Genomic DNA, 72,089 nt, shown 5'->3' on the forward strand with positions numbered 1-72,089 from the left:
TCTTTCTTTGGGGGTTAGAGGTGTAGAAAAGAGAAAGCAAGACTGGAGGAAATGGACCCAGTCTGCAAAAATCTGCTGAGGAAGGGCAACTTTATTTTTACATCTTTTCACTTAGCATGCTTCACCAAGCAGATGGGAGGGGTTTTGTTCTAGTTTAGACTTTGTGTCCTAAAACCCAGCCTGTGGAGACTGAGAACGTTTTGGCTGATCCCTTCATAGAAGAGGTGGTGCAGTTCTACCCCAAAGTTCTGGCTGATGCAGGATACCTCACAAACAGTTTAAATAATACTTTTTGCATAATAATGTGGAGGAAAGATATGGAGGCAGCGGGTGGGTATATTTTTCCTTAGGGATGTGGTATAATGTGAGCAGAATACATTTCAACTGACATTAGCTGTGTAAGAGCTAGCTTGTCCTCTGGGTTGCCTGTATAGTCAATAGAGAAAAACAAGTTGCTTGAAAGAACAATTCACTTTATCTTATGAGCAGATAAATGCAATCCAGAGGTTTCACTCTGCTTCCACTGACTATAGATAGAGCCTAATTTACTGGGAATTACAAAGGTAGGTGAGATGAATCCCACACAAGCTGTCTCAACTTGAAAAACATACATGGATTTGATACAGCTCTCCAAAATATAACTTGCATCATGAGGTGCCTTGAAATCAGGCTCAGGGTGGTGAATGCAGGCATGTTACTGCATTTTTTAAAAATACACAGTCATGCTTCCTGGAAAACCAATTGCAAGATTCTTGCCCATTGTAAAATGTATATGCTTAACTGCCTCTGTAATACATGAAGCTTTCAGTTCTGACTGTCTCTTGCTATCCATAAAATGCTTGGCTTTAGGATAAAGCAAATAAGTGCCATTTGTCTCTGAAACAGTCTTCCATTCCCACAAAGCAGTGATGGCCCTTGGAATTAGTGCTAGGCAATTTGGGAGATGTGTGAAAGGCAGCAAAGAAAAACGCTGCTTACAGCTGCAATCAGCCATGATGCTTTCAAGCAGCTCAACCCAACAGCAACTTTCAGCCCAGCTCTTCCCATCCCCCTTATAATATCTACCCAGATACCACTATGCTCTTCTGCTGTGCGCTTTTCTCATCCGGCAGCTCTCCCACTGCAATTTTCATCTATTACTTAGTGGCAATGCTGGCAAAGCCCTGTGCTGAACAACTCCCTCTTGGCATGGGAGACCCTCCTCCCAATGCTCTGCTTCCCAGCTGCTTTAAAATGACAAAAATTAGAGACTTGGCTAAACCACACACAAAGAATTCCAGCAGTTTGGGGGTCTCAAAGTAGAAAATATTTCAACAAGACTGTGATACATCTCAAAAGCATATTAAACACAAATGACTTTCCATAACGCAACAGCACTGATAGTTTTGCCTGAGTTGGTCTTCTCTGCCTGAGATGCATCAGCATCACTTAATATGAATGAGAAAGTTACATGACATCAAAATCACACTTTCCAAACTCAGATTCTGTTCTGACTGAAGGTGGCATAAATCTGAAGTAATTTCATTGCTATAATTATTCTAGGTTCAAGGCAGTGTAATAGGGAATAAAATATATTCCAGCAAGCACTGCTAGTCCTCACTTTAACAACACATTTTAATTTTATGGAGAATTTTAACTAATGCAATTTGAAGAGGAAGATGGAAGTAGAATGTGGAAACAAGTCACTTTCAAATGAATGCATACATAATGGCTCCCTGTGAAGCAGCTTGCAAGCAATGCAACTGCTCATCCAGAACAGGGTTATTTTTTTAATTTTAGCTAATGTTGATTTAAATATACCATTTTAGTGACTGTGAAAGACATTTAACACTTGATTCATTTTTATTGTGATTAATTATTCCAATATTTCTTAAGCTTGTTGTGTTAGATTCTGATGTCACTTACATTTGGTTTTCCACTATTTTAATTTCATTAGCCTCAAAGAAATTATTCCAGATTTTTGTCAGGATAACTTGGAACAAACATAGGCCTTATATTTAAAAATCATTAAAAAGTGCATAATACAACTGTTATTCACACCTCCTTTTATTTATTCTGAAAACAGGAAAAATCTAGCAACTCCAAGGAGCTGAACAGCATGCAAAGCGTGATTTAAACACTACTAAAATGCAGGTCTAAATAGATGACTTTAATGTGATTAATGTTCTCCTTTATTGAGCTAACTGTTGAACAGCCAGCCCAAGAGAAGCCATCAGGACAAGTCTGTTCAAAAGAGGCTTCCAGGAGGTTGAGTTAAGACTTGACCTTCAATCCTGGAATCACATAATTCCATCAGAATCTTAAAAAAAAAAAAGGTTAAATCATAAAAATTCATAAAGAAGTACTGAGCATAGTGAGAGCTTTGAGATGTGCCTGATTCTGCAGCCTGCATTTACTGCTCCGAGACATATCAGCTACTGAGCTAGGAGCCTCCTTTGCCTCAGCAAAGATGCTGAGCTGAGCCTCCACAAGTAAGACTTGTTTTCTCAGGAGTTAATAACTCTCTTCTCAGGAGTAAGTCTCTCCAAAATGTCCAGATGGCAATGTTACCTAAGTAACATTCTAGAGTGATGCTAAATTTGCAAGGTGCCCACGGCAAGGGATATGTAGAGAGACATCTGTGTTTCAATGATACTTCACCAACAGTTAGAATTAGCAGCAATAACAAAACAGGAAAAATAATGTTCCCTCATGGATATAGCTTATCACATCTCTCACAGATAATATATCGCCATCCAGTTTTCACTCAATTAATATTCTAGATGCAATCTGAACATCCCTATACCTCTCACAAATTAGTGATGTCCGGTAAGGGCTCAGGAAGCAAAGCATGATTAAGTCAGATGGGAAATGCAAAGACCTCAGTTATAATCACAAAGCTCCAGTGACTGATTTCAGACCTGTGAAACACACCTGACAGACAAGAACACAGTGAGAACTCAGGCTGGACCGCAGGAGGAGATTTTCTCAAAGAGCCAGAAATGTCCAGCCACACTTGAACTTGCTCACTAAAGCATATAACACAATTCCTAAGCTCATGGTGTCTACATTTGCAGTTTAGAGCTCTGTGGTTTTTCACATGACATTCTGGATATGTAAACCCCAAAAGGTTTTGCTGCCTGTGCTGGTTTTGGCTGGGATAATTTTCTTCATAGTAGCTAGTATGGGGCTGTGTTTTGGATTTGTGCTGGAAACAGTGTTGATAATACAGGCATGTTTTCGTTATTGCTGAGCGGTGCTTACACAGAGTCAAGGCCTTTTCTGCTTCTCACCCCACCCCACCAGCGAGGAGGCTGGGGTGCACAAGAAGCTGGAGGGGACACAGCCAGGACAGCTGACCCAAACTGGCCAAAGGAATATTCCATACCATATGACATCATGCCCTGTATATAAACTGGGCATCGGTAGGTGAGTGGTGAGCAATTGCATTGTGCATCACTTGTTTTGCATATTCTAATTCTTTTAGTATTATTGTCATTTTTAAATTATTATTATCATTATCATTATTTTCTTCCTTTCTGTCCTATTAAACTGTCTTTATCTCAACCCACAAGTTTTACTTTCTTTCTGATTCTCTCCCCCATCCCACTGGGTGGGGGAAGTGAGTGAGCAGCTGCGTGGTGCTTAGTTGCTGGCTGGGGTTAAACCACAACACTGCTGTATTATTTCATAACATATATATTTATCTATATATACACATGGAGATATTTCTCTGACTCTGAGCATATAAAATAAGACTGAAATCATGCATTACTCTAAGACAGGTGAAGAACTGAGTAACTGAGCCACAGAACTGGTTGTGCAGGCTCACTAAAGCAACTCGTAACCTAGGCAAATAGGGGAGTAATGGTGAAGTGGCAGCTGTCCATAACAGCTCAGTGAATCCAGGACAGGCAGGCAGCAGAAGGTGGTTTGCACCTTGTAGGTACAACCACCAGAAACAAACATCTCACCCTTGCTAGGAAGTGAACTGTCCAAATATGAACAGCTGTTAACAGACATTATTTAAAATACATATTTCTGCAGCTAGAAGCTATACTATGCATGCTCTAAGGCTTGCAAAGTGTCTACCTGCTAATGGGCATAGCTGCAAAAAAAAAGGGAAGACTTCTGCTTCTACCAGCAGAGTTTCTCTATGCAAGAGGCAATTCTCTAGTAGCCCCTGTGGCAGCATACAGTTGCTTAGTGCCAGGGGAACAGGAAAGGATTAGACCTTAAGGAACGAGTTCATGCATAGCATCAGTCTGCCCTCGAGTGTGAAGGTCTGGGATGTTCTAGCAATCGTTAACACAGAACCACTCCAATGCATAAACTAATCTGTTCCACTTCTCTGACAGGTAGTTCTCAAAAACACTGAACTTCTGTAGGGATTTGAAGTTCAGCCCATTCTTGGAAGGAATATTACATTTTGTCTAGTTCAGCACAGTGTCTTCACTGCACAATGCTGTTTGAAGCAGGTTTAATGATATTGCTACTACAAATAGTTTATGGAATAATTGGCACAGGTCCCCTTTTCTGTAAGTTCGTTTTCTGGTCTGACCTCCAGTTATTCAACACAGATTTATTTCTGTGACTGGATTTCTCTAGCCATTCCGTTTCCCATCAAATAGTGCTCTTTCTTACACACACCATTAACAACAGAGGGCTAGTTATGTTGCATGAGGAAAGAAGTAAACTTATTGAACTATAGTAACAAAAAAACATTCAGTTTACCTCTTCAGTCATTTTAGCATCTGTCTTTACTGAAGTGCCGTTAATTCACAGCCTGCGATTCTTTTATTTTTGCTAATCCTTCTGCTGCTAGTGAAGGGTTTTATCATTCACCACAGTACCAGATTGTTAACGTACCCATCTTTTCACTGTTTTCAATCCACCTCACCTACCAGATGCTTTGGAGGATATTTCCGTTAACGGATTCCATTAGTATTGACTGTTGCCCACATCAAATGTTTAATGTGCACTGTCAGATTTAATCATGTGTTTGCTTGAACAAGATCCATTATTGTCTTGCTTCTATTGCAAAGAGCCAGCTTAGTAAGGTTTCTGACTTCACAGATTATTGAATCTTTTTGATTAACTGTGCTGTTTGTAGCCTAATAACTATAAGCTTTTAATTATTAAGAATCTTGGAGAATTCTGAATGGTATAAGATAAAGGCTTTTCAGTCAGCACTTTGGACTCTGACTTGCTCCAGCATCTCTTGCTTGCCCTGTGGAGCAAGTCTGAATGCACAACAAATGGAAGCATCAATTACTGTCTGTGTAATACATACATACATACATACATAGAGAGAGATCCCTGAAGCACCAGCTAAACCAGTTTTGGCTTAGGCAATGTAGTGTGACAAATTTACACATGGACATGTGCTTTAAACACTTTCTGGACAAATTCACCTCTGTTGAGCTCCATCACCAGTATGTTAAAGTGCTTGTTAAGATTTCATGTAGCCCTCTGGTGATTGTGTTGATGGATGATAGCTTTCTACTGTGGGAAAAGATCGAGTGCCTAGGGCTGATTCTTTCACGTGTTAGCTTTTTTTTTTTGACCATGAAGTTTTGTTCATATGCCAGTATCTTAGCAACGGCAGACAGTCTGATTCAAGTAAGTGAGTTCACTGTTTCTTCCCTGGGAAATTAATACAATGATGACATCCCAGTTTAATCTTCTATCCCACTGCCTTTTGGTATATAGGAGATCAATTTATTTAGTGCTGTGCACTACAAAGCAACAGCTCCGGGAGCAATCAGCCCAGAAAGGGTCTGAATAACGTTGCTGTGACAGGGTAAGCAATGATTAAACCAGAAATATAGCTCCAGCTCTTTGGCAGACTGGTAAGTTTGCAACCTAGGGGTTTTAATGTCCTAAAATTAGGGACCAACAATAACAAGGTAACCTGCAACTTAATGAAATACAGCCCAATATCTTAAAGTGCATCTGCAAGAAATTAAAAGTTCCTGGAAATGATATATTACTTAGGCTACAGTGGAAAAGAAATAAACTCTGTGGGAGATTATACCTGTACAGCAGTAGGAATGCAGTCACATTTGGCAAAGTACTATTTGAATTGTTTGGAAGACAGTGTTCATATATATATATATCCACATACTTTGTGCTTAAGCAAAGATTAGAAACCAAGCATAAGCCTCCATTTGCTTCTGACCCTGCTGGTTCATCCCTTTAAGGATATCTCTTACTGTGTGGAAAAGTTAAAGTGCTAAAGTTCAATGGAAGAATAACATGACCTATTTTAACTGCTTGTTCCTAGATGTCAATCTAAATGTTTAGCATTAAAAAAAAAAGTGAGAGTTGAGTGGTATAGCTAGATAAGCTTGTCTTTAGGGTCCTGCTTTAAAAAAAAGTTTTTCCCTACCTCTTTATCATCAGTATCCAAAAGTTCAAGGTTATGCTGTAAGGTATGCATTGAGAGCCCCGTTCTGCAGCCCCTATTTATTACAAGAGCAGTCCTGAGGAAGAAAGCTGAGCAGTATCTATGAGTGGCACTGGTCTCATGTACACAAGATAGGCAAAAAAACCCAGGTATTGATTCCAGGCTGATAGGTTCTTGTTCAAACAGGAATATGGTGTATAATGCGCTTTTAGTATCTGAACAGCACTGTCAGTCTGTCTCCATCTCCTCTTGTTCAGATTTTCCAGATACATCTAGAGTGTGGAGCCACATATTTGGTTGTACTCAGTTTCTAACACACCCTAACATTTTTGTACGAGTTTCAACAACACTACACTTCTCTGATGATAATGCAAGAATCTGGCTGGTTAGAGACTTGCCGAGTATGTGCTAACCGACCACAGCGAACTTGTATGGGAACCTGAGCAACATCAGCCACATGAAAACTAGCCTCTCTCCTTCTGAAACTACGACACACATTTCACAGCTCCCTGGCTGTTAATTTGCTTCAAAGCTCAACATTTGCACACCATGATTGAAGAGCAATCACAAGAAGCCTTCCTAGTGCACTGGCAACATTTTAAAATTGGAAATCTGAAGAATTAAATGTGTTCTTGGTCATGAGACCACACACTGAAGAAAGGATTAGCATGAGATGTGAAGTGTTTTAACTGGGGTGGTTGTATATAGATTTTAACTTCAGAGAAGTGTCTTGCTCTCCAGGAAACATTCACTTCCAAGAAAAAAGAAGGCAAAAGGTGGGATTTTGGGGGGAAATCCTTACTGCATTGGATTCAATGTGCTTGAGGCCTTGGCTCTCTAAATGCCTTGGAAGACTTTCGATTCATTCCAGAGAAACACTGTCATTAGCAGAAAATTAGCCAAAAGTCAGATTAACATGGGGCGATTGCAGAAAAATAACTAAGACAATAGCAAAATAAGGAATAAATTTTTATGAGGAATTAAAAAAAAATATATTTTTTAAATATACTTTTAAAGCTTTTTAATATCAAAATACATGTATCAGTCAACAGTATTTTCTTTGCCTAACCAGGAAAAATTGTTTAAGGCATCAAATTTTAGTCTATCCAAAAAATATTCTTACTCTTACTGCTCACAATAATATTAGTAATAAAAATCCATATTCCTATTCTAGAATATTTTGTGAGGATCATAACTACATGTAAAGATAAAATGTCAGACTGCAATGTTCAAACAAAATATAGTTGTTTTGGAACAATTTTTCAACTAATATCTAAAGATACTTTGAAAAAACATCCACTTGACTGATGCAACCCCTGCATGTAGTTCTACTCTGCTTAACAGAATATTTTATTTGAATACATAAATATGCTTTTTCATGGGCATGAGAACATTGCCTCACGTCTGAGAACACACTTTTTGCTTCTGTGGGGAATGAGAGCCTGAGTTTGTGCCACTCCTATCTGTAGTACATTTCCAAAAATCTTCATGGAACAACGTGTTCACGTTCAAAAAATGACAAAGGCAGGCAGCCAACAGTTTGACTCTTTTTGAGGCAAATAATAGACAAACAAGAACCCCTTTGTTTACAGACATTTCACTGATGTGAAGATACCATGATAGCGCACAATTTTCTTTTAGAGATGGGGAGCAAGGCACTGCCTGCACAATACTAGTAAAAACCAAAGGACACCAGTCTTAACAGAGCTCCATAATTAGGCATGCATTACAATGACAATATTAGTACAAGCAGAAGGATGGCATTTTTAACAGAGTGGCCGTTACTTTTTTAGGAATGTTTCAGCAAAATGTTTGTCACAACTTCTAATGGTATCTACAGAGACAAAGAGTTTCCCATAAATACTTGAGAACAGCACGCACTGCTACTTTACACTCTTCATCATTCAGCTAACATCCTCCTCTCTTCCCACTGCTCCTTTTCATCTGCATAGTCTTACACCTAGAAAAGTATTAAAAGGACAAACCAGCAATTATTCTTTCAGTTATGTCTTCCTGGGTAGTCTTTAAATCTCACCTGTAATCTCCTAATTTTCCTAATTAAAGTCATAAAACTTTATGATTTAAAAAACATATTTTGCAAATTAAGTATTCTAATCAGGATCATATTAGAAAAAATAGTCAGAGATAAACATAAATATTTCACACAGTCAGGACCAAAATTAGCATTATTAATATTATGAACAACAAGGTAAACCAGTGAGGACTTGATTAGGGGAGTTAGTTAGAAGATAAGAAATGATATACAGGCATGGCTGAAGGGTAAAGCCAAAAGCAACTAATTATAATGGGTTTCAAGAAGAGAATTATAATGTGATTAAGCTCATGATCATTTAATCTCACTTCTTCCTTTGTAAATATACCCTTGCAACTCTTTATAATGCATATGAAACCCATTGTGGAATATAGAGAAGAGCAGAACAGAAACTTTAACTAGAGCCTCTTCTTTAACCATTAACTGGATCTCTGTCATACTGATCATCTTCAATTCACATCAAAACCATTGGGCAATGACAGAGCTACGGAGACATGCTGTGTAATCAGGCCTTCTGCAGGGAACATGGACACGTATTTCTGATATGGCATTGCAAATAGAGTCAAAGACATCCCTTTGATGACAGTCACACATTACCAACTAAAGCCCTGCCAGCTGTCCATGGAAACAGTGAAATCCAAACCCAGGCACCAGCTCTGGATACCAAGCTGCTGGACACCTAGACCTACAGCAGCTCTTGCAGTTCATAATTGCTGTAAGTCCTGTGGGCCATTTGCACTGGAAATTGTTACTATAGAAGATCTGGGGCCACCCCACATGGAGGAGTACTCCAAACTACACGGAACCACAACAGAGACCTTTGCTAGTGCAGGCAGAGTATTCACTCAACCCCTGTGCAATTCTTATAAAAGACACTTCATGTGTAACTAGTAAATGAGCAAGTAAACCCAGAGATATCTCACATGCTAAAGAAATCTTTATGATGAGCAAAGGGACCAGCCAGCAGCCAGCAGACCTACTGCTCTTGGCAAGTTCAGAATTAAACACTGGCATTTCCCCTTTGAAAAGTATGTGGTGCACAAGCACCAGCTTCTGGCTGCAAACAAGTCTTCCTTTGTGTTTCTCCTGGCATTAGCCAGCATGTGAGCTGGACCTCCAGCCAACCTCAGCAGTCATACTAAGAAAGAGTAAACTAGAGTCAGTGAAGTCATCATGCCAGTTCCTCTCTCGCTCCTTCTCAGATATCCCCATAGTCATTTCTGAATGTGGACTCCTGTTTGCTGCACCACACGATTCACGCTGGCTGTCCCCACGCTGCCTGAATCCTCCTTGTACCTGAATTCCCTTATGTGGTGAGCCAGTGTTTGTTCCAGACTCAAGCCAATCTCAATTAACGTAGAGGCTGCGTGAAGACCTGGAGAGCATGCACTCAAATGCAGAGCTGCTGTCTGTACTAACCTGATACACCTAATTTGAGAGTGGTGCCAGACCATTAGGGAACTGGAATTCAGGCTCAGGAAAGAATTAAATCCATTGTCAATATTTAGAATAAAAATTCTGTATAATGGGGGCAGACTTGCTCATAGAAAATATTATCGATATAATAGAAACTGCTGTACACAAACTATACACCATTGGATCAGTTTAATATAATAGTTATGTTTAAGTTATTGTTGCTTACATGAAAGGGAAAAGAACAAAATTTTCTCAAATAGTTGGCAAGCTAGTACCTGTAGAAATATCACCTCCCCCCAAATAATCTCACAGATACTCTCATTAATTTTCACAGAACACAAGAATGGAAACTAAATATTGATTCATCCACTTTTCAAATGGGAAGGCAAACCCTTCCTAAAAACAAGATCCTCTCACATAAAATTTTGTTCCCAACCACCCCGATGCTACTTTCCAGTTGGCAGAATAGCAGCAGCAGCAGCAGCAGCAGTAGTGTAAAGATGGAAGCTACAAGGTATTCAAAGGAGCCAAAGGAAATACGGTGTGCATTTTTCATCAAATCTCAGTGCCAGCTGGCTGTCTATTGTCTCTAGGCACACAGAAATTCAAGGTGAGCACAGACTGGTATTCAGCAGCCAAGGGAAGCAATTTGTGCAGACTAGTTTCACATTTCTACATTTAATGACCTTCTCATTAAAGCCAAGACTATCAAGTTTATTACTCAGTTAAGAACAGTCTACAGAATAAAAAAAATAAACTTTAGAAGTAGTAGATGGCATATTAACTGTTATACTATTATCCCTGCCTACAGCCTCATGCAATATTGTTAGATTTTGTACTAGTGGAAACTCTAGATTGTAAATTACTTAAGAAATTAATTTAATTTTAACTAATGTATACAGGATAGACACTTGCCCTCAGCTTTTGACTAAGAACGTATATAAAAATAAGCATCTTCTACTTAATACCTTTGCTTGATATTGTTCTGTAATGTTCACTACTAGATCATTGATTGGATGATGAATAGTTACTGAGATCAGTAAAACCGAGTAATTATCAGTAACATCTGAGTTCCCCCAAAACAACCTAGTAAGGTCTCCATTTCAGTTTCCTCTAAATCCCAAAACTAGACTGTTGGCCAGTTAAAGGTTATAGGTTATAAAAGTTGGTAAGTATTAAGTATTAAAAGTATTACTGTATTAAGTATTAAAAGTTGTAGGTTGAGAATAATTTTGAAACAACTACCATAAAATCATAAACTTTTCAACAGTGTCCTCCACAATCAAAGGTAAAAATACTCACTTTATTTCAACATTCGTTATCCAAATAAAGCCAGCACCTCAGTATACCAGGGTGAACTTCCCTGAAGGTGGTGTTATAAAGCAAGTTTAAAAGAGGAAAAAAAAAAAATAAAGGCCAGAGCAGAGGACTCAAACAACTGCTCATTGCCACAAACTACAGAGCTGCTTCAGAGAATAATGGAGTTTGTCCAAGCTCCTCAATTTTCGAACCAAAAAGTTCCCTAAATTCTGTTTTATTACCCCTTCATAAAAAGTTCCTAGGCAAAGTTTGCCGGGAGGCTTTGGGACAGTATCCTCTCCCCTTCTCTGCAGAGGAGTATCCTCAACCAGGAGGCACTCGCCACTCGGGTGTTTCTCATCAAGTGCAAAGCACGAGTATCCTGAAACCAGATGTTAATTTTGAGGGCTGAGGCCAGGAGTGCTGAACTAGCCTAGACTTCAAGACTGCCTTCTTCAAATGGATTAACTGTGGGAAGACCTGGGTTTTATTACTTCCTTTTGAGGTAACCATCCTCAGATGTTCAAAGAGCACAGGCACTTTTATTAAGGGTATTCACACTCTTTCGTAAAGCCATTTTGGAGCTGCAATAGGAAGCACAGGAGGCAGTTTCACAACACAAGACTTCAGAGACAATACTTAGGAGCCTTAAAGTGTTCTTGATCCTCACTCCCAGCCCATGGCATGACATCCAATTCCTCAGGACATAGCAACTTCAATCAGGAAAAAAATCAATTTTGCCATCCAAAAGAGCAGTGTAACACTCGATCTCCATGCCATGCCCAATGCTTTCTGTTTGTTTTGCCGGGTTAGTTTTCAGACAGATGAGTTCCCTGGCCCAGCTCCCCACGTGGCTTCACTTACGCTAGCCTGCACGAAGGTGGTGGAAACACACAGTCGGGGACAGCTTGTTGCGGGGAGAGCAGGCAGGTTTGGGCTTGCACCAAGGTAAAGAGCTCAGGTGGGCAGTGCCACACCGCGACATAAAACTGCTTTAACTCTGGCTCAGGTCACTTTCCCAGTTTGCAGAAGAGCTCCATGAATAGCTGTGCTGGTACAACTAGGGGAAGAAGAGTGTGGGGCCAGAAATGAGCAGTTGTGGGTGGAAACTGAGGAGCAAAAAGCCCCTTCAGCTGTGATTGCCACCGAACTACTGAGCAATTGATAGCATTCAGTGTCATTTCTGAAGCTTTCTGCAGTGCTGGAAGCAAGAGAATATGCTACCTTGTTTTGGGTGGACAGGAAATCTGTGAATAAACATGAGAACTCTGAGAGGTGCCTCTGTAAACGAGCATGGTGTTAAAATGAAGTTCTGCCTAGCTGAGGGGATTTTACCATCACAATCCTTTCTGGAAGAGTCTGTTAGAATCCATCAGCAATTAAACCTCTCAGGCGATATATAATAGACTTTTACAGGAGACTCTCCACAAAGCTGTGAAATATATTTCACTGCCTTGTACTTACATAGTCATCTATTCTTTTATAAATTGAATGGGTATTTCACTCTAATGGATATTTCCAATTGATATGTAAATGCTGTTCTAACTTGATAGCATTTTTACTCACTTTACAGACTTGAAGATTTTGCATTTAAGACCAGAAATGACTATCAGGTCATTTAATATCATCTCTTTATCTTGGACCCCTAAACTTTTCCCCACGCTAAGCTAAGTAATTATCTGATCCAAGTGTAGGTTGTGCTTGACAGCTGCCACAAACTCCCTTAATATTCCTGCAGTTCAGTGTCTTCCCCACTGTTTTATCATCGTCACAGCAGTCTCCTTACTGTCACCAGCAGATTTTTCTGCTTTTCCTGATTTTTCCAACACTCTCTCTCAGACGGCTCTGTACAGCTTCAACGCACTTCGCCTGTGCTGGAGTGCTGGGCATTTCCTAAGCTGAAATGCCCGTGCACTGTGGTTCAGATTCTCCACAGCCTTGGAGTTCAGTTACCAGTGAAATCACATTTAACTCTCAAGATGCCTACAATTCAAACAAAAGGATTTCTCTGTACAGCATCCAAACCCGACAAAATTACAAGTGCTTAAGCTTTTTGCACCGAGATCAAATATAAAAAAAATCTCCCTCTTCCTATTCCCTGTGGTTGCAGTCTTCTGCATACCATACAGCTTAGGCTGTATCTATAGAGCCTCTTTTTATGTATCACATAAGCTTTTACAGATAAGCTCGCTCTTCTAATCCTCTAAGGGTTCCATACAAATTCAGCCTTTTCCCTTCTAAACTTCTTAATTTCTTACTTATTCAGAAGATATTTCTACACTTGACTTCTTAAAGACTTTTTCATTTCCTTGGAGATATAATAATTTTTTTGCAGAATAGCTGTTAAGCTCTGTACCTAACTGGCCTATTAACAAATTTGTGACTCAACACGGTAGTAAAATTCTGCCCTTTCCCATTATCCCAAATCAGGTTTGACTGTACCCGTAAGATGGCATAAGGTCTTGAAGAGGCACAGTAAAACTCTTGAAGAGGCACAGTAAAACTTTTGCAGTCAGATGAGTAGTGATCTGATTTATAAACACTGTGTCCATTAAAATTTGTTCTAAACAGTTTGGCAAACCAGTTTTGTATCAGATCAAGCAGCAGGTGCCCAGACCACCCACAGGTCCTTTCAGGCCCCTTCTCATTCCCTTCCCACTCCCTGACTCCTGAGCTCATGGCACCTGGCTGAAGCTGCTCTTCTGCAAATGCAGGCTTGAACCATGCTCTTTCTTCCTGGAGCCTCATCATAGCCAGCTCTCCCTCTGTGTCACACTTTGCACGTCACTTTGCATCTGTCTTTTGGCTTGGATGCCCTCTCTTGGACCAGGCTCTTCTGCTTTCCCTTAGGCCTTTTCCTGAATCACAGGTATTGCATTTAATAATCTTGGCATTGCCACTAAGCCAGAACCAAGCCCTAGCACAGAGCCAGACTTGCCGTAAGCGGCATTCCCTGGACGCAGCTCAGTGCACTGAGATGCTCATGGGAGCGAGCAGGCAGGAGGGTAAAGCAATCTCTCCTGGCAATCAGACAGTGAGGAGCTTTGCTGCATTGCTGCTGGCTGAACATCTCGGTATCAGCGCTAAGCGGACCTGGAGCAATGCAGGAAAGGGACTCTGAACAGCACATACCAGGGGACCATGAATGCCCGTGACAGCTCTAGTTCTGGCAGCGTGAATTACTGCAAGCTCCAGGAGCTGGATCCTATCCTGGTGAGGAATACAGACGTAATTCCCACATGCACTGCAGATTATGGCCCCTTCCCATATTCGGATTTGGATCCTTTTCTTCTCCAGTAAGGAAAAGGAAGCATCCATAGCCAAGGAGCACACTGCTATGGGGAGGAAACCTTTGAGAAAAGCTGGGCTACAGGTACCTAGGGACTCTTCAGTTCCTACAGGACCTCAAGACAGATCCAGGATCAAAACCAGATAAGAAATTCACTCTGTGGGACCCTTCCTAACATAGTTGTTTTCCCTTCTTCTCTTCTGGGGATGCAGCCAGGCCTTAGGCATTTAACCAACAGAGTCATCTAATGCAACAACCAGGATGCCTCACCTCCAGCAGTGCCCAGGCCTGTTGTCTTCACCATGCTCCAGACCCATCGTGCAGCCAGTCCCATGCTTTTAACAACTTGTCCCATTTAACCCGTAGCACATGTGCTTTGGCATGGGTCCTACTAGTTGATATTTTGTTACCAACTACAAAAAACTGAGCTCCAGTGCCCACAGACAGAGGTAAAGGTGTAGCCTGTCTACAGACCATGCCAGATAAAATTGAGCAAGATTTCACACAGCCTGTCTCTCAGCGAATTCCAAAATTGCCCCAGGAATGTGTATTACTTCAGATGGTGAATCCACAGCAGTATGAGGACAGGGAAGACACTGCAGTAGTGCTGAGAAGAAATGGAGAAGTGCATTTTCATGCTCTTACCAGTGGTGGGTTGTTCTATGGCAGCCATGAGAAGGCATGTGGCGAGTACACAATTTTTGTTTCTTACAAATAAACATAATGTTGGTCTGGGAAGGTGAAAAGATACCAGAAGTCATCTAATCAAGGCCCTGCAGCAGCCATGGAGTCCTTCTGTGCATCTCTTAGTACTTCACTGTCATCTTCTACACTACACATGCAGCCTCTACAGCAGGAGCTTTACATGCCTCTCCCATGCAAACCTCTGAGCACTCACTTCATGCTCTGGTTGAGTGGGTAGTAATGGTAGAACCATTAGCCCACCCCTATTTAGGATACACGCTAAAATAGAGACATTCATCCATCTTCTTTGCCCTGTTTAGTCCATCTTCATGCTTCACACATTTTGTAGTATTCTGCTTTTATTTTACATACTAATTTAAATAAAGCCCTTTAAAAATATCCTCGAGTTCAATACGTCTCTGCACAACCCTCCTGAGGCTCTCAGCTCTGCAGAACCAGCCAGGATTTAAGAAAGAGCTAGCTATAACTGGGACTGCTGCTGCAAACAAGATTGGGTGAGGTGGTGTTACAAGCAAAATTACCAGGCAAGAACAGGAAATATAAGGAGAAAAGAAAGGAGAGGGAAAGAAGGAAGAACCCAACTGCATAAACTCAACGACTATTCATAGCTCCCCATACACACACACACACACACTGCACCGATCAAATGCTCTATGCAAGGGAAAGCTACCCCACACTACAAAGGACTTTACACTCAATAGTAACTATGGGCCTCCCTCATGGACTACCTTCCCAGTACTGACAGGGAAGTGAAGTGGCTGCAGCTGGTGCTGGCACTTGCACAGCAAGTTCCCCTCGGGTACTTTGGTCCCATCTGACAGCCATCTGCTCTTTCTTGGCCTCTCAGAAGCACAGACACAGCAGATCTTTTTCATGCGCTGCAGATCAAACTCAGCTCTGACCCTGAGGGACTCCCCGTCTTTTCCACACACACACTGCAGCTGCAGACACAAAAAACGAACGTTCAGGGAGGTTGCCCGTGAGCGGCTTCATAAACCATCAAGGTTAGGCAGGAGTCAGAGAAACAATCAGCAACACAGCACTTCTGCTGCTGCCGACAGACCCTGTTAACCTGCTTGCATGGCTGGAGCTATGGAAGATGCAGGCATCGCCTGCTTGTCCACGAGTCAGCACTGACGCTGGCAAAGCAGCTATGGTGATATACTACACTGTAAAGTACTGTTGGCAAAAAACTGCTAGCCTGGAAAAGGATGGGAGCTCACTAGTTTATACATTCTTGCCACGACTCTGAAAGTCAGAGGCACCAAACTCCCCGTGCTCTGGCATGCTACCCACACAGCCATAGCACAAACAGGGGCTTTGTGTATGGCCATGGCTCTCTCCTCTCCAGCACTGACTTCCCTGGCAATGGTCAGAGGTTACCAGTATCTACATAGCCTTCCTCGCTGTGCTCCCTGCGGATCCCCACCCGATGCTCAGGACATCTCTGTTAATGCCTTTTCCCTACCAGCAAGTGGCCCCTTCATTTCTCAACCTCCCGAATTCAAAGCACGACCCTTCTGCCAAAGTCACCACCACTCGTCTCATGACAGCACAAGCATCACCCTTGCTAAGTTCAGGGAGGGAGTCAGACTGCAATATTGCATTGCCTCTCTGTCACGCACAGCCTCTGCTAGATGAACCTAACAGAAAGCAACGCATTTCACTCCCAGCACACTGCAACCCATTTGAGAACCTCTGCCAAGCCCTTCCACAGCGACTGTTTCTGTAGGAAGCTAAAGGGGCACATTACTTTCAGCACATTAGCCTGTTGTTTGGGTCCTCAAGGTCAGGGCTCCCTTCACATAAACCTGGCTCCTAAGATGGCAGCTGACACAGACCCAATAGGGATGTATGTAACACCAGATTTGCATCCTCAGCTTCAATCCAGGTCGGAGCACCTTTTTTTCACTCAGTTAAGGATCACTTCAGTATTAGAGATGGATGTAATTTTCCTGTCAAAAACACAAATACGTTTAAAAACTTGGTTTGATTCCGGCAAAACTATTTTTTTCAAATACATCAAATTATTTGGCCCACAATTAGTTAAAGTGTCCGAAAGAATAATTTTATATTTTCGAAAGGAACATTTCCATCAGATTTTTACCTCACCCCTCATGTAAAGGGATAAATCTCCTTTTGCTAAGAATGAACAGAGACAACTTTTTTTTTTTTTTCAAGTTTATTCCATTTTGTGCCTACATCATGGTCTCTGGAAACCAATCTTACAGGTTGAAGCCATAAAAAAACCCTTGCCTAAACTCCCTTTATGCCATCTGCCAGGAGCACTTTGCAAAGATCTCTGTGGTGTTCTGGAGCCCAGCTGAAGTCAACAGCACCCTGCATAAACATGAGGAACCCGATCTAGGGATCTTGGGAAAATAGCATGGGAGGTGCCAGACTGAGACCTTTAAAAATTATATCGATAATTACAGAACAAGATTGTTATGGAGAAAAAGGATGCCAGCATATGGTCTATTGGTTACGTGATTGCATTCAGTAACAAACAGTGTTTATTCTGAAACCTGGCACAGATGGTACATACAGTATCACTGAAATAAAGAGCCCTCTGTGCACTGTCCTCTTCACAGTTTACATTACTGTTAATATTTACTGTCTATATTTACTGCAGGCATAGAAATGTTAGCAGCAAGTAATAAAGCCATCATTTTTCTATGCCTCTGTAAGGTCTTCGCAAACTTCAGTGGGACAAAAAGCCTAGTATTTTACTTTCTCTCCATTAAGTAAGAAACCAGTTCAGAAAGTTGCAGGTTTTCTTCCTTCTGGGTTTCCTCCATCAGTAGTTTAAAATTCCTGTTTACTGAACACACATAAACTGTTACTGATAGCATCAGGCAGCACAGCTGTTGACTACTTTGCCCAGAATTCTTTAAAAGGGGACACATTACAAGCACACCTAGTTGTTAGTCTTGCATTCATTGCTCATTACAGACACAAGCTTACTCTTTGTCCAACACCAACCCTGTGTTGCCGCATAGCTTCTTACCATTAATTATTACTATATGAAATGCTGAATTGTGAAATTGATATTAAGGAAAGTGATCAGTGTATCCTTTCAAGCCCCCTTTCTGCCAGAGAAGCAACTGCATAGAAAAAAAACCTTGTACCTTAAAAAGCACGGGAAGCTGGAAAATGTGGACATTCTAGTTGTTGCCTAATAGCATATAAAGTTAAATCCCAGCATAGCTAAGAGTAAAATCCAACTCTTTTGAATCCCATTTCAAATAGAACGCCTTCTCTTCATACAGTCCTTTCTTTCATTTTCAGTCCCTGCACATACACTTCAGAGAGGGTGTGATCCTGCAGGAAATGTGGTATGTACCCATGTAATTGAAGATGCCATTAAAAGGGAAATACAGAGGAGACAATATGGCAACTTTAGTTTGCAAGGCCAATCTTAATTTTGGTCTTTCCTGGTTTTCACATTCTTGATTACATAAATTTAACACTTTTAAAAAAATAAAACACAAGATCCCAGGAAAATACTTTTATCACATGATCGTAATTCCTTCTTCCCAGAGTCACTACCAAGGTCTCTTTCTATAACCTGTATATCAACAGACAAGAATATTGCCTGAGTAAAAGAACATGTAATTAATTCAAACAATGCTGAATTAATTTAATTCTTTTGTTTCTAACTTACCTAAAAGTGCTAGAGAGAATTAGAAAAGAGAACAGAAAAAAATCAGAGACTCTTCCTGGTTTCCACCCCAGATGTCCATCTTGGTCATAAACATGCAGTTTCACACTCCCCCAAATCAACTGAGGTGCAAAGAAAAAAGTATAAATTAATACAAGTAGGCCTTTAGCACACCACTTGGCTGAGAAAATGGTTGGATTTGCTTCATTTTACTGAATGAAAGGAATTTTTAACTTCGAGTCCCTTTCCTGCAGCACAAGGGGGCTCAGAGCCCCAAAGCTCCCTAACCAGTGTGTGAAAACCAAGAGGCACTCAGCACCGATGCTCAGAACCGTTAACAGCAAATCTTCAGAAATTAAGCGGCCATTTATCCAAACAGCAAGTTTCCAACAGCAAGCTCCTTCCCGGCCGGTCGAGCCGTCTCTCCGAGCGGCCTCCGCCCCCCGCCCCAGCCCCCGCGGGCGGTGCAGCCCTCGCAGGCAGCGGGCGGCCGCGCTGCCAGGAGCGGGCAGGGGCGAACAGGGGCAGCGCCGTCGGCCCCGCCGCTGCCCGGTGGTACGCACTCCTCGCACACCTGCTGCCTAGAAGGAAACGGAGCAAAAAAACCCACCCCAAACCACACATTTCAGGGGAACCAGCGGACGAAGGAAAGTATGTGCTATCAGGCATGTCCACAGTAGGGAACGGAGGGATCCCCCCAGCCTCCTGCCAGGACACCGGCAGAAGAAGCCCAGACCAACTCCGCCACACACCAAACCCGCCGAGAGAGCGGTGGGCGGCGGGACATGCTCAGTGCGAGCGGCGGGCTCCGCCTCCGCCTGACCCGGATACAGACGGCGCTGCTTCGCCGCCGGCCCGCTGAGGAGCGTGGAGCCGGGCCGGCTCCTGCCACCGCCGGAGCAGCAGAGGGAGCGGAGCGTCCTCGGCGGCGCCATGGGGCTGTGGTGAGCGCCTGGCACGCCGCCCGTCCGCTCCGCCGTGCCCCCCTGCCCTGCGGCCATGGCCCCCATGGGGATCCGCCTCTCGCCCCTCGGCATGGCCGTGTTCTGCCTGCTGGGGCTGGGCGTCCTCTACCACCTCTACTCCGGCTTCCTGGCCGGCCGCTTCGCCTTCTTCATGCTGAGCGAGCCGGCGGCCGGCGGGCCCGAGACCCCCCGCGGCTCCGCGCCCGCCGGCGCCGTGGACCTGCGGGAGCTGCTGGCCGTGTCCGTCCTGGCCGCCGTCAGGGGCGGGGAGGAGGTGAAGCGGGTCCGCGAGGGCAACGTCCTCAACGCCAAGGCGAAGGGGAAGACGCGGGAGGGGGCCGAGGAGCAGCTGACGAGCGGCGACCTCCTTTCCAACCGCAGGATGTTCTACCTGCTGAAAGGTGCCTTCCCCGCCGTGCAGGTGGGTGTCGGGCTCCCTCCCGGGAGGCGGGCGGGCGGGCGGGCTGCTGCGGACCCGGGCCCGGGCCCGGGCCCAGAGCCGGGCGCCCCCTCGGTGTGGAGCTCCAGCGCCAGGCTGGTCGTTCCGGGCCGTGTCACGGCCTGAGGCGAACCGCCGGGCTCCCGCGCGGCCAGGGCTCTGCCGTTTGCGGGGAGACACGTGTCACCTCTCCGTTTTGTAACCGCCGACGGGAAATACTGCCCTTATCTTGCGTTTTTCCTTCCCCTCTTGCTGATTTTTGTGGCAGTGCCACCTCATGCTTGGTGCCCTGGGTGCTGGGTTGCAGGGGAAGGAGTTGGATCATGCATAAGCGAAGCCATGCGAGGTGAAACAATGTGTTTGAAATAATATGGGCATGGCGGGGGGCAGAAAACACCGAGTCTAACCATTGTGGATTATGTGCTCTCTGGTTAAGGCTAAAGGTAACTTCATAGCACCAATTCTGCATACGTTTATGCTGCTGAGATTAGCAATACTGTTATTTTCTTAATTATCTTTCCTGCCGTTTGTCCTTCCCGTCTTAAGTTATAAGGAGAGCCAGGAACGAGGAGAAGGGATTCAGAATTTGAGGTTTAGGAACATAGTGTTACAATATCTGAGTTTTTAGCTCACGTGACTTTGGGACAGCAGATAAGCTAACAGCTTGTGGATCACTGCCTACGTGGGCAAAATGAATTTACTTTTCTTTCAGAGGTGTACATCCCTCCCTGCTCTCATTTGCTTCTGAAATCTGGATCTAACACTTCAAGTCACACCCAAACCAGAACTATACTTTGAGGCTTTTCAGGTTTTGTTGGCTTTGTTCCCACTTTGGCTTTAGTAAATGGGAACTTCTCTTCAGTCTCTTGGTGTTAAATTCCTTAGCTTTTTACAGTCATTTGAAACAGATAGAAAACCCTAAGTTTGGATTTCCAAGGTGATGATTGCATGCTTTTCCTGGACAGGTTGACAGAAAAAGTCAGTAGTTTATGTTTTGGTTAAGTTTAGTTACTACTCAGTGAGTTTTCAGTGGCTGTTTTGGAAGTTCCTCAGGGTGGTGTGTAGTTTTTTGGATTGTTGGGGTTTTTTTCTTTTAAGTGTTGTAGAGAACCCATTGAATATGAAATCTAAAGGAATCACCAAATTCTTCAATATTTGAAATAAACTTGAGATGTGATTAATCTTCCTCTACAGAAAGATTATGAAGGTTATGTTCTGAAGATTGCTGGATTGTCTGTCAATGGCAAGCCACCTTCGCAGGCCCTACGTTAAAGGAAGAAAAAGTGTTGTCCCCTGTCCTCTTTTGCTAATCAGCATCCTCACAGAGCTTGGCATTACAGCATACCTGTATCACTGCCTGAAACCTGTACACTTTCTCCCGTTCCACAGATGGAGGGACTTCATTAGTTTAGATATGAGAGTTGTCTGTGCTTCTAGAGAAGGCTGGGGTTCAGTTTGGGCTTGAAGAGCTCAGTGAACTGTACTGCCTGTTCCGTGTCTGTGGTCACATGTGTAAACTCTGCTCCAGTGCCTGGGATGCATAGCAGTGATGGTCTGACTTATGCGTCTTCCTCTCAGAGGGCGTTAACTTTGAACATCTACTTTGAAAAAACTTTGGTACTCCTTTTTATTTTCCTAACAGTTGACTTGTGCTGCTAGTCTTTAAAAATAGATGGTACTTTCTAAAGTGCAGATGTGTTCTCAAGCACAGTATGAAGACAAAAATGTGTGTGTACATCTGTGGAACTGGAAAAAAATCAGGCTTATGTGTCTCTCGTGCACTCTCTCTCCTGCTCTCCCACCCCCCTTAGATTGACTGAGCTTGAGCATTGAGGATGACTAGGAAGAGTTTGTTTGACAAATCTTTCAGCTGATCTAGAGTTATTCAATCTGACAGATCAGCTCTGGGATACTTAGTGTTCCGAGTACATGATCTGGATAATAACAGCTTATCTCATGCGGCATTTAAAAAATATCCACTAAGCTGTATATACTGATAAGACATGCTGTCTCTTGAAGTCTATACTACGATGAAGATGTGCTCATAAACATTTGTTCAAACCAAAATAAAAATTTTGTTTTACTGTAGACATGTGGCACTACACACTCTCAGGTGTGAAGACAAGGTCTCATCTCAATCTGCAAATCCTTCATGTTTACCTTCAGCACAACGCATCTAAAACTGCTACTGTTTCATAGAACAGACCTTCTGCAGTTTTGGTGTGAATGTGAGGATTATAGAGGATTTCCTGAGACACCTTTCATGTGAGGCAGTATAAAACTGCATCTTGTAAGAAGCATTGTAGTTTGTATCTGTAGCCTTATCGCCGCGTACAGAGTGACGCTCCAGAATAAAAAACAGTGAAGTCAAATAAAACCCCTCTTCTCTTCTTGCCAGAGAAGATGCTGCGAACAAAAGCTGTCAAACAAAAACTGAAAGAATTCCAAGAGTAAACTTATGAAAAATGCTGATTTACTCGCATCGGGGAGTCGTTGAGCCTAACGGGGGTACCTCAATATTTAAATTGGTGCCAAATGCTGCAGCCAGGAAAAAAACAAACCAGCACAAAAACTGGGTGCCAAAATATGCCTATAATGCAAAGGAAATGATCCATTAATTGCCCTCTAAGAATAGCTATGGCTTTCCAATGTTTAAAAATAACCAGGAGAAGTCATTTGACTGAAATAAACTTAAGTCAGTGAGCAGCCTTGGATTCCCTGTATTGTGCTGCTGGACATAAGAAGGGAAAACTTGCAAACAATCTGTCTGAAGCAGATCTTCTCTTCAGGTGTGATTATTAAGAGAAGATGGAAGAGTTAGGCTTTTCACTTGCAGAAGCTGAAATAAATCTGGAAAGAGTCTTACAATCCTGACAGTTGCGATTCATAAAAAAACTTTCAAAATCTGAGGGGAGGAAGAGAGGAAAAAAAAAAACATAGAAAATGTTTTGCCTTTGTTTTTTTAAGTAAAGGTATTGTCTCTACAGAGGAAGAGGAACTCCACTGCTTACATCACCTGCTTTATTCGATATAAATAGATGCATTTGCATCAGTTCAAGACTTCTCACAGCTAGGTTAGGTAAGACCGAAGAGGAGCAGATCAATTCTGTTTTATGACTGTATAGTAGATTGAGTAGTGTTGAGTATTGTTATATCCCTCAGAAATACATGTGAGAAAGATAAGGGAGGAAGGGGCAAGTCAGTTATTTCTAATTCGGGTAGTATGCAGTGTTGTCTGATCGCACTCAACATCCAGCAATGAATATTTGCACACATCTTCTATGAAGTATGTTTTGTGCAGTTGAGTTTAAAATACACTTAATGCTAAAATATATGCAGTGGTTTCTCTTGATAAAGTCCTCAACTGCAGTTACAGGGTTGAGGTGTTTACTGCTCCTGCACTACCAGTGTGCTGTCCTCGTCTATTTGTTTGTCATGCTAAGAACGAGTTAAAGCTCTGATCCAGCTATAATAATCCCCTGTGCTCCTTTTCATTTTTTTTATTTCTTATTTGTCTTTTCTGGGTTACTTCACTGCTTTCCTGGTTGGTTCTCCATGCAGCCCCATTAATTCCTTGTGCTAGCACAGTGGTGGTGCGATAAGAAGGACTGGGATGGGAATCAGATGAGGGGATTAAGGAGATGCTCGAGCCAGCCCTGCTGCTGGGGGGGAGAGGGGACTGGGGAGGCAGTGTTTCCAACTCCAGTTAGAGACTGGCCAGAAACACTGGTATGTTCTGCCCAGAAGAGCTTCTCTGTTTGAAGAGGTGATCTCATGATACCAGGGTTTCAGCAGCATTACCTGGTAAAAGAGCTTCTCTCTCAGCGCCACGCATCAGGGTCTTCCATTTTTCTAATGCTGCTTGTCCAGGGGTCAGTGTCAGGAGCTTGATATCTGAATGTATCCAAGGTAAAAATGTAAAATAAAGGTTATTTAGGAATAACCTGGTTCACTTCACATTATGGCCTTACCAACAGCCTGCATCAGCACATCTGAAGGAGCAGCACCTCCTAGGCAGGAGTGATTGACAGAGGAAGATGTGTTCCTTAAACTAGCACTTTGGCCACATTCCCCCTGTCCTCTGACTATGAAAAAAAACAATTTTAAAGTGACCCACACAATTCTGCTATTTTGCTTCTGCACTATACTAGCGTTATTTTTACAGGATGCTGACTTCAGTCTTATTTGCCAGAATGAATTCTGCCCTATACTCTCATTATCAGCTGTTTGGGCTTATTTTTGACCAATGCATTGATTTATGTTCTATAGTTGCACCAGCTATATGTCTTGTTTTCTAGTGTAAATACTGAATAGAGAAATATCCTTTGTTTTTTCTTTTTTTTTATTGTGACTGTGATGGAAATCAAGTCGTCCTCTGTCCCAGTCTTTCTCGTCAGCTGGCAAGTAAGCACCACACAGCCACTCGCTCACTCCCCCGTGGTGGGATAGCGGAGAGAATCGGAAGGGTAAAAGTGAGAAAACTCGTGGATTGAGATAAAGACAGTTTAATAGGGAAAGCAAAAGCCGTGCACACAAGCAAAGCAAAACAAGGAATTCGTTCACCACTTCCCATCGGCAGGCAGGTGTGTTCAGCCATCTCCAGGAAAGCAGGGCTCCATCACACATAACGGTTACTTGGGAAGACAAACACCATCGCTCGGAACCTCCTCCCCTTCCTTCTTCTTCCTCCGGCTTTATATGCTGGGCATGACATCATATGATATGGAATATCCCTCTGGTCAGTTGGGATCAGCTGTCCTGGCTGTGTCCTCTCCCAACTTCTTGTGCACCCCCAGCCTCCTCGCTGGTGGGGTGGTGTGAGAAGCAGAAAAGGCCTTGACTCTCTGTAAGCACTGCTCAGCAGTGATGAAAACATCCCTGTATTATCAACGCTGTTTTCAACACAATCCAGAACATAGCCCCATACCAGCTACTATGAAGAAAATTAACTCTACCCCAGCCAAAACCAGCACACGGTCTTGCCACTGCCCTGAATCCGAACGTTCTTCTATCTCTTTCCCAGTTAAGACAGATGATAAATACCTCATTTCGAGTTTGTGCATGATAATGCTGGAATTGGGCATCAGTGTTTGAAATGGAAATTTAAGGACATGTCAGTTTTACTTCTAATGAGATTTTCTTCTAAATTAATTCCACTGTTTGAAGATTAATATCTCCAAGCACTCTGTTTTTTTTTATCAAGCTACCTGAAGTACTCTCTAGGTTTAAACCTGCTGTTTACAGGCTTCTGACCACAGTGTCAACTATCATACTTAGGAAACTGGAATTTCATCTGAGATGGCAAGCTCTGCATCTGATACTGATTCTGTGGGAAAGATAGATATGTTGAAGAAGTAGGTTTAAAAACCAAAATGCTACTTAAACTTCAGAAGGATTTCAGTGCTTTGCTGAATAAGTTCAGTAATTTGTCTCTTCATGTTGCGAGAATGGCATCCTCAGGTCTTGGGGTTTTTAACAAAATTAACGTTCTTCTGATTTGGATGATCTTAGCAACAGGTTTCGATGTAAAGCAAGAAGTGTGAATGTTAATCGGAAATCTCAGTAATAGGTGTTGTTTGGAGATGCATTTCTTAACATGGGTTTTAATTGATGCTAGATGACTTACGCTGTCTCTCTCTACGTAAAATGAAATTAAAGCCTGTAACTTTATGGTAATGAGTTCTGTGATTATCTTTTCAGATGTGATTGCAAGTAGTTCATTTGGCTTGTGTGTATACCGGGGGTGTTTAATCTGTCAGCTGAGCATCTGGAGATTTGAGTTTCTTAGTAGTGTAGCCACTCACAAACAGCAAAAGTTTTCTCAGTGTTATTTATTGTATTGGTAGACTTCTAACCTGGCCTTTTTTGATGTTTTCTTAAGATGGAAAGTAGTATTGCAGCTCTCGTGACAAGCTAGTCATCCCTTTCTCTTTGCTAGACTTGCATCTGTATAAAACTGTAACGGAGAATTTTGCCATCTACTGAAACAACTTGTGTGAGCTAATGAGCGAGTGGCTTTATTACTTTTACTGGTTTTAAATTTTAGTTGTTTCTACAGATTATTGGTGGAAACTGTGAATTCTGTGATCCATGCTGATTCCCTCTGCATTTTTGTCGTTTTCACCACCTTCTATTTGTCATAAGTCTGTAGAAGCAGAGTTGTCATCTGATACGTCTTTACCATTTATGAAAACCTGTTTGTTTCACTCTGCTTCCTGCCGGCTTAATGACCAAAGCCACATAACGAGTTTTGATAAGCACTAATCGAGCTTTTTAACATTTAGGCTTGTCCATATTCTTCTTTGCACATCCTGTCATCTTGTTCCTGCATGAAGTGACGACTTCTTGTCGTTAAAATAAATGAAGATGTAGGTGATGGTAGAGGAAAACTTCTGTCTGTCTGGACTTCTATGCCTTGAAAAATGCATGCCTCCATTATCTGTGTCCTGGAATTATTATAGAACTATTTGTTGTTTTCATTTGAAATGAATGACAACATGAAACTAGCAGGTTTTTATACCTTTTATTATTTTATATATTAGTATATTTTTATACCTTACACATTTATATACAAGTATACTTTTTATTAAACTTTATTACCTTTTAACAAGCTATTTATTTAGAGAACCATGTGATTCAGCAAGGTCCTCTCTATCCTTTCATAACAAAATCTGCCCTGCTAAAACTCTTTGTAAATTGGACCTAGCAAGAGGAACCTTTTTGAAAGGCATGAAGAAGATCACCTGTAAAAGCTCATTTTTCCTTTCTAATATGTTGTGGTAATCTAAGGAGGAAAAGCAGCCTTTGAAAAGGAAGCAGCTGGCTTTAAAAATGTCAGCATTGTGAATAAAACTAGAATTTTTTACTATGCTGGCAAGGCTACTATTCAAATTATTTAAAGCTTAAAGACATTTTAAATTTAAAAAAGGAAGTGATATTTTGGTTTATGAGTTTGCATTGTTTTCAGTGTCAAGTAACATAAGCTTTCAGGAAGCAGTTTTCGTTCATAGTAAAAACTGCTACTCGCTGCCCCAAAATTCAAAAGTTGGAAGGGAGGGATCGTGAGTGGTCCTGGCTGCAGGTGAGCTAAGTCTAGGTGTGAATGTGAGTCCTTCCTTATGTAGCAGGTTCTGGAGTCCTGTTTCGTAACCAGGATAAGTTAGATATTTTCCTCGGTTATTGGAAATACAGTGCTTTGACAGCTTCTTGCTGTCCTGGAGAGTGCTCTCCTGTTGTGCATATTTATACATCCTGACTTGTCAAGTGGGTGTTTACGTTCAGAGGTTTTGGCATCTGATTGCTTCGCACAATTTGTGTATGTACAGATGCTGTGAGAAGATGAGACGGCTTTTGCCTGTGATACATTTGAGTGAAAAACCAGAGAGAAGCTGAGCAAATGGAGATAAAATAGTCTGACTTGTAGTGTAGTGGGCATAAGGGCATGTCGCTCTTTGGAGCAGCATGACAGCAGTGGTTGGAGGGGCGAGGTGTGAGGCTCAGCCCATAAGTGGGGGAAAGCCCAAAGACTGCTGGTTGAACTGCTCTCCCCTGAGTTGTGACATCTCTGAAGCACAGTCAAATAACAGCAAATCAAGTACAGTCCCGTGCAGCCACCTAGTAGGTCAGTACGCCTTTCAAGGTGCGTAGTTGTGGGTATCCTCTTGTTGGTTGCTCTAGACGTTAGTCCAGAGGATGCATACAGTGACAAAATGTCTTCCACTGTGCACAGGGGACATCTCTCAGTCAGCCAGTAAGAAGGTATCAGAATCATTGTTGGTTTATTGTTCGTAAATGTTTGCATTTACTTATTTACTTCTATCCCTCCGCTCCTTTCCTCCATCTCCTGTCATGTGAATACAAATGGCAAAGTTAAGTTTGAATCTTGGGTATGCATAATGCTTACGTTGCATAATCACTGATGAAGTGGCTGTATATGTCATGCAGAGTTAGTGCCCTAACAAAACAGAACAAAGGCAAACACCTATTAATGTTTTACTAACATTCCCCTGTGCAAGCTATTTTGTCTGGGCCTCCAGGCTTTTCATTTTCATGGTCCCATTCAAATCAATAGACTTATCCATTGAATCATAGAATCATAGAATGGCTTGGGTCAGAAGGAACCTTTAAAGGTCATCTAGTCCAACCCCCCTGCAATGAGCAGGGACATCTTCAACTAGATCAGGTTGCTCAGAGCCCCGTCCAGCCTGACCTGGAATGTGTCCAGAGACGGGGCATCTATCACCTCTCTGGGTAACCTGTTCCAGCCTCTGTTCTTGAAATGTAATACATGGAATACTCTTATATTCATATTCTAACTAGTGAATATTATCTTTTGTTGTTACCTAAACTGTGGGCATGTTTTGTTTTGTTTTTTGTTTCCACCTTGAGTAGCTTAATTAGTATTTCTTCTTTATAATACAGGTGGGATAGTATTTGTGGTGTTCTCATTTTGTTTTCTATTCTAATACAACAGCACTGACGTTTGGATTTGAGAGGACTTAATTATCAGATGGGGATATTGATACTCTCAGGAATAAAGAGCTGTGCTACCTCATCTTTTTTCAAGATACTGGATTATTTGCGTATTAAAATATGAAATGAGTATTGGGATGAATAAGGATGTGGGGAAGGAGAGGGAATAATAAATTTAAATAAAATTCAGATACCACCGAACACTTTCTAAGAAAAGCATTGCATTTTCATGTACTGATGTTTATTTTTTAAAAAATCATTTATGTATTTGAACAGAAACTTCTATTTAATTTTTTTAGCATATATTTTTTCAGTTTACTTTATCTTCATGTGGTGGGTTGACCCTGGCTGGATGCCAGGTGCCCACCAAAGCTTCTCCATCACTCCCCCTCCTCAACTGGACAGAGGAGAGAAAATATAACGAAAGGCTCGTAGGTTGAGATAAGGACAAGGAGATCACTACCGTCACGGGCAAAACAAACTTGACTTGGGGAAAAAATTAATTTAATTTATTACTAGTCAAATCAGAGTAGGATAATGAGAAAATAAAACCAAATCTTAAAAACACCTCCCCCCCACCCCTCCCTTCTTCCTGGGCTTAACTTTACTCCCGAATTTTCTACCTCCTCCCCCCAGCAGCGCAGGGGGATGGGGAATGGGGGTTTCGGTCAGTTCATCACACGTTGTTTCTGCCACTCCTTCCTCCTCAGGGGGAGGACTCCTCACACTCTTCCCCTGCTCCAGCATGGGGTCCCTCCCGTGGGAGACAGTCCTCCACAAACTTCTCCAATGTGAGGCCTTCCCACGGGCTACAGTTCTTCATGAACTGCTCCAGTCTGGGTCCCTTCCACAGGGTGCAGTCCTTCAGGAACAGACTGCTCCAGTGTGGGTCCCCCATGGGGTCACAAGTCCTGCCAGCAAACCTGCTCCAGCATGGGCTCCTCTCTCCACGGCTCCACAGGTCCTGCCAGGAGCCTGCTCCAGCACGGGCTTCCCACGGGGTCACAGCCTCCTTCGGGCATCCACCTGCTCCAGCGTGGGGTCCTCCACAGGCTGCAGGTGGATATCTGCTCCACCGTGGACGTCCATGGGCTGCAGGGGGACAGCCTGCTTCACCATGGTCTTCACCACAGGCTGCAGGGGAATCTCTGCTCTGGCACCTGGAGCACCTCCTCCCCCTCCTTCTTCACTGACCTTGGTGTCTGCAGAGTTGTTCCTCTCACATCTTCTCACTCCTCTCTCTCACTGCTACTCCCCTGTAACTTCTTTTCCCTTTCTTAAATATGTTATCCCAGAGGCGCTACCACTGTTGCTGATGGGCTTGGCCTTGGCCAGCGGTGGGTCCATCTTGGAGCCGGCTGGCATTGGCTCTATCAGACATGGGGGAAGCTTCTAGCAGCTTCTCACAGAAGCAACCCCTGTAGCCCCCCTGCTACCAAAACCTTGCCATGCAAACCCAATACACTTTAATAGGTGAATTCAAAGGCGAAACTACAGCTGTGTCCTGCTGTTTCAAACCAGGAGAAAGCCTGAGTTTGTTCACCTCGCCACAGACAGCTAGCTAGTATTGAAGTAGATTTGTTGGGTGATGAGCTGCCACATAGACATCGTGAAGTGCTGGTAGGGAGTAGCCCAACACAGGTGCCACTGTGAGGTTCCCTGAAGTCTTTACATGGCTGGGACTGTTGGCTGTTTGTTCAGAGTACTGCATTTATCCACACGGGTTTGTAGTACACTCCTGAGTTGCTTCCCGTGTCTCTGAGCAGATCTGTATTCCAATGACCAACACGCCGGAGGAGAGTGTTTTCTGTGCAGTGGGTTTCCAAAGGCTGGGAAGGCCTGGGTGTTTTGGAAGGCACACCATGTGCTGATCCCGATGTTGCCATTGGACCTCTGCTGCTGGTTCCCGTGAGCAGCATCCCTTATCCATTACGGGATTCTTGCACCTCACAGACTCATTTTGAGGAAGCTCTGTGCTGGTGAGGTGCAGCCAGACTGCCTCATTTATGGAATGGTTTTTTGTTGACCTTTCAGTAGTAGTCCTTTCACCAATTTACATATATTTTATTAAAGCTCTGTGTTTGATGCCGTTCTTTGTGAGGAGGGCTTTCCCTTCAAGTATGACTGGGGAAGATTGCTTAAATGTAGTTAAACTCAGTGTCGGTGAGCAGCTTACAGAATTTCCTGAGACGGAAAATTTTTTTTCCTTTTACAGCTTACAGCTGTTAGGTGGCTAACCCCAAATAACTATTTATTTCTGTCTTCTGCTTGCTGTCTCAAGTTCTTGCATGATGGGTTGCTATCTAAATCTGACTCTTAGGAGTAAGCAAAGTTATGTATGTGATAGCAAGCATGCAAACTTTATAATTATTTGCACTAACGTAGCAGTTTAATTGACTCAGAGTGTCTTGCTGGAACAAACTCTGTTGTCTGAAACATTTGGCGTTGTGATTGTCTTTGTACCATAGCTACTCCTAATTTCTGAGTGAAGACTTGGGAATGCAGTCAACTACATATCCATATCACTACAGAAAAGCTTGAAATGTAAGGTCATGGCCTCTGGAGGCTTCCAGCAAATGAGAATGACAAGTAGGAACAGAACATCGTATTAACACAAAGGCAGTTTTCCGGGTATATTCTCATGCATTTAAAAAAAAAAAAAAAAAAAAAGAAGTGAAGTTCCCAGTGTTAAGTGATCCTCTCTCAGGAAACTATGTCTTGCGAAGCTTATAATGTAGCTTCCTAACAATAAATAAATTTAATAACTGCATGTGGTGGAATGGCTATGAATTTCTACTTGGACTATAACTCGTAAAGTATTCAGCCAAGGCTACGGAGTAAGTGGTCATATGCAAGGAAGAACTAGTGACCCAGTTGATGGGTTTGGTTTTTTTTTTTTTCCCCCTCCAGATGGCTATATCTCATCGCTATTTTTCCCCCTTTTTTCTTTTTTTTTTTCTGGCAGACTAATCATGGCTGTTGAGAGAGACTCCTCACAAGCATTATAAATGCTGCAGCGTTATGGCCACCGCTACAAAATTTGAACTAGCAGGAGGTCTTTCTCTGAAAACAATACCTTTCAGATAGTTACAGTCTTTTAATTCTGGTGTACTGTAACAACAGGTTTAACAAGATATTCTTCCTTTTGAGGATTGGTTCCAACCCTTTAACTTTTTGGAGGCCTCTTCCTTCTTTTGAGGAAATGTTCTTTTATAGTGGTGCATAATATGCTGTAGTGGAACTTAAACTGCCCAGGGGCTCTGTGGAGGCTGTCAAGTCTGTGGGACTAGTCATCTTGACTTTGCAGGACTGTTTTCCCTAGGGGAAAACACAATTGTCAGGTTTATTGTACAGTGACAGACGTTTAATTTGTAAATGTCACGGCAACTTCAAGGACTCTGTGTTTGGCATGCAATGCTTCAAATACTGGTTTTACGTGAGAAGACAGCTATGATGTATGGCTGGAGTTGCTGCAGTTCTGCTTGCTTTCTTTTTTTGAATTCTCTTGGAGAAGATAGCTCTTAACCCTTTGCTAATAACCTGTTAGAGTTGAGGTGTGTGATGTCTTTTCTTGTCATAATGTGAATTATGTAAAAATGCTGCTGATACAAGGTCTATAACATTCAAATGTAGTCTGATCGTTTCTTTATTTTCATTGTCTTTCAATGTCACTTGCCTACATCATCTGTAATAAGTTGTTTTAGTCAGAGGGGATTTGTCTGCTCTAGCAGTCAGATATCTGAATCTGACCTAGCAGTCTTGACTCCATCTGTAGCAAGTAAAGGGAAATCAGTGGTTCTAGGTTGCAGACACATTGCATCCCATGTGCGCCTACTATTTTGCCTTGACTGGACATCAGAGCTAGTCAGTTTGGCATCCCTTTAGAATTATATTAGAGGAAGCCACCTTTAAAGTTAGCAAGAATGAAAAAGCTTGTGTTCCTAATAATCTGAAATGTCGTAAAAGTCCAGATTGGTTACAGTCAACTTCAGACATACAACCTACACATCTAAGCCTTAAGCATCGTTGTCCTACTAAGTAATTAGTGGAGTGACACATTTCTGAAGGGTTCACACAGGCTGAAGCTTGAAAGGTACAGTAGCAATGATTTCCTTATTATTGGCACTAGAAGAAGCATAGAAATACTAGTCTCCTAATGTAACTGAGGTGCTAAAAGTAAATGGGATGAATTTGTCTAAATTCCTGTTAGCACCACTTATGTCCAGTTGCCTTACAGCTCTCCTATAAACCATGTTTGCAGTGGTAGTAAGCTGGTAGGACTGGGTTAAGACAGATTGATCCATATTTCCCCAGTAGTTCTTCCTGCCAGGTTATGTGATGTTTTGTAACATGAGAGATCATTACGTACAGTGTTTTGTGATAACTGTGTCTCTTGTGATCCAAAAATATCTTGCTACTGCAGTCACAATGACATTCTATTGGGTTTTGCAGAACGTTCTTCCATTCAACAGATTGGGACTGTGTGCTCCGCTACTGGACCAAACTCTGTTTGGCATACTGAAATGCCCTCTGGTCCAGAATAAAATTAATTAAGCTAGGCAGCAAGTGACAGTAGGCTTAAATGTGACCTTTGACTGCTGTTTATAAATGTTCTTCATGGGCCTTCTTAGGCCTTACCCCAGCCTACCCTAAAGACAGATACAGAATGTTATTAACTTGTTTATAAAATAACATTCATCTGACAGTTGTGTAATGGTTACATCCAGTTTAGCTGCTTAAATTGCTAGTTGTAACTCAATGCTGGAAGCAGGAATATATACTAGGATTCCTGTTCCCCCAAGTCATACCACAGTCTGCAAAATATTTGTTGATAAAATATCTGTACATTTCAATCCGTATCTACTGATCTGTATAAATGGAATATTAGACCCCTACTATATCTGTATACCGCATGATTCTCCAAAGTCAAATGTTCTGCTTGTAGTCTTTGAAGCAACTGCATTTAACTTTTGATTTAAAAAAACTGTGATTCGTACTCTGAGAACGTTCAGGAGGAACTGCTGCAGCCAAAGAAACAGTGTCCAGCTGTGGTGTGGTTCCCAGTAAAATTCTAGATTGCACTTTTCCATTGCTTGTCACATGATGGTAATAGCTTGTGAGTTGCTGAAAAATGACTAATTCATTCAATTCTAGCTGGAGGTGAAGGGAGAAAACGAAGATGTGAGCAAACCTCTAATTTTCCTGAGTACCACAGTTACTGTATCTGATAAGTTAATGCGACTACTTTTGTTGTCTTATCATAGATAAACTCTGAAGAGCGTGTTGATACAGCTGATCAGGAGACAGTCTCTTGGGATCGCAGTATTCCTGAAGACATAAAACAAAAAATACAGCCTAAAGAGGTTCCAGCAGAAAGTGTTACTGTCTGGATCGATCCGTTAGATGCTACGCAAGAATACACAGGTAGCTGATTCTTGTTGACAAATCATGTGTGTAATTCTGATGTCTGCCTTTTATATTGGAGACAAAATAGTAAGTATTTAAAATGACATCTGTTGTTAAAGTGTGTTTTGTCAAAGCTGGTGTGATTTAATTGAACAAATTCATAATGAAATCTCTATAGTTATCAGACCACAGTGTTTACTTTTATATATTCCAACTCTGAATTACTTTGGTATTCCTTGCAACTAAGTAATTGCTAAAATAAATGGTAACTGTCATTTATGGATTCTGCTGGAATTACACATTTCTTTATTTCAGTTATTACTGTGGCAACACTAAATATCTCAGAATATTTTTTGTTTGTTTATTTAAAGGGAATACTAAGTAAATATTCTATTCAACTTGATATAAAAAAAATTGTTACAGTTTTTAAAAAAAGCATGCATAATTCAATCTTCCCCTTTTTCAAATGTTTTAAGATGTCACATAAGCAGTTCAAGGCAATCCAACTAAAATTCTTGCTGATAAGTACTGCAGAACAAACAGAAAAGTGGGGATTTTCTTGCGAATATTCCATTGATACAATCACCTTTTCCAGTGAATGTTCTTTGGTATTTGAATTATCAGCTTTGAACCAATAGAGGATAGGAGATGGGGCAGAGAGGGAGAACCTAGGGGCACAGATTACCATGAAAATACGTGCTACATAAGACACAGCTGTTAGCATTAGATCTGGTAGGAGTATAGGTTACATCTACTGAACAGGAAAAATTGCTGGAAAACTGAAAAGTCTTTGAAGTCTTTTGAAAACTGCAAGGTTTTTTGAAGATACAACAAAGTTACATAACTGTAAGAGGCAGAATGTAGACTAGTCTTCAAAGAACAACATTTCTATAATGTCAGGTCTGCTTTCTTTTTGTGTTCTTGGCATCTGGCTGTAAACTTGCTCACTTTCTCATTTTGCCCACAGAGGATCTTCGACAGTATGTCACGACAATGGTTTGCGTGGCTGTAAATGGTAAACCAGTAATAGGAGTGATACACAAGCCGTTCTCAGCATATACAGGTACCTTTATGCCTTCACGTATTTCCAGCATCTTCAGTCATAGTGTTAATTAAAATTTGATGTTTGAGAGAACATATGTAGGTATAAATGAGAAAATAGTACCTGGGGCAAAAGAGCGCTGCTGCAGACCTCAGAATTAGAGCTGCAGATGTGTTCTGTGCTGTAAGACCACAAAGGAAAATGCTGCCCTTGTTTAACATAAAAATCATGCATTTAAAACAAACTAACTGAAAATATGTTTAAGAATTAAGATCCCTTCAATCAGAGTGCTTATAGCAAACCAAAGAAAGTGAAACCTACACATACTGACCGGTCTTATGTGTGCTGTTAGTCTTTAGCAGAAGAGTATTTTGCTCATTCAGCAGAAGAACTTGGGTCCGTGATATCATACCCAGGAGCTGGTGTTTATTCGGTGTGAATAACAAAGATTGATTAAAGATCTTAATGGCAGCTGTTTGTATGTAACAGGCAAGACTGCCTAGCATAGCCTTACTGATTATCTGACATGCTTTTAATGCCACAACCATGAACTAATTAATTCTTTAGTATTGATGATGTATCAGTGAGCATGGCTGCAAGTTTGGCAATGTGTATGCACTTTTGAAAGCTTCGAAGTAGTTTTAGTATTCGCGTCTTACTATATATTTGAAACAAGAATTTCTGTTCTCATTTTCCCTTAGGCAATACTGACCTCTAGAGTTGTGAAGTTATGCAGTAGCTCTGGCACAGAAACTATGTCTGAATAAATGTATTTTTTATTTGTTCTTCTTTTTTGCCCACTGAATGCTCAATATTTTGTGCTAAATATTTTACTGTCTTTAAATAGGAACTTAATTTCCAGTCATTTAAATATGTGCTATATTCCAATATGCTTTAATAATCTTGGGGGTTTTGGAACATATTTTTCTAAATATCAGCATCTATCTGAAGAAATGTTTTTTTAGCACTGTAATTTTGAGAATTTATCTCCTTTAATAATAGTAAAGTATGAAATGTTTAGACATGGCATCAGATGAGATGCAATGAATCCTGTCATTCTATGTGAAGAGTATTCATTTCCCAAGCTGGAAATACCAATATGTTGTGAGTAGGATTGTTCCTAATACTAGCACACAAATACAAAGCAATAAAGGGCAGTTGGCATTGTTATTACACGTAACTCAGTCTGTTGCCATACAATCTGGCCCTCTACTGAGATGAAATTGCTGGTTAGTCTGCTAAGTAAATGTCAAATTAATGGTTAGGGGCTGCCACCTACCAAGCTTGGCTTTGAACCTCATGATGAAACAAGTGGGAGGTTGTGTATTCTAAATCCAGTCCTCCGAAACATACCATCAAATGTTTTCCTTAGTATTACTATCCTCCTGAGCGATTTCCTTCCTTAGCATTACTATCCTGAACAAAATGACTCAGTAACATTTTTGCTATCTGCTTTGAAGGGTAGTGGGGCTTTTTGTTCTTATAAAAAGGTTGTTTGGGGAAATATTGGATCTATTTCTGACTCGGAGCCATCCTTCTAACTTCGGTGGCTTTCCAGTTGCAAGTTCTAAATATTACTACTTGGGATTTTTCCCTCTTCCTCTGTTTTTTGGAAGTATCACACAAGAATCATCAGGCATGGGATAATGCCATATGCACAGAAAGGGGGGGGGGTGGGGCTGTTTCTCTTTCTCTTCTGCTTGTGCACACATGTAGGCATGCACCCCTTCCTTTTGTCAGCCCTAACTTTCTCTTTTGCAGTAGGGAGGGAAATTAAGTCAGAGGCATCAATTCCATTTTCTCAGATAAGTATCATTTTATCTTTACACTTAACAGAGATTGTCTTTTGTAAATCTTAGTAGAATTTGTGTTTCTCTTGTAGCCTGGGCAATGGTGGATGGTGGGTCAAACGTAAAAGCTCGTTCCTCCTACAATGAGAAAACTCCAAGGATTATTGTATCCCGCTCCCATGCAGGAAAAGTTGAGCAGGTTGCACGGCAGACATTTGGAAATAAGACTGTGATAATCCCGGCTGGTGGAGCAGGTTTGGTTCCTTAAGCATCCTGTCCATTTTATTGCTTCCGAATGGTTTAACGGGATAGCTGTTATTAGACAAAAGGATATAACTGTGGCATCTCTTCTTTTTCCTGTTACCTTTTGTTCTTCACATCCCTAAAAGCAAGCACTTGGCAATAGGGTATAGAAACCTAGGTTTATAGGCAATAGGTATAGAAACCTATGTGCAAACTCAGTTCAGGCTTCAGGCTGTTCACAAGTTAGTATGTTAGTGAATCTAAGCCTGGACCAGCAATGTTATTGTGGTCCTTTCATTGAACACACTGATGTGCGTTCACTGAAGGCACCGATGCCTCTGTGGAGGAAAAAAGGTTGTGTGGCCACATACAGAATCACGGAGGAGAATCTGTTGGTTGTTAGTTAACTAGAAGTATGTTTAATTAAACAATTTTTTAAGAAAAAGCCATTAAAGTTTGGTATTATTTCTTGCCTTTGTATCGAAAGAGAAAACTAGTGTCACTAAAGTCCATTTTTATCTGCCTCATATTCAGTCCAAAGAGGTTTTAGCTTACTTTTTGTAACCTTACACAGTATCCTTGTGCGTGTTACTGACAGAATGCAAACATGTGAAGCAATAGCTGTTTTAAAGTCTCAGAAAAGCCATGCAAAATTTGAATTTTATGGAAATGTATCTTTCTGTGTCTTTAATATGGAAAGCTAGAGCTCCCTTACATATTGTTTAGTCAAGAAGATCTTGCATGAGTTCTTGACAATGAATCTAAAGAGTTTTCTTATGATAAAGGAAGTGAAAGTGTAACTGATTATAGCAGATCTTCTCCAGGGCTTGACTCTGTATAAGAAGATAAAGAAAGGAGCAGTTTAATGAAACAAGGATATTGGTTGAACAGTTGAAAAATTAAAAAAAATTCCATAAAAGAAAGAATACTATTTTGAGCAATGACTTTGTACTGCATAATGTATGATAAAGGGGAATGCCCTGGGCTGAGTTGCTGTATTAAAGAGTGGTATATGCATCTTCCTTCTATTGTAATAAAAAGCCAGGAAGAAAAAGGTAGACTTCAGCATAATACAGAGATTGAGAAATAAGTGAGTGAACGTAAGAGCAAAACTGTATTCGAGTTTCTGGGCTTGTTCTTTTAATGTGTCTCTCGATAAGTCTGTGTAGCATATTGGTAAAGGTTGTCTAAAAATAATGTGTCTCAAATACCCAAGGCTTTAATTGGGGTACAGTGAAAAAATCCTGGGGGGGGGGGGTCCTTCTTCAAATTTTCTGTACAGGTCAGAGGGCAGACAAAGTTTATTGGTGCCTCCGCCATTATACTGGATGGCATGATATAATTAATGACATCACTTTCCTAAATTTTGCATGTGCATATTATTAACACTTAGTAGTAGATTTTTGTGATGAACAGGAAAACTTGGTTTAACTTTTTTTTTTTTTTTTAAACTTCTGCCCATTTCTTCTAGGTTATAAAGTGTTGGCCCTCCTTGACGTGGCTGAAAAGAATCAAGAAGAAGCTGATGTGTATATCCATGTCACCTACATTAAGAAGTGGGACATATGTGCTGGAAATGCAGTGTTGAGAGCATTAGGTGGCCATATGACTACCCTGACTGGTGAAGAAATTAGTTACACTGGCTCAGATGGCAATGAGGGAGGACTTATAGCCAGTATCAACATGAACCATAAAGCACTAATTGAAAAACTTCCAGATCTGGAAAAAACATCACACAAATAAACTTGACTGATGGAGAAGTACAAGTCGTGCTTTTGTAGCCTCCAAATGCTGTGTCTGAAGAAGCAGGTGTGAAAACCTGCTGGGAAAGATGCAAAGCAAAGCAGTTTGGTGTGGGTTTGGGGACTATATCATACATTGGGTTTCTTCAGTGGTGGTATTTAAAAAAGAATAAAATAATAATAATCAGAAGTAGGAAGGGGACTGACTGCCTCACACCTCAGTTTCCATGTTTTATTTTTTTCAGACTGTTTTCATGCAGTTCTTATACTCAAGGTGCATACACAGTATATATTGGTGAATGTAGGTGAACTAAAGAAAAATCCAAATTTACTCATAAAATAACCTAAGTAGTTCTCACAGGAATTTCTTGGAACCTTTTACATCTTGTTACTGTACTTGTAGTAACTTCATAACGAATTAGGTAGGAAAAAAGGTTGATTTGTATAGGCATCTGATAACTCTGTAAACAATTTAGCAGGAAACATGACTCTGTGTTCTGTATCTGCTGAACAGAAAGCACAAGAAGGTTGACACAAATTTATATGCAACAGCAGTTTATCTTTGACAGTGTGGCACTCCTTCTGCTTTTTAAGAGAAAAAAAGAAATGTTCTGTACTGTTTTGACTTTTCCTGAAGATGTAAACCAGTTCAGTTCAGATGGGTTGTGAATATCAATGTTTTATTGATCAGTGTAATTATTTCCGTATACCTTTTTAAAAGAAGGCAATGTTTCCTTGTATAGTTTTTAACAGTTACTTCTTGTCCTTGATTTCTGCGTACAGTGTTGAAGATGCATGCTAGATTTTTCTCTAATGTAGGACTTGTTCATCATTTCGTGTTTGTGCCTATAGAAGCAGCCTCTTCCTTCAGTACCTGTTTCTTTTGTTTGTTTGGTTTTTTCCATTGGACAGTCATATGGAATGAGTTTAACAGAAATAGTAAGTTGATTGGTTGTTTCCATTTACAACTTATAAACCAGCAATTTTTCTACAACCCCAGAAATAACTTTCTGTCTTTTTAGGTTAAGGCGCACTCTTTTCTGCAGAAAGCTCTTGAGCCATCCCAGCCAGCTTGTGGTTACTTGGTTTGTGGAAATTTACATAGCGAGAGACCATTTGAACTTGAATCTGTTTAAGCAAGTTTGAAGAACACGTGGCGCTTGAAGTACAGCAGGGTCTGCAAAACTTTACCAAAAAATGTTCTTTGTCAATCCAATATACACAGAACAGAACATGGGCCCTTTGATATCAAATGACAATTTGTTGCACCTCTAAAATATGTGGACTTCTATCTGCAAAAATGTAACCATCTGTATTGTTGTTCTCTGCATCCCTCTGAGGGGTTTCAGAAGGTTAAAATGTACCTGTTGTTTGAATTATCAGTAGTTTGAATTAACCATCTCTCCTCAAGAAAGCTAAAATTCTTCGTTAATACAGGTGTTTTCTGTTCAAAGTTTATTCAGTATAAGCTTAGGCTGTTTAAACCAAATTGTTAATTACTTTCATTTTAACTTCTTTCATCATACTGCTGTTGTGATTAAAAAGAGGTTTTTCTCCTTATGTCAGTAGCGGAGCATGTCTAGATACCTCTTCTAACATCTAGCTGATGTTCACATTTCCAAAAGACCTCCTCAGATGTTGCATAACTACAAATACAGACTTTTATTTTGTAAACTTACTGGCAAAGTAGACTGAAGCTTAGTCCTACTAGCCTTTTGGTACGGGTAGTATTTTTTAGAGAACTGTTTTTCCAAAATTGACACTATTGCTGCTGTATGAAAATAGCTTTTACACATGTAGATAATATACAAAGCAACTTAGCTTCCAATTTTTTAATTTAATAAACTACTATATGCTATGACAAACAAGTGAATATGCCCTTTTTAAAAAGGGTCTGATCTATTTTGAAAAACTTGTTGAGCTTCCAAACCTCAGTGAAGAATAAAACCCCAGATATTTATCAAGGCTTTAGTAATATTTTGCAAGAAGACTGAAGCTTTTTTTCCTTCAGGCTGATTTAAATGACTTAGTCTAATAAAAAAAGCAGCTCTTCTGTTTATTAGTTAAAGAACACAGATTAAAATTAAAATTTAAATATGAGAAATAGCCATAGTTAGCCTAGTATAAAAACCTAATTGTGTCACAGAGGTTGAATGCACAATATTTAAATAGGCAATTAAGACAAAGTCTGTGGCAGGTTGTGGTTTTAGATTCAGGTTGAAATCATGTGTAAACCTACCTTGTGAAAATGTGACTGCTTTTATTTTGGGTGCGATTCTATCACTTCCTTGCATAAGCTGTGATCAGACTTAGCTTCTGTATGAGAAGTGAAAAGTAAGATAATGTTATATATCGTACAAGGGCTTACTTGCATCTTAGTTGAAGGTATATAGCAGTAAACAGAAGTATTTGCCTAAATTATTTTTCCTTAGGAAGGTAATATACAATGAAGAGCTTCAGCCCTCCTTTCCTTCCTCCCATATGCTGGCTAAAATACCTGGTCTTCCATAGGAAGACATGCTTGTTTAGACCCATTTATATCCTAAATTGCTTTGTTGCAATGGATCTTAGTGTTCAGTACCTTTCACTGGGGACCCTTATTGGCCCAATCTCACTTCTTGAGAAAATGAAGAAAAGGTGAGAGTGAGGTGCCCAGTTAATTACTTCTGGTACAGCCTGAGCTCATACAGCTTTCCCACAGCTAAGGCTTAAGGTGGTGCTTGGGGTCTCCCAGTCTAGTTTAAAGAGGAGCTGCTTTGAGATGAGAATAGGTAAGTACCTGGTGAATATCAGTTTCTGATGTCATTTTACAGTAAATGCAACTCTTAACGCAGACCAGCAAGTATTCAAAAGTGCTTGCTTAGTGCACATGTGCCAGTGCACTTCGATATTTGTTTGTATGGTGTTAATAGTCAGTACATCCTATTTCTTTGACTATGTTTACACTCCATTCTAAAACATTTTGCTATTCAGGCTTAAATATTTGTTTCGTCTCAGCTGTGTGGATGTGACTTAAGCTTATGCCCAGAGTGGTACGAAATCATACTGTACCCGTGTCTCACTGCTGAGCTAGAACATTGTTCTTTACATTCTAGCCTTTTCCACGTAAAACTGTCATACCATTTTTAGGGATGCTACTTAAAACAATTGCATGGTGTAGGTGGGTCCTACAAAATTATGTCTTTTCTAAAAATTTTAATTAAAAAAATTTATGGTATCGTTCTAGCTCCAAACAAGGGAAGTAAGAGAATGCATTGTTTTAGCATTGGTTTTCCAATGGTGGATTTTTTGAGTGGCTATTATGATTAAGGTAATTGCAAGTGAAATTATTCTAAAGCCGTATGTATTTTCTCTTTTTCATTCTGCTAAAAAGAGTGGATGGTAGCATAGATGATACCTCGTACTGTACCAAGAGTCCTAACTTTCATTCCTTGAATGAATGTTTTCTAAATAAATGGACACAGAAATAAAAGGGTTGACTGTTATACTTAACTGATTTCGAGTTTAACCTATTTGCCAGACTTTTACAGATGGACTTATATAAGAGCTGTTTGTTCTGATCTACAGAGCACATAATACTAATGAAAATACTTAGCAGAGATGGCTTACTTGGATGGTGAATTAACCATACAGGTGAAGCTGCAAAGTCATCTAGTGATGTTGTTTCATATATTTGCTTTTACTTCATGGTCATTAGAGTGGACGGATTTTCTAACTGGCTTCAAGTGTGAGAAGAGGATTTTTTTTGTTTTGTTTTGTTTTTTAAATGGCCAGTGGTTGGAGATGAGGGGCATGGAGGGGAGTCAGCACTGGAGTTCGTCTCTGCTTTTTTGTTTATAAACAGATGTACTGCAACATCTTTGTAGCATCCTCTTATCTGTTGGAGTTGTACAACAGCGGTGCAATATTGTATACTCCTGGTTTAATAGTGTAAAATGAGGAGTCCACATCCCCCAGAGCAGTGCAATGAGAAGTGACAGAGTGTTGTGCTGAGCCTCATCTGTGTTATGCCAGCCAAGGCTGGCTGCTTCATTGTCTTGTGAATGTTGTTCCAGTTGCGGTTTCTCTGATGGCAAAACTGCTTTTGTAGGCTACTGTCTCCCCAGTTACGCCCAAGCCCTTTGTGGATCTGTTTTCTACAGTAAACTAGAGAAGTGAAGAGGAAAGAAGCAGATGGCTGTGCTGGGGAAATTGTGACAGAGAACACTTATTTCCATTTCTTGATTTAAATTACATCAATAGCTTCATGTCTCTTGTCCTTCAGGGGTTAGATAATCATACAGTTAAGATTTAATGCACCACAGATAAATGCCTGCAGGATTTTAAGCCCAAGCAGGATGAGGGCGGGGGAGACTGCCTCTAACCAAGGAGAGTCTGGATGGATGGCTTCCTGTCAGGCCATTCATGCTGAGCCTTTTTTCAATGCTTTGTAGAGATTTAGGCCCTTTCACACAAACAATTACAGATTTGACTTTGCCAAAATATCATTCATAGTCTATCTTCTGACCTGCTATCCTCAATGATAAAGCTGTGCCATATCCACTTCACTGTCATGTAACTCGCTAAGACAAGACTGTGGTAACTGAGGACTCAAAGATTGCTTGACTTTTGAACCACACATTCTGGCAGCTCTTATAATGAAGTGCTAGTGCCTGCTGCGAGTGTTCCCACCCCACAAGCAGGTCATGCCACACACGGTTCATATCAAGAAGCTGTTGAAGCCTTGTACTTCATGGTTTTCAGATGCCACACCAGCTCTTTCAGCTCTTCTGAGAGAGGTTCAGAAGTGCTCATCCAATTTCCTTGAGGCTTCCTCAGGACCCAGTAATTAGCAGCCACTTTTCCATCTTTGCTGTTCCTCATCTCTCTGTTCCTTCCTGATCCTTGCTCCTTTCTTAGTCCATGTGGACAAGAAAAATGAGAGATCAGAGGTGGAGACAGTCCCAGAATGAAAGGGCCACAGAAGCAAACTATCTAGTTTATCCTGAAGCTGTTAATGATTGGGACCAAGGTCTAAGGTGCTGATCCTACCAAAACTGTGATAGATGCCAACAAAATAAAGGCAACTTGAAGAGAGGTTCATGTGATTGGTGCTACTGAACATGCAGAAAAGATGCAAATGGACTAAGGAGAAGTTAAAACTGTCTCAAAAAGGAGAAGAAAACAGCTTTTCAGTGTAATGTTACAAGCATTCGGCATTTCTGTCCCTCTGGGTGCAGAGCTTCGTTGCTTATGAAAGAGGCTCCATTGGCCCTCTGTGAAAGGCCTGATTTTGCTGAAGTCAGTAGCAGCATTCCCGCTGAATTCAATGTGAGCAGAAGCAAGCCAGATAAAACACGAACAGTAAATTAAGCTAAGTTCTGAAGAGCTCAGCTTCTGCCAATATAGCAAACAACCTGGGTTGTGTTAAACTCACTTCTGGCGGCATCAGTCTACGTTACTAGAGAACTTGGAAACGTCATCCCAGTGTCTCGAGGTTCTAAGTCTGTCAGGTTTTTTTATGGTCTACAGCTGCTAGAGCCCACTTTCAGATAATGTTTTCAACCCTGATTGATCCTTATTTGTAATTCACATTTCTTTTTTCTCCCCAAAGGGCCAGCAACACTCCGGCATTTTTCCTGTTGTCCCACCAAATTGTATTAGCATTTTCCAATTGTGTGCCAAATTGAAATAACAATTCTATAAATAAACTCTCTGAAAATACTGGTCTGTGAGAGTGTTTTCCTGCATCTTGTTGTTCTGTTCGGTATTTATTGTTTCTTTGTGCACTAGATATTTTTTTTCTTTTCCAGTAATGCCTGTCAGGCTGCTTCAGCTGTGCTATGTCCATCGTGTGTGCATGACTTTCTGCCTGAGGGATTATCGTTATTGACAGGTCCAACCAAGTTCATGATAAATAGAATTCAATTCACCATTTTTGCTTTCATATGTGTGTTGTGAAGGTTGGTGGATTTATGTGATGGAAAATGAGTGCTTAGAAATCCACCATATAGTATTGTTCCTTGGATCTGAAGAAGTTTTCCTTCCAACATCATCTCCAGGACTCTTCCTAATTATGTTACTTCATTCTGCTTGAGTCTCTTGTTTCCATGAGAGTAGTAGTAGTAGAGTAGTAACTGTACCGTTACTAGCCCTTTTTCTAATAACGTGCCACTCTTCATAAGTGAAACCGTGGAATAAGTTGAAAGATGCTTTTATGTCCCACATCAATATGACATTTTGGGCTGTTCTTGGGTGCAGCTTCAAATACGGTTGTTGTCACCCCTACCAATATGTGCAAGACTGGATGTACAATGAAGTTGTGTATCATCCTGGCAATGCTGGCCTTGATGTGCTTTGCTGATTCTCATCTTTTCCCAGGTACGAACCAAAATTGCCAGGCAGCCTCTGTGCCAGCACGGTCCAGTCAGTATTCACAAAGACTACGTTTTAGTGGGCCTAAAATTGCGCTCTGGCACTAATACTGATTGTACATACTACTAAACACTTTCAGACTCCAAAACAGGGTGGCTGCATGTGGACTGCTCATTGAGAAGTGTCCTGGGATCATGCAGACTACTGAATTGTGCCTGGGAAATTGTTTGGGACGGAGCTGGTTTGCTTAGGCCAAAAACATGCTGAGGATCATGCTGTGGTACTGACTGGCAAGCTGTGGAGTCCAGGATCATTCTGGACTGTATAACTGACTTGTATGGACATAGGCAATATATGCCGCAGGAGCTGTACATGGATGTTTTGAAAACCTGTGTTGATCGTATGTGATCTAACCAGATAATCAGCATGGAGTATTTGTCAGTAATTTGGAGAGAAGTGTCTGTTGCGATGCTCTGAAGAGCATTTTGGGGAAGGAACAACCCAGAGGAGCAGGGGTTCTTTGTGTGTAAATGGATATTTGCATTTATCAGTGACATAGACATTTTCCCAGCTGCCTTTGATGACACTGTCTGTGCAGCAACATGGACAGCCCGAGCGGCAGGCTTGTCCGAGGAAAGCATAGCATGTGTCTAGTTACTGTGTCATGTGACTGATTGCCGGACTAGCTGATTCTTATGGCCAGTTTGGGAACTTTGCTGCGCTGAAAATGCTGTCTTTTCAAGTACACTGGTTAGGAAAACATCAAAATTGCACTTTACTGTGGGTTGTGTTAAGGCACGCGAAGGGCAAAAGCACAAGTATGGTGACACTTGGACAACAAAGGAGATTGCAGAAGTTGAGTAAATAACGTTAACAGTTGGTAGCTGCCTTGTTGAAAATGATTGTATCCTTTGGGAGGCCTGAAGGACTGAGTGGTAGGCTAATGTCTACTCTATGCTGTCAGCCATTTACATGAGGCTCTGAAGCTTGCATTTCTCCCACTTGAGCCATCACTGCAGTGCAGTATGGCGTAAGAGCTGGGTCGCTAGCAGTGCTACTTCCAGGCTCTGAGTGTTGCCGTGTTATACTGATACCACACCAAAGACTTGCCCCGTGCTTGGACCTGGAGAAGGCACCCTCTGGCCACCAACACTGGTCCCAGTGGCAGCCTCCAGCCTCACCTCTGACCAGGGCTCGGCTTTGCCTGAGCCACAGAACCTGCCCCGGGGCCAGCATTTTTGCAGGTTTCCTTGTTCAGAGCAGTGTGATAGGTAACAGGCGTTAACACTGTGTACAAAAACTAAACAGCCCACAGTGGCATCCTGCTCCCCAACAACGTAAACCCAATTTATGGCTCCCTTTTGTCTGTTGGATCAGCTCCTCACATATATTGTGTTCTACACCTTCTTGTTTTCATTTTCTTCTTTCACGTGGTCATGTTGTCCATATGCTATTCATAAGTGCAGGCTAAAATCATTAAAAATACCGTAAGTTCAGTTCAAGTCATGCGTGCCTAAGAACCATTTGCACATTTCTTTCTTTGTACAATAGTAAGACTGTCCTGAGTGGGCTTCTTCTTGTCTGTTGGCACACAGACATCCCGCACACTAGTCTAATGTCTGAGGGCTTTTCACTCATGGTCTCCAACTCCAAATGTCAGTTCACTTGTAGTGCTACAATAATTAAACTGTTTTTCAGGATAGCTGCACAGCACTGTTTTAACTTGGTCTGGACCCTAACTCGGTTGCTTAAAGGCATTCTAGGAGTCTCTGGCAGCCAAAGAGGAGAATTTCACATCCCCAGGGAAAGGGCTGAACTCCCACTGCAGAGGATGGAAGGCTGACCTGCCGCCACGGGTGGGTACAGAAGCAGTGGAAGCACAGTCAGGCAGCTGGGAAGCGGCTGTGGCAGTGCTTTGCAATTGGGTCAGATGAACTGGAGTGGGTGCCCATCACCTCTGCTGTGGGCCTAGACTTGGTGACCCTTTACTCGTCAAAATTCTCAAGTAAAATGATTCCAAATTACAGGAATTCTTCTAAATTAAGTGGTATGATCTAAATGAAAGGCACAACAGGCATTGTGCTAATCTATAGTAGTTCTGTTAGGGCAATGGACTGATGTGAAACTACACGGATTTAGCTTTTACATTTTAAAACCACACATCCTTCTTCCAAAGGGATATACTTATTGTAGAGTTAAGAATGCATCAAGTTTGCACTCGTCTCATGTGAACTCCACCCAGGCTGGGTCAGTCTGGTGTCTTTGTATTTGCAGAGAGCAAATAGCACAGTGCACGCTCTATTTCTGCAAGGGGATAGTATTCAACTAAAATAAAGGGGATCAAATACATATGAATTCTGTACTAGGGGAAAGGCAAGTGTTTTAACCTGCTTCCCATAATTTTCTGAAATCTTAGTACCGGAATCTGTTGGAAATATTTGCATCAACAGCAAAGATTTTCAATTATTTTAGCAAAAGAAAAGTATCTCTTGTATGTAATGTTTTCTACAGGACTGAACTGCCACAGTTCTGCTTGCTATTCTGATAAGATCCTAATCTTCTCTTACAGGAATAGTTTTATGCAGGCTTTGGCTTTTGGAACCTAAATTGCACTCCATCCTAATAGATTTAGACTGAGAAAACTACGTATGCCAGAATAACTTTTAGCACTGACACTTGGCTCTCTAATACTAAAGGACTTGGGGGGGGGGGGGGGGCGGAAGCAGAGGCCAGTAGAGGGCTCTGTCTTTTCATGAATGCCGTGAAGAACCAGAAAGATTTTGGGGACTATGAATTTCCATGCCCGTTTCATTTGTTACCGAGGAAAGTCTTTCACTGGTTTTTCTCAGTTGTGGCACATGTTTCCAGTTAAGAGGGCACCCACAGAGTTCTAGGGTCTGATCCAGAGGGCTGCGCTGAATTGTTACTGTGCAATTTCACAGCTTGTTATTTCTACTGCATGCTTCCTCTTGTATTTTTAATGTGATTTAATATTGCAGTAAAAGTGCACACTTTTTTACAGTGGGTTTAAGCTACTGGCAATATACGTTAAGTAGCCCTTTTCAGGCTCCTTAAACTTTATCCCATGAATTCACAGACATCCATAACTAGAGCTTGAAAGTCATGGTGTGAACTTCCCATGAAGGTGTCTCTGTGCATGCTCATTTCCTACAAGTTTTCCTTCTGTAAGTCATGAGAATAAGGTCAATTGTGACAACTGTACATCCAAGCTTTGTGTGCTTCTAAGTACATAACCACTCCACCTGCCACTTCAATTGCTCACAACTGATATTGTTAGAGGAGCGACTCCTCTACTTCCATCGCTCAACTTCTGTGTTTCAGTCTCATGGAAATAATATCTTTATTCTCACCCACCATAAGCATGACTTGATGACCCTCTGTAAACTCCCCCCTTTTTTTTTGGCTTCTTTCTTAAAATCTAGGTGTTCCCCCCCCAGACAAATTTTTATCAGTTTAGTTTAACAAATAAAAAAGCCTATTCTGTTGCTTAAGCAATTGAAACACCCCATCTTACTACCATTAAACTACCAGGACTTGGTTCTCTAGCTAATATAAATTGCCATATATTTTGATATCATTTGACCTTCCTTCTAGCTAGCAAAGAATACGCTTCTGTTTTGGCCTTTCTTGCACAAGAGCTATCGTACCCATCTTTATCTGAAATGTTATGTCTTGCAGCAGCGTGTTGGGGCCTCTTGAAGCAGCTCCATCATACCTTTCTAGGCTCTTTCTGGCTACTGTGCCAGCAAGAACAGAGAGCTCACTGATATTTTATCAGCTACTTGCTACTGATATTGTTTGGAGTTTTTTCTTATTTCTGTCACTGGCATTTGTTGTCCTTTTGTGTTCATTTCTCACATGGAGAAAAAAAAAGTCATTTTCTCTTTCAGCCTTTTACAGGAAGCTTGCAGTGCTTTTCTCCACAACTGTCTTCCAGTACTGTATTAACAACATAAAAATGTAATATTATTGCTTTCTTTGCATTGCCTTTTATTCGCACCATGTCGACTTCTAGTGACTGTCACCTTCCTGTCTGTGGAACAGAGAAAAAGAAAAGGTCCATGTCCCCCACGCTCCAGCTGCACAGACAAAGCAAGCGTGTGCTGCTCTCTGCCTCTGCAGACTCTCACTTAGTCAAACCTGAGTCAAGATGAAAGAGAGGAGTTTTGAAGAACATCCATTTGCTACAACCCAAACTTCAGTCTTCAGCTGCAGGAATTGTTGCTCCCATGGTGAAAGCTAACGTAAATGGGTCCTTGCCTGCCAGAGGTATGGTACGGATACCAGAAAGTCTAACAACGACGACAACAACAACAACAACAAAGAGCTGGAGAAAAATAGGTATCTTAATTTTAAAGAGAGAGCTGACAGCGAGGAAAATAGATTGGGACTTTTATACATTTACATTTGTGTCCAAATATGATGCTAATTTGGGAGTTGTCATTTGTGTGTGAAAGTGATTCCTTCTGTTAATTATATATAGCTGCATATTTAAGTACAATACTTAAAAATAATATGAAAACTAAATTCCTTAGCTACTTTGGGAAATGAAAGAGAATTAAAAAAGAAAGCTAATGTTATGTTTAAAAAAAAAAAAAAGAAAACATTTTCTGTTTATTTGGACAGCCGTCCTCCATATAAATTGAAATGCTTTGAATCACTGAATCTTTCTTGATCCGTGTTCATCACAGGCACTTTCTGCAATGCTGACTGTCTGAATCGGGACTAGGCTGAGCTTTGCCGTGTGTCTGTCTTCTGACTGCGGGGGTGGGCTGGAGGTGGCGGTTCATTGTTCTACACACTAATTGGGGCCATCAGAGAAAAATCCTTACTGAGTAACACCCTCTGGATTTCTGTTTCAATGTCTAACACTTTCACCTGCGGAAATTGCATTAGGGCAAACAAAGTCCTACAGAAATAATCTCCCCAGTGAGGAGCCTGTTAGGATGATGCCTGTTGCTGCCTCCAGTTTGGCACTGTTTCTGTTAGGAAGAGAGGAGCAATTTTCCTCAGGCCACATCTGCTGAGTCACTTGAAAAAGGAAAATAAGAACTGTTACTACCCCTTTTTGAAACTCCACATCTGAGATTCAGCTTTCTTATTAAAATTGCAGTCAAGGGGGAAGAAGTACATGAATAATTCCTAAGTTCTATCACCCTGATCACTTGTGGGAATGTGATTTGAATTTCTGTGGCTTGAGTCACATGTGCAGGACACTGGGAGGAAAAGGAGAGGGACAGAGGAGGATCTAACTGGAAATGAGATTGAGATTACTTTATATCATAGAATCATAGAAGAGTTTGAGTTGGAAGGGACCATTAGAGGTCATCTAGTCCAACCCCCCTGCAATGAGCAGGGACATCTTCAACTAGAGCAGATTGCTCAGAGCCCCGTCCAACCTGACCTGGAATGTTTCCAGGGATGGGGCATCTATCACCTCGCTGGGCAACCTGGCCCAGTGTTTCACCACCCTCATTGTAAAAAATTTCTTCCTTATATCTAGTCCGAATCTACTCTCCTTTAGTTTAAAACCATTACCCCTTGTCCTATCACTACAGGCCCTACTAAAAAGTCTGTCCCCATCTTTCTTTTAAGTCCCATTTAAGCATTGAAAGGCCGCAATAAGGTCTTTCCCGGAGCCTTCTCTTCTCCAGGCTGAACAACCCCAACTGTCTCAGCCTTTCCTCACAGGAGAGGTGTTCCATCCCTCTGATCATTTTTGTGGCCCTCCTCTGGACCTGCTCCAACAGGTCCCTGTCTTTCCTGTGCTGAGGACTCCAGAGCTGGATGCAGTACTCCAGGTGGGGTCTCACCAGAGTAGAGGGGGAGACCTGCTGGCCACGCTCCTTTTGATGCAGCCCAGGATACAGTTGGCTTTCTGTGCTGCGAGCGCACTTTGTCGGCTCATGTCCAGTTTTTCATCCACCAGTACCCCCAAGTCCTTCTCCGCAGGGCTGCTCTCAATCCCTTCATCTCCCAGCCTGTACTGATACTGGGGGTTGACCTGACCCAGGTGCAGGACCTTGCACTTGGCCTTGTTGAACCTCATGACGTTCACATGGGCCCACTTCTTCAGCTTGTCCCTCTGGATGGCATCCCATCCCTCAGGCGCGTCAGCCGCACCACTCAGCTTGGTGTCACCTGCAAACTTGCTGAGGGCACACTCGATCCCACTATGTCATTGATGAAGATATTAAACATTACTGGTCCCAGTATGGACCCCTGAGGGACACCACTCGTCACTGATCTCCATCTGGACATTGAGCCGTTGACCACTACCCTCTGGATGTGACCATTCAACCAATTCCTCATCCACCACGCAGTCCATCCATCAAATCCGTGTCTCTCCAATTTAGAGACAAGAATGTTGTGGGGAACCGTGTCAAAGGCCTTACAGAAGTCCAGGTAGATGACATCCGTAGCTCTTCCCTTGTCCACTGGTGTAGTCACTCCATCATAGGTCACTCAGATCAAATATTTAGACTGCAAATTTCTTATCAAAATGAGATGAAAAATCATGATGATGACATATTGACAGCCAAATTTCTGTCACTGGTATTTTGTAAAACTTACTTTTAAGCCAAAACAGAAAAATGGCATAGCTGAGCTACTTAGGTTTTGGTTCGGTTTGGGTTTTTTTTTCACTTGAACTAACATCTGTTAATGCAGAAATTAATTAAAAAGACAAAAAGTTCATTCTTGTATGCTTCAATATTTCAGTATCATATTGTAAATATATAATAGACAAAGCACAGCAAGTTTGCTTGAAATGATAATGAGCAATTAATATTTCAAAGATGTTTTCAGCGTTGGAGGACCCACTCATGTATTTGTCTGCCCTGCCCTAGTTTGTGAGTTAGCCTATCAAAAAATGGAATAAATAATACAAAATTAAGGTTTTCAGGATCAGCAGTGCAGTCTTTACAGCATCTCTAGAAATTTTTTTCTCTTCATGGAAAAATCTTATATTTCACTATATTAAATATTAAAATTCTTGATAATAACAGACTATTCCCATGTCTTCCCTTTTTCAGCCATCAAGAGGTTTAGGGGTTTTTTTTACCTTTTCAAAGGCAAAGATCTGAACAATATTACAAATATCATAATCTGTGCCTTTTGTTAACGCTTCTGCCTTCAACAAGTATGGAATAAAAATGGGCAAGGGACTACCTGAGATCAATGTGATCATATGCTTCTTGTTTTAAGTGATTCATTGCAGTAATCCTTTAAAATGGCTGCCTTGCCAATAAATAATTTAAAATATAGAGACTCAGCATCTTGGTGTTGGCAATCTTCTGCCCAGACAGTAAGGACAGAGAGAATTGAGATTCTCCTATGTCACCATTACAGTGCCCTTGGTTACAGAGTGGATGGAACATGTCAGGTCTGAGGCACTTGAGATGATGGATTACATCCATTTCCCACTGCCTCAGTACAGCCATTTTTCCCTAAAAAATTTTGAGCACTAGACAAAGGGCATAATTATATTGCATTCGGTAGAAATTCAGATCATCCTCTGTGTAGGGACATGAGGTGGGCTCAGACCCTGTTTCCTCCTTGTACCCCTAAGTGGAAACCCTTGCTGTCTATGCAGGTGACAGTAGTTTTGTCTCAGGATTTTTTCATGTCTTGAAGACTCTCCAAAGTATTTTATGATGGGGGCTGATTTAAATCTAGACTGTGATATTCAGTTGATTGCTACAGTGGAAGGGTTTGTGAGTCTTTAGTGAGAACTGCAAATACTTGAGCCCTTTGAAAACCCTTCCAGGGTGGATTCCCACAGAATTCCCTCAAAAGAAAGTTCAGGATGGGAATTTAAATGAAAACTAAATCATGAAGTTCCAGTTTTTGTCTCAGAGGTATGACTGTGGTTTTGGCAAGAGTAATTTTTGAGTTCCCCTTCTTTGTGTGGATGGTAAAGTAGGTATATTTCTGAGCATTTTTATCAATAAAGCTGTTAGAAGTCTGAAACTTCAGAGAGAATGCTGCCTTTCTATTTTCTCTTACAGCCCTTGGGGACTCCAAATACTTTGCACATAAAAAGGAAAGGGAACAAGTCTGTGGAACAGTTTCTATGATAATGAAAGTAGATTTGAAGACAAAATCTGTTTTCAATTACTCTCTTGTTGTGAGGCATTAATTGATTTATATCTGATCTAAAAATCAAAACCTTTCCAAATTGCCACTTCTTCTCTTTTCTTCTAAGTTCACAATACATGCGTGCATCCTAGTAAGCAGAAAGTTGTGCTGGGAGAGGATTAACTAGGAAAGGATTGGGCTGATGTTAGGTGAACTTGAACAGTCTCAGCTCCTTCCTCCTGTGTTATAGACAGTAGAAGCGGAGGCAGGAGTGCATTTATCTAGAACTACAGCGTGTCCTCCACTTTGCACTGAAAGGACTAAATTGCAGGGAATTAGCAGCTCTTCCTCTTTGCGGATATATGCCTGGAGTCTGGGACTGACTTGGCTTGTGTACTCAGAGAGCAATTGGTTCTCCCCTGCCTGCATTTTGATTTAAAAAATTTTGCATTAGATTTAGAAAATTCCTTTTAGAGCACAGTATAATAGCAACTTTAAAAATGAGCATGAATTTATATCTATGTTGATCTTACTAAGCTTATTGCTGTGCCCTGGCAATGAGGTTAAGCTTTACCTACATTTTTACTGTTGCGATTCACTCTTTTTGAGAGTGCTAAGGTACCACACAGTCACTCAATAAGTGCTAAAGAGAAGGGTCAAAAAAATGGTGTTCCAATGCTTTTCTTTTTTTCTTGTGAGGTGAAGGAATGATCCTTTTTATAGAAAAGTAAGCTTTTGGTGGACACCATAATATGAGCCAGTAACACTGTCTCATTGCAAAAAAGGCAAAATGCATGCCAGGTGTATCATGGCCAGTAGATCAAGGGAAATTATTACTGTCCTTGGTGACCGTGATACCACACCCAAACACTTTGCCCAGGATTGCCCCCTACCTTCCTGCAAGAGAGCTGCGGAGAAACTGGAGGGTCTCCAGCAGGAGACTGCTAAGAAGATCAGGGTCCTGGAGCACACAGTGTACCAGGGAAGTCTGAGGGGGAGAGTGGGCTCATTTAGCATGGGGAAGAGAAGGTTGAGGGGCAGTTTAATAGCAGCTTGAAGCATGGCTACAAAGATATCAGGGTTACACTCTTCTTGGCAGTGGCAGATGGTGTAACAAAGGGCATTCGCAAAAACTTCTTCACTGTGAGGATAATATGTGCTAGGAGAGGTTGTGGAGTCTCCAGACTTGGAGGTTTTCAAGATCTGGCTAGACAAAGCCACAAGCAACCAGATCTAGAGCTGGTGACAATCATGCATGAGCAACCTCCTAGGACGTTGGACTAGTGACCTTTAGAAATCCCTTCCCCCCAACATTTCTTGAGCATGTGAAATTAAGCTTAAAAAGTTCCAACTAGTTGTGGGGAAAGCCCTCTGGCAGGGCTTTTGGATCCCCTAGTACAGAAGGTTTCACATGGTTAGAGCACAGGTCTCACTGCCTTCTTTAAAGACGCGAGCGTTCAGCATTTCTGCAAATCATCGGTCAGATCAGCAGAGGATGACTGTGGAAGTAGACACCTGTAGCTTAATGCAAGGCAAAAAGAGGTGTGAATTAAAACTTCATAAGAGACCTGAATTCCAGGATTTTTTAGTGATTTTTCATTCAATTACTGTCTGCCTTGTTTGCTGGGGTTTTTTTAATGCAAATTTCTCATCAGTTATTTAAACAGTGCCTAGCAGTTCAGAAGAACATGAGTAGGAGCAGTATACATGAACTTCAGCCTTTTACAGAAATAGGCCCTTTAGTGACAGTCTCTGTATAACCGAGTTATTTCCATAAACTGTAGCTAAGCCACGACAAGCAGGGCAAGCAAATTAGCGACAAAGGAGAACAGGCAAAATTGGGACTATTTCCAAATTCACCTGTTTCTTAGCAGAAAAGAATGGAATTTAATAGACATTTTTGTCCTATGCAGAGTATATGTCCCTGGCAGAATAGCTCCAGTTGTTCAGGCACAGCCTTAAGAAAGAAAATGTGGTTTGTCCCTGCATTTGAGAGGCTGCAAGGCTAACTTTCATTGGGGTATTTGCTTTGTTTATTCTTTCTCCAGTTCTATGAGGCAGATGTAACAGAGAAAACCTTCAGGAAAATGCCCTCAGAAATACCCCCAAAGGCTTCAGGTCAACTCCTAGCCACTTAGAGGAAAGGACGGCTTCAGGCCTCTCCTTTTCCTTTCGCTCATTACATCTCCATCCCTTACCCTAACCAGGCGCTGCTCTGCTGTGGATTCAGCTGTCATTGCCACAGCAGACCAAACCCATCTGACCATATCTGCTGCTGCTGCCCTTCTCTGCCTTCTTGCTGTCTCGAGCACTCGCCTGCCCCTGTGCAGAGCTGTTTAAGCTCTCTAAGGCAACACAACAACTCAGCTGACAAAAAATAGGGAAATGTTTCAGGTCAGGGCCAGGCAGTCACTCGGAAGGAGGATGCAGGAGGCAGCAGCTGAATTGCTCTTGCTTGCCACGAAACTGCCTGTGCGACTCTGTCCCGCTGTCCCTTTGTGCTCGTAGCTCCTGAAATGCAATTGTACGATCATATTCTTTTTCTGTTTCCACTGAAGTGAAGAAGCAATGTATAGCTCTTCTGGCACCTATGTTATGTCAGTCTTGGAAAATGTTTCACCTTCATATTGCTTGACAGAAGAGTTCGATATACTAACAGTTAGGAAACAACCATAGATCATCTTTATAGCTTCGTAACTAGTCTCATAAAAAGACTTATGGAAGATGCTTGTGTGAGGAGGCCTCTGCAACCCTCATACAGTGCTGCTCTTGAAAAATCCCAGGCTGTCTGTCTGCTCCTTGAAGATGATGTTCTGTTGTTTCAAATTTTGGAGTGTGATCTGGCAGCATCGGTGCCCAAAGGATCAGAGAAAGGGGCTTGGACTGCCCGTCTCTCAGCTTCAGCTGTAATATTGATATGATCCTGGGTACTGATGAAACATTAAGTTCTGACTTTCATAGACAAACCAAAACATGAATGCAATGGGTTGCAATTCTAGAGATTCAAATTCCTGCCTCTACTTTGTCTGTGACTTTGAGCAAGTTTGCTACCCAGTACAACCAGTAGTAGTTTCCCATTCACCTCTCCCAACTCTGCCACAATCAGGGTGCCCACATTTTGTCAGAATATTTTCTACATTTTACTGTTGCTGATGTGTCAAAATCCTTATCCCTCTGTCCTGTGACAGTCAGTTTTAAGTGCTAGTTTTAAATCCATCCATATACTGTCAGTGTGCAGAGTACCCTCCCGACCAACTCCTTATATACAAATCAGTCCAAAAAGGAACTTTACCATAGGACAGCTAGCCAGAAATCTGCCAAAATTACCGTCTTTCAGTTAAGAGACCATTAAAACAGAGTATTTCTGATGTCCTAGATTTGTTCATTTCTGATTAGGGTGTACAAAGATGTCCCCTCTATTTTCTCAATCTCATTTCCCACCATGCAGTGTTAAAAATCAAGCCTCTTTTCCTCCCCTTTTGCACCAGTTAATGATTTCTTTAGTCAGGAATCACAGCTGCCTTGCCTGTTGCAATGGCAATGCAAATCTCTGACCAGCCCTTTCTGGGTTCTCAGGATATTGTTCCACCTGTTCAGGATCGGTAACTGCGCCACATTCTTCTCCTTCTGCCTCAGATCTGTGCCCACGTTGGGGCTTAAGCAAGAAAGGAAAATCGTGAGCAACAACAGCTGAAACAGCACATCTTATTTTGTAAATACTGTGTCTGGTGCAGATAAGACAAAAAAAAACCAAACGTGGAAATGGAAGATGTAGAAGAGTAAGACATTAAGAAATGGTCTATAGAGTGACAAAACCATTCTATAAATCACTGTAATAAAGGTAATAAAGTTTCAGAGATTCACTGGTCAATAGTTTTAAAACTGATACAGCTCCATTTTTAATTATGTACTTACTTATATTATTAAAAATACCAATAGCTTTTGTTTCCTGAGATATAGTAATAATTAACTTTTAAGCTATGGTCATGTGCATTGTCTGGAGACATAAAATACTTTCAGATTAATAAGAGAAATTTGATTTAATAAATTATAGAGAATCTGCCCCCCCAAAAGAGTTGCAGAGTCATAGTCAGAAAAGAGCAATGAAATTAAAATACCATTTTTTACATTTAAAAGAAATAAATAGAGGTTATACAAATGCATCATTGAATTACCTAAAATTTAACACTGTCTTCTAGCAACAACATAAAATAAGCAGACAGTGGTTGCCGATGTGTATGTTTGGAGTCGTGTTTAATTAAAGTATGTTTAGTCATCAGTTTTTGTTCTGCCTTCTGTCTGTGGGTTGTTGGTGTTCTCCCTATAGAGAAGAGTTAGTTGTTTGAATGATTTAACTGTAACTCTCTGCCCCTGGAAAACATTGACTTATAATGCTGGGATCTGGTTTCCTTACATGAAAAGAAAATTGCACACCTGGATGGACCTCCTATTAAACACTTCGGTGTAGACTCTGGAAAAGGCTCTCTGGGGCTGCCTCCCTTTTTTTTTCTACTTATAGCTTTGACACAGAGCTAAGCTGAGGAGTGTATCTGCTGCACCCAGTGGCACCAGGGCAGAGAGCCTCGAGCGGCTGTCCCACCACGCTGGTCCGGCTGTCCCACCATGCTGGCACAGCAACATGCCGCAGCGGGATGTCGCACGGATGTACTCGACTGGGCTCCGCAGCAGCGGCACGCAGGTACGGCAGTGCCCAAATCAACAAGCCCTACGATGGCAATGATGCAGGGCGGGGGGTGCTGGAGACCCCCACCTGCAGTGCAAACCTTCCTCCCCACTGTTCTTCCTCTTCCACACAGCTGCGAACCTGAAGTCTGGAAGTACAGTAATAGGAAGATTTTTAAAAACCTGCCTTGAAGTGCAATATATGGTGACAGAAATAGTTTTTTAACAGGTGGAAGAGGGGAATAAAAATGAATGACTGTAATGAAATGATGAATACTGTTGAAATTGTTCTTGATAATCATTCCTAATTTCTTTTTTTTCTTATTAAAATTCTTTAATAAGCAGAAGTACAAACCTCCTCCATTCCTTGCTATATTGCTGCATGACTGGTGAGCTATCAAACTCTGCCACAGAGGGGAAGTAGAGTATCGTAAATCCGTGGTGGTACAAGCAACAGCTCCTGCTTTCTGAGGGATTTAAAGCCTTGTCACTAAAAGCTGAAATACTGAACCTTTTCCTGCACCAACTGTTTTTTTTTTTATTTAGAGAAAGAAAAGAAAACATATGCTTTTCTGTATTGTAAATCTTAAATTTTGCAGTATTTCTCTTTCCTTAGTATTTGTCATGAATGAGGGCAAACTACCTGGAAACAGGATGCTCACACATTGGTTCTCCTTTTGGACTGCAATGTACTGCTTGGCTTCAGAAGAACTTCCCTAGCCTTCTGCTGGGATGTCAGGATTATGACTTAAAATGAAGAACGTTATTTTATAAGGTGCTGATTAACTGTTAAGCAGGTGCCTTTTCACTGAAATGGCTGTTGAGGAAAGTAGAAGTTTAATGTCAGTGGAACAGAAGCAGCATTAATATCTAAGGAGCATTTATTTGTATAAGTCATTCACATGTACAGGCTCGCAAATGTGACTGCATTATTGCATGAGGTTTTTTATAGTCAGACCTTTGGGTAAGTATTTTCTAGAACAGTCATCTACGGAAGTGAATGTGACCCAGACCAAGCTCTCTGCATGCAGAACTTCTTTTAAAGAAATCTTTGAGCTGTTGGGGGAACCTGAAAGTTCCTGTGGCTTGCGCCATGTGCAAAGGGGATGTAACAGTATTGGGTACTAGGTATGTGCAAGCTTGTTGCTTTTGCTTTCTAATATTTCTGTATGCATGCTTCAGAGAGGTTGAAAATCATCTGGGATGTTAACAGTCTGGAAGGCTGCAAAGTGCTTGCATGGAGCTGGTTTGCCTTTTGCGAAGAAGAGGAGACTACAAATGCGTATACGACAAGAGGGGTGAATAGTAAAGATAAAAATTGCATAAGTTATTTCAAGCAGTCTCTGCTACAAAGAAGCTTAATTTGGAACCTAGGTCCTACTAACGCCATCAGATTTACTGACGCCATCAGATTAATATTCTTATTCTTTTAGAATTACAAGTGTATCGACGTGGAAAGCTAATAATAGCCCCACTGCCTCTGTAGGGACCGTAGCATGCTCTCAGATAAACATAACAAAAATCAGTGCTGCAGCCCAAAGAAAATCTCATCTGGAAAACTGTCCCCACTGAAGTGAGTGGGAGGGCTTGGTTTTTGCACAGATGTTAACAGGGCAGGACACTGTCCTCTGATTCAGACATGCTGCTTAGGGGTTTGCTAATAGGCAGCAAAAGCTTTCTTTGAAACTTCTGTTCTATAATTTGTTGTCTGGTGAAGGCTAATGCGAAAAGCCTGAATGTTGATCTGGGTAAGGCATTAATTACTTTGTTGCTTCTTCCTGGCTCACAACAAATTGTGGAGAGCTTTGAGAGCCCAAGGAGCAAGAAATTAATCTTAAAAGAAAGAAAGGAGTTAGAATGCAGCATCTGCAATAGCGAGCCAGCAGATGGACTGTACTCCAGCCCTTGAGCCTCCCAGGGCTGTACCACCCATGTTCCTGGTTTGAGCTGGATTCTCCTCCCAGCCAGGATACGGGACAGGGTCTGGTGGTAGATTTGAGCACCTGGTCAGGATTGAGGTCTTCCATCTCAGATGCAAGAAGCAGGATCTGTTCCTGTAATCCTCACGGTAGCTTAAGAGTGATTTGTCACTGTAGCATTCAGTGAAAACCTATGGGCATCTTAGTTGCTGACCTGTAAGCCTCAGGGATATTAAATTAACCTTTTTTGCTCCCATTAACTGGCTCTCTTTCCACTGCTGTAACAAGTACATTTGGCCCATGTTCACACCTCTCTCGAGGATATTTCCCAGGATGATGTGTATTTCTTCAGCAGGCTGCACTATAGCACTGATACTGCAGCTCCCTGTGGGTGTGGAAATTGGTCATCCGTGGCAACACAAAGCTCAGCAAACACGAGTTTCCCTGCCAGGGTAGGGTGCTCGGCACCCTCTCCTTGTCCGGGAAGAGCACTGGGGCCTGTGCCACTTGAGCAATGGGGCCTGCGCCACTTGCATCACCAGTGCGCATATCCACACCTGCACCCTGGCAAGCTCAGCCTGCCTCTGCCAGCTCTCCAGTTACTTCCAGGAATTTCTGGGAGTCCATTTCATTCCCCATGTAACCTTGTAAGTGAACTAGACTGAACTGTTCTTACAGCTTGCCTGCTGCTGACAGCTGCATGTTGCCCATTTCCCCATATTTCAGAAAAATTCTGTAGAATAAGGACTGCCTGCTAGAAGAGAAAGGGAAAAACCTTCATCGTCCATATTCTTCAGAGAAGAATCATGGGGAACTTTGTGCCAGGAGATATGCCCTATTCAGCCAGCGAAACTTATGTTCAGCTTATTTACTTTCCTGGAAGAGACTGATTAAGACAAGGAATCACCATCCCAAAGCTTCTTTTCCTTTGCTAGGGTACAGAAGAAAACTCCTGAAAACACAGATATTTACTATTGGAAAGGCTCCCAGAGGCACACCTAAAGTTTTAATACCAGAAATGCTAAATACTTTCATGATAACTCTTTGTAACTGAAAGGCAACCACAGGCTTGTGATCAACACACACTTTCTTCTTTATTTAGGAGCCTGATTGTAGTAGTATACCAAATGCATGGGTCCACCTAGAAGCCCGCCTGTGACTATTAGTTCCCTGCTTTGGCACCAGGCTCAAATGACAGGGGAGATATTATAAGGTTCCTCTCATTCTCCATGACTTCTTTTTATTGTCTGACATATATCCTGCGGAAAACCTGAAACTTACTTTATAATCACAAGGCCAGGGGCCAGTCTTCTGCGAAAAGAAAGTCCTGTCTCATTGACATCCTGCAACCTGTCCTTGCTCTAACCTCTTTCATCATGGTTTCATTCGACAGGCGCCCACTTTGTGTGCGTGAGTGTGGGCGGCTGCATGGCACAGGCAGGAATGGTAGCCCCCTTTTTACTTTCATTCCCTTTCTGTCATAATTTTCAAGATGCCGTGAATGCTCCCCTTGGATGACTTTCCTTTCTCCTCACTCTCTGTGGAATCAGAGATGTATCAGGGGCTCAGGAATTAACATTTTAGGTTTGCGATGTCTTCCTCTTTCTTGCTGCTTGACCAATGTCTAAGCTTTTTCTTCAATTAGGAAAGATTGCTCTGCTGATGCACTTGTCCGCTCAGCTGGAGTGAGACCAATCTCTCATCACTTCAGCTCTCCTTGATTGCTTCCTGCCCAAACTCTAACACCGAAGTTTGTACAAGAATTTGAAAAGTGATTACAAAATCCCACAAACCTTCAGAAAGAGAAACTTGGTTTTGATGTTTACGCAGAAAACAGTTACAGTGAAGATTATTTTAATAGAAGAATTAAGTCATAGTGTAGTAAAGTTTTTGTTTGTTTTGTGGGATTTTTTTGGGGGGGTGGTGGTGTTTGCTTTAAAAGGACAGCTTTTATTCAAGGGTCCCAAACACTTTAATTTCACTACTTTAGTCAGATTGTTTTAATTTTTCTTAATGCCTCTGCCTCGGCAAGCTATTAGCAGAACATTTGTGTCAAAATAGAATGTAAAATCAACTCTTTGTACAATACTGGAAATCCTGTGCACTTCCTAAAGTAAAATTGCTACAGAGACAAGAGTTTTAAATAACTGTGATTCCAACAAATAGCATATATCATTGCTTATTAAGTATTTCATGAAAATGTTAAAATACAGATGATACTATTTGTTTTGACCCTTCTTAGCTTCCTTATGATTCTAATTCAATGTAGGGAAAACTTTGTATTCCCGTGTGTCACAGTTGTTGAGTTTCTGTTTCTCTTCCTCATCATCCATTTCTAGCAGAACAGGTGAAAAAGCATCCAGATCTCGGGTGGATCTGTTCCTAGTCAGGGGTGACAAATGTGCCTTATAACAGAGCAATGCAGAAATGCCATACCATGTGAGACTGTGGGATCCCAGTTGGAAAACAAAATCCTTGACATCTAATCTACCTGCTATAAATAATGTTATTCCTCTTCAAGTTAGACACATCAGAAAGGTGACTTCACCATTGTTACAAGGCAAAAGAATGGCTCTGGGGCTGGAAAAAATGATGATGTTTTATATGTATTTGTTTACTGCATAAAAGTATTACTAATTAGTATGGCTGTTTGTTTCAGTATTACCTGTCACCTTTGCCCAGAGGCTGGATTAATGCAGCAATTTTAAACAGACAAATTTGTGTGTATGTTGTTTGGTCAAGATGTCAAAATATTTGGAAGCTTGCTGGTATGCTCCAACGGTGATACAACGCTGTATCTGCTCATGTTGCATCTCGTAGCACTTCAGCCCTCGAGCACTGCAGCACTTTTACTTACTTTTTATTTATGAAACAATTTCAGAAGGCTGAGCAGTAATTAGTAGTTTCTGCTCCTTTGGTAGCACAGGTTTTGGTTCAATGTTAAGCAAAACCTGTCTAGTAATCGTGCTATTTCCCAGAAGGGTCAACATGTTGTCTATCTGTAAGAATAACCCTTTTCTCTTTTCCACATTTACAGAGGAAAACCCTTGGACTTGGAAAGGGAAAACAGTGCAGTGAATTGTCCAGTTTAGGATACATAAATGAGAGCACTCCTGAGAACTACTTCCCTTAATATGCTGTTAGTACAAAATTATCTCTGTCATTTTCATTGCTACTATAAATTTTCAGTGAGAACTGGTGCTGTTTATTTTTCAGACCTTGGCTGTCACCTTTTGCTTGGTTGTGAGGATTTTGGCGTCAGCTCAAAGTCCATGGGTGACAAAGCTTTTACCGGAGCAGCCCCAGAGTTGTGCAACTCCCTGTTCCCTACAATTCAGCTTCTCTTTTCTCCATTCTGTCCTTGTTTTAATGAACATTTTCATTTCTGAAGTGTTGCTATTTTTTATTTGCTTATCTTTCTGTATTTTGGGGTACTTTTAAAAGAGGAAAAACTATGGGTTTTTATGTGCGGCATTCAGCACTACTGAAGAAAAGTGGTCTTTTATACTCCTGGAGGAAAGTAACTTATGAACTGAAAAGTAATCAGCAGTAGTCAAGGAGGACAGGTAACATGCCAGTGAAGTTTCTCTAATAAGGCTAACCAGTAAGAAGTGCGAAAGATCATTCAGTAAAGAGCAGGCCAAGAAAAAATGCTGCCAGTGTAATGCCCCTTGTGCCTGCGATCAGCATGAAGAGCTGCAGGAAGGGCTCTGCGCTGGGTGCTCGCCCCAGGCTGCTCAGCAGGACTGCCCCATAGCATGAGGAAGGAGCAAGTTTTTCCTGCTGACCTCTAAGGGTGTGGGGCCCCTGTCCAATTGTGTAGGATTTCTAAGAAAACAGGGGAGAAACCCTTCTCCTTACCCCTCCCACAAAGAGCTACCGCTGTGGTTTAGCTGAGGCTGCTCTTTAAGGGGACTTTCCCCTAGTGACCTGTAGGTGAATAGATGCTGCTTCAGGGCTGGAGCAAGTTCTGTTCCCTCCGTGCTCCAGCCTCGGTGCCCAGAAGCAGATCCCAGCTTTCCTGGAGAGACTGCTGCTGTATCAGTTACCACAGGCAGGACCTGGACACTTAGGAGAACAGACACAAGGGGGGATATCTAGTGCCACGTGTTGGACCGTGCACCTAAGGATGAAATAACACCCCTCTTCCTCTGTCTCAGGCTGATGAAGGCTAGCAGAATAGCCTATGGCAAGCTTCGGTCCCCAGATATAAAGCATCAGTTCAGTGATTTTAAAATAAATGCCAAAAGCAAAACAAAACAAAACAAAACTACCCCTGAAAAACCACCCCTCTAGCCTTTACCAGATCAGATGCAATTATAGTGCCGAGCCCAAAATGAATCCTGACATGCAGTTAAAACCATGTCGGGTTACTTAAAAATTGAGTTAAAGACAATGTGCATGAGTCAGAACATTATTATTATTAATATGGGTATTTTATTATTATTATTTTTCTCCCTTAGGCAACAACAGGATTTGAGAAGTATTTCAAACAAACATATGAAATCCTGTTCTTTAAACATTCACCAGTATTGTCATTTGCCTGGAAGCATCAATGCCAAAAAAGTTTCCATGGGAACAGTATGTGATTCTGTCATGCCTTTAACTTCTCGAATCCCAGGGCTGGAAGATTGAACCAGAGTCCTGAACTCTGTCAATTATACTTTTACTAATGGTTTTCAGTTCAGAGGGGAACATATTCAATGGGGGAAAAGGTGATTCAGATATATTAGTAATATAAGCTCTATATTGAAGTGTCATTAAGAGCACCACCCTCTTCTACCAAAAATAGCCAAGTAGCCACATTACTCAGATTAAGAAGCCATTTGAAAAAAAATACGAATCCCCTAGAATAAACCTGGCTTGTGTCCCAACCTGAGCCACTGCAATTACTCTTTATCTTGATTAATTATGGATTAATTACTCTCAATTAACATTAAAAAAGAACATTTGCATGCTCTCATGTCTTTTGTTTTATTTAGATCTGGAGCTTTAAAGAAAGTTTCTGTTTAAGTCCACAGTACTTTGAATATTTATTACAGGAACTATATCCAATGCAATAAACGTTCCTGGCCTAATTCTGCTATTTAGCAAGCATGTGTGAAACCCGGAAGTAGAAAAAACTCAGTTCGAAGCTAAAAGCCTCAGTATCAGACTCTATGTCTGATACAAGTACATGTCTGATACAGTATCAGACTCTATGTCTGATACAAGAGGCATAGTATTTTTCTTTTTAATAGCTATAAGGAGATTTAATGCATTATTAAACCTCAGTCACTGCAATCGTCTCTCATATTTTCTATAGAAATCTTGAAAGAAAACATGGTAACAAATGGGTAAGGACAGAATTTCATCCTTAATTTGTAAATGTGTTGACTATAATACACATGCAGTTTATTTTAAATTACTCTGGCAAAGTAAAAACTTCAGTAGGAGGAAGAAAGCCATTGCAGTGTCTTGTAAAAAGTCTGGCAAAAAGCCATGTCACTAAATAACATAATTAAAAATCTTGTGTCAATTGCAAAGCCAAAATGAGCATTTGGAAATCTCACTCTGTTTCAATCTCGGTAGCACTTGCAAACTATGTTCTGTGCTCTCTGGTTAATTTTGGAATATCCAAGTTGCTTATTATTTTCTTTCCTCTGAAAGGATGCCAAATACGTATCCTCTCAGCTGGAAGGAGCTAATCATGCTATGTTTAGTCAGTCCTGGATGAAAGAACAGCTCAGAAGCATGGAAAGATGTATATCTCAAATCAGTGAAAAAAAAAGAGAATTTTCAAGTGGACCACAGTCTTTTTTTTGTTCTTTCTATGTCTCTAGTCAATTATTAGGTCAATATTTTTTGTAATTTAAATACAAGAAATGTCCAGTCTTTCTGCTGTCTTACGCTTTTGCACAGACTCTTCTATGAAACTGATATTATTTTGTACCCAGTTATTCCCAGCCAGCTTGCAGAAAAGTGCACTGACAGGAAATATGTATTAAGACGTGCCAGGAAAAGAATTACTGGGGCCCAGACACAAAAGGTGTCACAGAGCATGGAGACCGCAAAAAAAGTGATTTGAGCACAAAAGATGACGTGAATAAAGTAGACCAAAGCAGGTCAATTTTAGCTGAAGAAATGCAGAACAATTTATTGCTCGGGCTCAATCAGGTCTAGTAGAGACTTTAGAAATAATCAGATCTGAATGAATTCTTGACTCACAGATGGTCCAAAGAATTGCTTGGACGTGAAGGTTAAGATTAGGCCAATAGTATTTCTCCCGCATTACCTTTAGCTGTATTACAATCCTGCTTCAGCAGTCTGCCCTGCTTTCCTGGGTGAAATCGTTCAGCTTGTTAGAGGATGGATGTGCTTGGGGGCATGGGCACCTGCTAGGGAACAATGATTTTGTGCAAAGCATCCCAGGTTCTGTCAGAGCTTAAGAACTAGTATCAACAAGGCCTGTACATGTGTATACATATATGTGCAGACATATACATGTATATACATATATGCATATGTATATAAAACCACATACACATATATAATCCTGAACGTGAAGATATACAAATTAGGAACTTAAATGTCGGATGTTCCTATTTATGGTTCTCTCTGATAGAACTACATGAGTATATGCCTTATGGCAGATATGCAGTGAGTCTAGGGCATCTACATGTGTTTGACTAACCACGCATGTGCCGCACAAATTATTTAAACATACACAGAATGCACAGGACCTAGTGGCCACACACTGGAGATATTGCTCTGGGATTTCTTGATATTCGTCAGCTTAGTCAGGGACTCTTCCCCAGTGATACTACAGGATGTCCAGGAATCCCAAATAAATCATTAAAGTTCCCATTCCTCCCAGACAAAAATTCCAGATGAAAAAAAGGTGACCGTATCCAAGGGAAGATCACCCAGCTGGTGACCCTACTACCAAGGCACTTTTTAGCTGCCATCATGCTGCTGTATGGCACAGAGAGGTCTCTTCTGACCCCCTGGTCACCTGGCACGTTTCTGGCATGTCAGGATGCCCTCCTGTGGCTTCACAACACCCACGTTCTGGGCATGGCTGGAGCTATTTTTCATCCCACCACCTTAGATATCAGAGCTGTTGCAGCACTGAGCTTCCTGACAGCTACAGACCTCTCTGAATCTTGCCAAAGTAACTGCTCTGTCGCATTCTATAGGGATCCTGGAGGCTGGGGGTATTCCTATGGACACACGTCTTTCATAACATTTATTAGAAGAAGTAGCATAATTCTCATTATTTGGGAACTGGAAAATAAACCACTGCTCTCACCTATTATTTCATGCAGCAGATTTTAAAACTCTGCAATCAGAGAGAAGCAAAACTAAAATCTAAAAATTGCATTCCTTTTCTTGATCTTATTTTGCACTAAGTGAATGTATATCATTTGGAGACAGAATGCACAAATTTTCTTGAAGTGCTGATAATTATATTTCCTACAAAAGTCTCCAGTAGAGAAAATCATGAGCAGAAGCAAATAAATACCAATGCAATACACAATAGCTCCTTTTATGATCAAAGAATAACATGAAAGCAAAACTTTGTCCAAGAGCAATAATCATTATGATACCCACTGAATAGCAAGTTTGCTAGGACTAACTTCTAAAACTCCTGGGAAGTTACCACATTCATTCACATATTACTCAGCTCCTCTAAACTGCTTTCGTTCTGTTTTGTTTTGCTTCTTCCATGCTCTAGAAGTCATTCTGAAAATTAAAGAGATTCCAGCCTGCTGTAATAACTAACAATCCTGGCATGTTTTAATGGCCTGTCTTATTTGGCCCTCTGAGTATATATCCTTGCACAAACAATCCTAAAACATGATTAGTTAAGAACAAGCAGCTTATTAGTCTCTATTAATGACATTATGTGTTTCCATTCCTTGTCACTGATTTTATTAAATCTTTGTGGAGAAGCATTAGCAGCAGTGAGCTCTCTGACTAAAACAGCCTGGGAAAGTGGTTCTCACGCTGTCCTGCATTTATACCATCTTTATATTGGGAAAAAGCATAGTAAGAGGAAAAATCTGGGAGGCTAGGGGAGGACAAGGGGATCCGTCTGGTGTCGGGCCTATTACTGCAGTGAAATCCTGACAATGAAATCAGTGACCTTCTGCATGGACTGATTTTTAGGCCCATTTTGATCTCCAATATAAGCACTGTTGAAAGGAAATACTTGCAAGACTGATGGTGATCAAGCATAAGGGAAGATTCAAACATTGTATTAGGCTTCCCTAAATTATGATCACTTTGACCAACACCAGGACCACGAAAATAATTTTTTAATCCTTGTTTCCCTCCTCTTTCCCCAACTGAATCTGGCAATATATCAGGTCATCTCAGGAATGGACTTTGTGCATTCAAACCTGGAAAAGTGGCCACCTTCATTCCACAGTGGTGGTCAAGTGCCTGTCTCTACAGCGAGGGACACAGCAGGAGCTGGCATGTTTTCTCAAAATTGTGGGAGTATTTTGAAAACAAGATTTATCCCTTCCTTTTGAGAAACAGCTGTCAAGATACAATGGAATGTTTATAAGCATTGTTTTAAATTTTAAGTAGATTTATTAAATTATTTCAATTCAGAGTATATTTTCCTATGTTCTGTGTATGGAGGTTGACAGTTTTTTCTTCTGTGTTTGTAGCTCGTATGCAAATCCAAGTGATACGAATACTCTGTACTACACTGCAAATTGCAATCATTTCTGTGTGAACATGGGGATACGCATTTTCAAAGAAATGGGCAGGAGTTTGACATGAGGAATAGAAGTGAATAAAGCTTTTGAGCTCAACCTTGACATTCAAAGCCACTTGCTTTACTCTTCATTGTTCTGTTGCAGAAATAGGGAACACAAATATAATACAAGTAAAATATGGTAAGAAGTGAAGTTTGCTGTAATTTTGAAAGTATCAGTCAAGGGATGAGAATAAATGAGAAATGTCTTTCTCTGTTCTTGATCTGTTTTTTTCATTTGAGTCAAGAGATTGGTGTATCTTTAGAGAAGCAAGACACAATACAAATTCCATTATATGACTTCTAAACCATTACAATATTATATTATAGTCAGTAGCTTCAAAAGAGTACTCATATCTGAGTTCAAAATGGGTTCTTGCATCCCAGTTGCACTCTCTGCAGAGGCTTATCTGCATAGACATTTGCTTCTCATGAAAAATGTATGATCTGTATTGTGAGAATAAATGAAGAGAAGCGAAGCAAAGAAGTTCCATTTTCAGCTAATTGCTGTCTATCAGACAGCACACTATTGCAGCTCTCAATTGTCCTTTGGTCTCTGTCAGTGCTAATATTCATATTTTTTCAAACATCCTAAGCTTCAGTGTGCAGATTCAGCCTGTCTCAGATGAACTGGACTATGGGCCTTGCCCGCAAAAGTTGCACTGAAGTCAACAGGACTTTGTGCAACTAAGGAAGCAGTACTGAGTGATGCTATTGTAGCTTCTTGAATATAGTGTGGATTAAACTGGGCCAGGTGACAGGGTAACTTATTCAACCTGCCCACCCGACCCGCCTATGAGAGGTGCCACCCTAACACTGTCATGGCTCAACAGGAGGTCTGGCAGCTCCAGAGCTTTCCAGTGTCACAGTCAGCGAAGCAAAGCAAACCAAAATCATTGCCAGTTTACTTTAGACAAGCTCTTACAGGAACAGCTGTATGGTGTAATCAGCCACCCCAGAGGAGAAGTAGAAATTGTGGAGGTGAACCACTTCAGCCTTCCAGCTTCCACATGTGAGCCTATGTCCACAGATGCTCTTAGGAGATAAGTTTGCAACAAGGACTTCAAGCTTGTGCACAAGAAAACTTAACGTCTCACTACAGGATAAGTTTATATCCAATTTGCTTATTTTCTTCTTCTTTTTGACTTGAATAGGACGTGGCATTCTCTTCAGCTCAGAATCCTGTTTTATTGAATTTCTCTTTATTTAGTTTGTAGTAGTATCAAGAACCTTGGAAAACTAGAGGTAAAACATTGCAAGATACAATACTCGCAAACATTGTGAGCCAAGTTATTTTGCTTTGATCTCTCCAGGACTAGGCTGATTTGGTCCCAGGGGATAAGCGCCTTACTGATCATTGTATTGCAGGGAAGGACAGCTGTGGATAGCCTTTTTCAAATAAGCCTGCAGTTTTACCATGTTCAACAGCTTCATTTTGGCTTTTCATGTCAGCAGTTAACAGAGAAATAGCAACTCTTGCCTTCTTTAAATCAGCTGGAAAATCTGTGCTCCAGCTTTGTGCTATGAAGGCTTTTCCCAACACAGCGGAAATTCTCCAGTGGCAAATGTAGACTACTGCCCATTCATTTTACACTGTAATATGTGAAGTAGTCCCTGTTGATACAGATGTTGGGTAATGTTGTATGTAAAGACATGTATCTGCCTAAATCATAGGTGAAATCGCATCCGTTTCCTATGTTTTCCATTCTTGTGTAAAACACTTGTGATTTTGTGGACCGCCCGTTCATCTGGGATCAACCTGTGCCATTGTACAGCAGGTTGTGTTTGTACGCTTTACGATACGAACATAGCCATGATACCAGTAGGCATCTTAATATCCACACCTTGAAGTTGTGCCGCTATGGTATAGGGAAGGACAATGTGTCAGGACGTGCCCAGTGACTGGCAAGGAGGGAGTCTGGGGGGGGCAGAGAGAGAACTCTCGCTGGTAGGTTACTGATACACAGTTAGGTTTAAGACTCAGTCAGAAACCTTTTCTGAAAGCGCTTTTTCACCTTCAGCCCACACAGTTATTTCTTTTATTGCCTAGTATTGTTTGAGGGATAGTTTCACATGCCAGGTATTACGTTCACAGGCTTGAACAGCTCTTTGTTTAAAAAGAGAATCCAGGCACCCTGCCCTAACTTTAATTGCCGTTCAAAGAAGGGAGCGCCTCTTCATCTCTTCCGCCTTTCATGTAAAAAAAGACCATGAGATTTTTGGAAAATTACGTCCTGCTGCCTCCAAAATTGGCCCTAAGACCTTCCTGTTAGCTCAGTACATTGGGGAATAGTTACTTTGCATGTAGTTTTCATAATACGTTCCTAAGAAATTGTTTTGATGTTATGCAGTAAGTTGTGCAGAAAATCTTTTTTCATTAAGATAGTCTATCATTTTCAAATGTTTTAACATAAAGAGTTCAACATAATGACATTCCCCCTAGTATGTTCAACCAATAGTTATTAAGAAAACCAATTTCTTCGCAAAGAAAATATTGTCCTCTTGTTTTAAAGTCTCTCTGTAGTTCCTGAGCTAAATATTCTTCACTGGCAGGAGAGAAGTTAAAAAAAGATTGCTGGGTTATAGGACCTGTATTATACAAAGCCGTCTGAGTGCCCCTCAGTTCCTAGTACTTTCTTGCATGGCAAGCACATGAGTGAAGTCATGCTTTTGACTCTGATTTCTGCTTATCCATCCTACTCCATTTCCCTTTCCGTACTTACTGTCTCGCAAGTAGTTAGATTTTTCATGTGGCTGCAGAAATGTGCACAGCATCCTGCTGCAAGATGTGCATAAAAATCTATCATCATTATTACCAGTCCTTATAAAGTTATTTAGTCTACCTTTTACATGGCTCATGAAATGCTAAAAATTCAAGAGAAATCTCCTAATGGAGCTTTAATGCTGCTTTGCCTGATACAAGAATTGTAAAGTAGATCCTCACCTATACGGCTTTATGTTTTATCCTCTAAGTGTTTTGTAAAAAATGTTGCTCATGTAGTATTAATGAATCTCTTTTCTGTAAATTGTTAACCCACTGATGTTGGGCAAGTGTAGCATTTTTTAGTTCTGTTTTTCTTGTTGAACTATATAGTAAAATATATCACTCAAAGGATATATTAAAAACAAGAATGTGGCATGAAGTTCTATTATGACACAGATATAATTAAACTTTTCTGTGAAGGTCTAATTTCTTGGGACTTGCCTAAGAAGGAGCAGTCTGTTTATCCAAAGGTAAGAATGTGAGGCATGTGTTAAACTGTGTTAGACTTCTGCTCAGAAAATTTCACTCAGGGTGAAATGATTTGGATTGTTCAGAAGCAAATTAAATTTTCATAACCGAAAGCTGTTTCTGAGCATTACCACACAGAGGT

The 72,089-nt window shown here is 41.3% G+C and overlaps 1 protein-coding gene across 2 annotated transcripts; it reads left to right on the forward strand.

Moving 5' to 3' along the window:
* The first annotated feature begins 19,762 nt into the window (after positions 1-19,762).
* On the forward strand, positions 19,763-44,600 carry BPNT2 (3'(2'), 5'-bisphosphate nucleotidase 2). 2 transcript variants are annotated; one of them, XR_007766122.1, is made up of 6 exons: positions 19,763-20,197; positions 33,952-34,111; positions 35,061-35,156; positions 37,018-37,179; positions 38,640-39,849; positions 39,933-44,600. XR_007766122.1 is itself a non-coding variant. In XM_050892855.1 (5 exons), the coding sequence occupies exons 1-5, from the start codon at positions 19,811-19,813 to the stop codon at positions 38,909-38,911; spliced, it is 1,077 nt and encodes a 358-aa protein (XP_050748812.1). In that variant the 5' UTR covers positions 19,763-19,810; the 3' UTR covers positions 38,912-44,600. The 2 variants fall into 2 exon arrangements, 1 of the variants encoding a protein (XP_050748812.1); XM_050892855.1 differs by having other exon boundaries at positions 38,640-44,600.
* The last annotated feature ends 27,489 nt before the right edge of the window (positions 44,601-72,089 follow it).

The sequence above is a fragment of the Gymnogyps californianus genome, chromosome 2, assembly GCF_018139145.2.
Source record: "Gymnogyps californianus isolate 813 chromosome 2, ASM1813914v2, whole genome shotgun sequence".
Classification (NCBI taxonomy): Eukaryota; Metazoa; Chordata; class Aves; order Accipitriformes; family Cathartidae; genus Gymnogyps; species Gymnogyps californianus.

Coding starts and splice junctions, on each gene's coding strand:
- BPNT2 (XM_050892855.1), top strand. CDS start 19,811: ATGGCCCCCATGGGGATCCGCCTCTCGCCCCTCGGCATGGCCGTGTTC. Junction 20,198..33,951: donor GTGCCTTCCCCGCCGTGCAG/GTGGGTGTCGGG, acceptor GTCTTATCATAG/ATAAACTCTGAAGAGCGTGT. Junction 34,112..35,060: donor TGCTACGCAAGAATACACAG/GTAGCTGATTCT, acceptor TTTTGCCCACAG/AGGATCTTCGACAGTATGTC.